Here is a 71,100-nt window from a genome sequence, read left to right on the forward strand (position 1 = left end):
GTAAATGCATCGTGAAAACAATACAGCATGTACTGATAGTAGAAAATGTACTTTGTAATTTGTACTTTTGAATACTTAAGTATTTTTAAAAGCAAGAACTCTAGTACTTTAACTCGAGTAAACTTTCACTTGTAGTTGAGTAATATTTCACCAGGAGTATCTATACTTTGACTCAAGTACTGGGGTGGAGTACTTTGTCCACCACTGGGTTTATGTTTCACAGAGTTCAGTTAAAGTCACAAAATGAACAGAATTATTTGTGGAGTTCAAATTGCAGCTACAGTGTAAAGCCTGAGTGTATCAAAGTTAATATGCTCTAATTTAAATCTGGAAACCTGCAACTTCTCAATCAAACATGAAGCTGATTGGTTCAGACAGATATTTACACAGATATTTACTGCTGACTGTCGGAGACAGTGAGAGACAGCAGACGGCTCTCAGAGGAGAAGCTATGAGAAAAAACGTTGACGTGATAAAAACAGCTGTAGTTCCCTTGATGGGCGGGCTCTGCAGCAGGAAACAGGAAGTGTGCAGAGTGATTGACAGTTGGCTGGGTGTAGTTGTGTGCTGAGCTAATGGAAGTGAAGGTGAGCAGGAATGAGCCTCCTGGGAACTGTGGCTGGATGGAGCAGCTGATGTTGAAGTTGGAGCCTGTGTTCACCTGAAAGCCCTGCTGCTGGGGCTGGGAGACCCCATCCATGAAGGACAATGAGATGAATGGCTGAAACAGCAGGTCTGTAAATAGAGATGATTGGCTGAATCAGCAGGAGTGACCAGATAATCGTTCATGTCCAAAGAGATATTAATGTCACTGAAGATTTATCTGGGCCATTCTACATAACTGGTTCAAAGTCAGAGTTATATCACATTAAAATAAAGTGTCTTTTTTATGTATGTAAATTGTATAACATCCAAGATACACATTTCCAGTAATTGTACAGTTAATTCTCATTTTGTGTTTTCATAGTTGAAGAATATTTTCCTCTACTGAAATTTCTCAAAAATAATAAATATAATAAATAATAATACCTTGTTTTTATATATACACATTGAAAAAGTATTTTAAAATATTATGCTAATCAATAAAAATTAGACATTTAAGTCTTTTAGGCAGAAATTTTAAAATTCAGAGTATTTCCAACATGTAGGAACATGTCTGATGTGCAAAATCTCATGTTGTCTACAACATGTGTGAAAGGGAAAATTCAGACAGCTGATTCTTAGGCAGTGTGCCAAGTGCATGTGTGAAAACTGTTTCCGAGATGACATCACTAATGGGCTTACCTGAGCAGGTGATGTCCATGAAGTAATAAGAGTAATCTGATCTTGCACAGCCCCTCAGACCAGATGCAGAGTGAATACAATCAGAGCTGACTGCCCACACAGGGCGTTTATTGAAATAGGTAGTCATCCTTAACTCTACTGATACAGCAGAGCCACAGTCAAGCTCTCTACATAATACAGCTGCTTCCTTCAGGGTCCAGTAATTGTCAAACACTGGTCTCCACTCATTCTGGTGTCTTATCTCCAGTATTCCAGAACAGCGACTGGATCCTCTCACCAACCTGACAGGTTCTGCACAGAAACAAGACAGTCAACAGGAAAAAAGAATAAATTGAACTTCAGCAGAACAGAAATAAACCAAATCAAAGCTGCAGTTCCTTTTCTACCTGAGCAGGTGAGTCCAACAGCTTTTCCAGGTGAGCAGGTGTTTCTAGCTGAGTCTGAGCTTCTACAGTCCATGAGAGCAGACTCATGGCCTCCACACTGGAACTCTTTGGTCCACATTGGAGCCTCCACTTCTCCATAGAGCGCCCCCTGGAGGACTGAAGGAGCCCCACAGCCCAGCTCCCTACAGACCACCTCTGCATCCTGCTGGTCAAAGTCATCTTCACACATTGGGGACCATGACTGGTTAGACTGGTCAAACTTTACTTCCAGTCTGCCTGAACACAGACTCCCATTCACCAGCCTGACAGAGTCTAGAGAGAGAGAGAGAGAGAGAGACACTACTACCTTCCTTTATTAAACACGTCTGTCAAATACTTGTCACAGAACTGCCCCCATCCCATGAAACATATGGAGGTCATTTACAAAAATATTGTTTTCATACTCAGCCCTAAAGCATACAGAGACAATGACTCAGCGTCACCAGGCCTGAACCCTGCAACCTGTTACTTCTTGTGAGCCAACTAGCCAGTGTATCCTGACCAAACAAGAAATTCACCCCAACACTTTTGTCCCTGGGAACCTTGGCCAAGACCAATGTTGCCCCTTGTAGAGTTGTCACAATACCAGAATTTTAAATTGTAATACAATATTATACAATATAATTCATAAATTATATTCAATACCTCTCATTATCATGGCAAGAAGAAAAAAGTGCAAAGCATGAAAATTAGGATAAGTTTTCATTTTTCATGCCCTCTCTGAACCCCAGCCTACCTTTTCCCCAAGGCACCCCAGGCACTCCTATGTTCCTTTTTCCTCCTTTTACCATCTCAGTCCACCCCTCCTACTTTTGAGTCAACCTGATAATCCTCATGCAGGCTATTCCCCATTATGGGATGACCACTCACTTTCCTTTCTACCCCTACATGCCCCTATCCCATCAGAAGACCAAACTACTGCATCACTGTCATCAGTCACCCTAAAGTCCTTTTCCCAACTTGAGCAGGCCATCAACCCGCAACTAGTTCTCTCCACACTCAAAAAAGTCATCACAGAAAACTCTCTGATGATGCACTTTCATCAAGTTTCACATAGAAACTTACATCATGTACTTGCTCAAGAGATTTAAGATACAACACTTATCTTCTCAGAGAGAAAGATGTTTAAATCCACTTGCAAACTTCCCAAAATCAAACAACCCCCTCACTAAAACTCTCATCCTTAATAAACAGAAAAATTGTGTGCACAAATACCTGCCTAGCAGGCAAGCAATTTTCCTATTGTCCTATTGTCCATTCACAAAACTTTCTTGCTCCAAAAACATATGCACCACTTCATTCATCTGTGAACCATAACATAGGTTTTGACAGCCTCCCTGCTCACCAACAACAAGTAGCATATCCTTCAATAAGGCACTGGCACATGGTGCACACCTTATGACTTTTTGAAGCATTAGATACTTGCCTCCACTCTCCACCTATTTGGCCAGAGTGGCCATCAGCAAAACCCCACTGAAAAAATAAGTAACTGAAAACTAGTAGAACCTCTAACCCAGTGGTTTCCAAACTTTTTCTGTCATGCCCCCTTGAGAAGCTGGACAAAATATACACCCCCACCCCCAACCCCACAATTGCTGTTAATAAGTAACAATAATTATGGCAGGAACTAATACAAATGACGAAGAAAGTAAGAAACAAAAAGGCTCTGGCATTCCACCATGTCTTCCTCAGACTCATTCAGAAAGAGTGAGGGGAAGATTCTTTGATTATCTATTTTGTTTTCATGTATAAAATACAGTTACTCAACAATACATAATTCATCTGGTAATATTTTAACTGTAACATTCATGCCAATAATCCCTAATTTAACAGTGAAACACTGAGTGAGACCACTTTTTCAGCCTTTAGGATGTCATTGTCCTGAACTTTACAGTTCAGTACAATGGAAAACATTGACTGTCAGTGTGACAAAGAAAGAAACACACTGGAAACATTACTGTCAGAGATGATACACTCGTGGACTTACTTGAGCAGGTGAGACCAAAGCCGTATCGACTGATAATCTCTATTACACAGTCCCTCAGACCAGACCCAGAGTGAACACAGCCAGATTTGAGCCGCCACTTGACATCGATTGTACTTGACCATGTTGTAGAAACAGCAGAGCCACAGTCCAGCATTCTACAGAATACAGCTGCATCCTTCAAGGTCCAGTCATGTTTAGACACTGGTCTCCACCCTCCCCGATTCACCTCCAGTGTTCCAGAACAGCGACTAGATCTTCCCACCAACCTGACAGGTTCTGAACAGAAACATCAGTAAAAGAATAAAGTGAGTTTCATTAGAACAGAAATGAACCAAATCAAAGCTGCAGCTCCTCTTCTACCTGAGCAGGTGAGTCCAACAGCTTTTCCAGGTGAGCAGCTGTTTCTAGCTGAGTCTGAGCTTCTACAGTCCAGGAGAGCAGACTCATTTCCTCCACACTGGAACTCTTTGGTCCACATTGGAGCCTCCACTTCTCCATAGAGCGCCCCCTGGAGGACTGAAGGAGCCCCACAGCCCAGCTCCCTACAGACCACCTCTGCATCCTGCTGGTCAAAGTCATCTTCACACACTGAGGACCACTGCTGGTTAGACTTCACCTCCAGTCTGCCTGAACACAGATTAGTCCCATTCACCAGCCTGACAGAGTCTGGAGAGAGAGAGAGAGAGAGAGAGATATTGCTGAGATTGTTATCTTGTGATAATCTATTCAGTTTGTTCGAAACTTAATTGTTCTATAACAATAATTTATACAATACATTAATTGTAACATCCAGGCCAATAATCTTAACTTGAACCTGAATTTGAATTTAGGAAAGAAACACTAAGCTTCCACATTTGCAAGATGTAATCAACGTCATTGATTATGAAAATATTTACATAACATGCATCGACATGCCACCATGGACTGCTGCTCCTACTGTGAGGAGGGATTCACCTGGAGAACAAGCAGCATGTAACATAATGTAATGTAACAGCAGCACAAACTGTCTGCATCGCACTGTCATGGTTTGATGATGCAGAGTCATTTTTCCCGTTTGCTCCAGATCATATTAACACTTTAAATTTACATGGTATATAATCCACATACTAAAAAAATGATGAAACAACTACAGACACTTTGAATACTTTTTTACTGTTACCTGTTTTGTCTTGGTGATATTGCAACTCAGATCACTGATTACAAAATTCATCATCATTTATCACAGACAATCTTAAATCAGTTACACTTATTTTAGCGTTGGTTTGGTCAAAAACTTAAGTGATCTCCACGTCTCTATCATCAGAGGATAGTGTCACACAGACTTCATCATGTTTAAATCTGCTGTATGGAGTTTTATTGTTTAATGTGCAGTTTTCATGTTAGAATAAACGGCAGCATTAAGACCGCATTTAGTTGATCAGTAATTTTCTGACAGCATTCTTCTTCTCCTGCTTTATTTGCAGCAACAATGTTGCTTTTTGCCGTAATGTATTTTGTATATTTTCCACAGCTCATAATTATAACAACTTGATGATTTTGACTTAAGTAAGTGGCTCGCGATCGCTTCATTTCATGCGGAAGAAGAGTCAAATGACGCAACAAACGCCCCTTTTATGTGAGCGCGCACAGAGTCTGAAGACGAAAGTCTGGATTAACAAAGTGAGTTGATAACCACCATCATGATACCCGTTATCTCTGATTGTGGTTTTAGGCTTTGTCAATCCAAATCATGCAAAGAAAGCCTGGCTGTGTTGAGCTTGCTTCATAGTACACCCCTCAGGTGTGGGTGCATGTGGATATCTGTGCGTGTGGAAGAAACAGAAGAAAATGGCGTGCTGGTCTCATGCTGCTGGGCTGTTGTCTCTCTGGGTGCTGGCAGCAGAAAAGCAAAGGAGCAGAAGAGAGAAAGACTGCAGGCTGTGGCAGCTAGTTAAAGCAGTGTTACCCGACCCTGGTCCTCAGGGCCCACTGTCCTGCATGTTTTAGATGTTTCCCTGCTCCAACACACCTGATTCACATGATCAGCTCGTCATCAAGCCTCTGCAGAAGCCTGACAACAAGCTGATCATTTGAATCAGGTGTGTTAGAGCAGGGAAACATCTAAAACATGCAGGACAGTGGGCCCTGAGGACCAGGGTTGGGGAACACTGAGTTAAAGGAAGGAGCACACGGGGCCCAGGTGTGGCCCATCCTACTAACAACCCTCCTGCAAGAGAGAGAGAAGCAGCAGCAACAGGGGCAGGGAGAAACTAGTGGCAGGGAGGAGGGGTCGTCACAATTAGATTAATTGATAAATTAATCAGTAGATTAATCAATTAATTGAGAAAATAATCATTAGGTTAATCGTCTAAAACATAGTCTTTCGGTGCAGGAATAATTAAGTCATGACACTAATTACTTACACAAAAAAAGAAAACTGAATGTCACTAACTCTGACAGAGACAGGAACAAAGTTATAACATTATTGTTGAAGACTGACTTACCTGAGCAGGTGATCCACAAGAAGAGCGCAGTGTCAGACGGTTTTAAACATTCTCTTAGAGCTGATGCGGACTGAATGCAATCAGGTGTGATTTCCCACAAAGGATACTTTGGAGATTCTTCAGTCATCACTTCCAGTGAAACAGCAGAGCCACAGTCCAGCTCTCTACAGGCAATAGCTGCTTCCTTCAGGGTCCAGCTAGACCATGTCACTGATCTCCACTCAAACTTATCTTTCAGCTCCAGTATTCCAGTACAGTTACTGTCTCCTTCCACCAACCTGACAGGTTCTGAACAGAAACATCAGTAAAAGAATAAAGTGAGTTTCATTAGAACAGAAATGAACCAAATCAAACTGCAGCTCCTCTTCTACCTGAGCAGGTGAGTCCAACAGCTTTGCCAGGTGAGCAGCTGTTTCTAGCTGAGTCTGAGCTTCTACAGTCCAGGAGAGCAGACTCATGGCCTCCACACTGGAACTCTTTGGTCCACATTGGAGCCTCCACTTCTCCATAGAGCACCCCCTGGAGGATTGAAGGAGTCCCACAGCCCAGCTCCCTACAGACCACCTCTGCATCCTGCTGGTCAAAGTCATCTTCACACACTGAGGACCACTGCTGGTTAGACTTCACCTCCAGTCTGCCTGAACACAGACTGGTCCCATTCATCAGCCTGACAGATTCTAGAGAAAGAGAGAATTTTGAATATTAGACAGACCCTCATTCATAGTTAATTCTGTTTCCACAAGTTTTTGATGTCAAAAATTCAGAAAAAAATAATTTATGCAAAGGTCTGACTCCTTACACAATTTCCCCCTTTTTCCAAATAGCTAATTTAGTGAGTCCTAAAATGAAATCCATTAGTGTGTGAACAGATGTTTTTTTAACGAAATAGTGTGAAAATATGTTCTCCTAAGACCTGAAAACATGACTGCATTATACTGAAAAGTGTAACAAGTCTGGAACACTGAATAAAAAGATGGTGTATTCTTACTGCCTGTGAGTAGAGAGGAAAGTCATCCCCTGTGCCAAGACTGAAGTGCACTATATAACTGTAGCTATGGTCTCATGCACAATCTTTCAGTGTAGGTCACCTGTCTGCTTGTTAACAGGGGGTTGTACAGGGGCCACCAACAGCCTCTCAACTATGAACGCACACCACAAAACTCCAACATGACACCCCTGCTAAAGTCTCCTAACACTGGAGTCTTTAGAGACAGCACAATGTCGTCCTTATTCTGCCACTGTTCAACAGCAGGAGGACAGACAGGAAAGGAAAGAAATTATCTCACTTATCATCCCATTGTTCAGATAAAGAACAGTCTTCCTCAAACACTCTGGCAGGGAAGCACAGACCTCATCCAGCAGCCTGAGCCGCAGCCTGTTGAGCAGTTCAGTGAGGTGGCTCGGGCATCTGACCAGGATGCCTCCTTGGTCTGGAGGTTTTCCAGGCATGTCCAACTGGGAGAAGACCCTGGGGTCCAGCCAGAACTCGCTGGAGGCATTTCACATCTTGTCTGGCCTGGGAATGCCTCAGTGTCACCCAGAAGGAGCTGGAAAGCATTGCTGGGGAGAGAGATGTCTGGAGCACCCCGCTTAGCCTGCTGCCACCGCACACTGACAAGAGATAAATGGAGGAAAGCGCCTGGATGGATGCAGAGGGGATGAGAGATTTTAAAGTGAATTCAGTCACAGTTGCTGTCTTGGAGATTTGAGTGACAGTAAATGCTGCAGCCCGTTTACGGGCCAAAAGGGTCATTGCAGCATTCCTCGTTAGTATAGTGGACAGTATCTCCGCCTGTCACACGGACGACCAGCTTTGGTAGTGACTTTGGGTAGTGACAAAAATGATGGTCATTGTTGAGATATGTAAGGTGTACGCTCACATATCTCAACAGTTAACTATTACTGTGCCTTTATATAGGCCTCATATAACAAAAACTAGTGCAATGTCTAACTGTGTTGTTTGTGTGTGTGTGTGTGTGTGTGTAACATGAAGGGAATATGAAAGCAAATTTTATTATGCAATGGTAATAACAATAAGGATAATAATAATAATAATAATAGTTAGGTCAATTCAGTAGTTTCATCAAAGCATTGTTATTGCAGTACCAACTTATCTTATACCATTATAACAAATACGTTATTTCCACATGATTTTCCAAAAACCTGGGTTAAAATTCGCTTTAATTTCCTTAAAGTGTTAAGTGTAAGTGTTTTATATTATGAACACAAACTGTACAAAAATGTTCTGAACCAAAAACAGAGTATCTTGTTTGGGGGTGGTGGGATTTGAACCAGCTTTCTCAGGAGCTCTGCGTCTGGACAAGAAAAAGTCCTCTACAACTGTCCATGGCTGGCCTTTTCCGTCCTCCCTCCTGTACTGGACAGTACATTACCACTGATCTCAGGTAGTGCTGCCCCGACCAAAAGAAATCCACACCTGGCTTCTGAATTCCTTTAACCAATCAAATTGGTGGAAATCAATCAATCAATCAATCTGTGTCAAGGCAACCAGGTTAATGACAATCAAGACCACCTCCAACCAAAGCTGTGGCAGCAACCATTTCCTTTCAGACAGTCTGTCCAAAGCAACCAACAAACATCCAAAATGTTGTTTTTTTGTGTTTCTGCTGATATACACAGCCAGTTTAGTATCCCCCACAAAGAGTTCAGTAGTTGCCACTTTACCTGGTTAGTCTTTCTGTAAACTGAATAACAAACTGCCAAGTCAGTGTCACTCAAAAACCATGTACATTAACCAGTGATGAACTTACCTGTACATGTGATTTCCACATAAGTAGAATGGGAATCACAGTTCTTTTGTACACAGTCCCTCAGAACAGATCCTGACTGAAAACACTTAGAGCTGATCCCCCATAGGTTTCTGTATGAAGAGCTCCGCTTCATGTCTATTGAAACCGCAGAGCCACAGTCCAGTTTTCTACAGACAACAGCTGCATCCTTCAAGGACCAGTCTGAGGAGCTCACTGGTCTCCACTCAACCTCATGTTTCACCTCCAGCATTCCAATACAGTCACTGCAATTTCCAACCAACCTGAATGGCAGTTCTGAACAGAAACAAGTGAGTCATCAGTAAAAGAATAAAGTGAGTTTCAGTATAACAGAAATGAACCAAATCAAAGCTGCAGCTCCTCTTCTACCTGAGCAGGTGAGTCCAACAGCTTTGCCAGGTGAGCAGCTGTTTCTAGCTGAGTCTGAGCTTCTACAGTCCAGGAGAGCAGACTCATTTCCTCCACACTGGAACTCTTTGGTCCACATTGGAGCCTCCACTTCTCCATAGAGCGCCCCCTGGAGGACTGAAGGAGCCCCACAGCCCAGCTCCCTACAGACCACCTCTGCATCCTGCTGGTCAAAGTCATCTTCACACACTGAGGTCCACTTCCGGTTAGACTTCACCTCCAGTCTGCCTGAACACAGACTGGTCCCATTCACCAGTCTGACAGAGTCTGGAGAGAGAGAGAGCAAGAGATAGAGATAGATAGATAGATAGATAGATAGATAGATAGATAGATAGATAGATAGATAGATAGATAGAGAGAGAGTGAGAGAGAGAGAGAGAGAGAGAGAGAGAGAGAGAGAGAGAGAGAGACATAATAGTGTTGCTGAATCATCAACAACAATAATAAAGATGATATGAGGATTAAAAATGTGGACAATAATACATAATATCATGTGAACAATAAAGTACATTATTACTTTAATTCTAATAATGAAGTATGCACACACACACACACACACACACACACACACACACACACACATATATATACACATATAAAATCACGACAATGACATACACATTACCCTACAATTATCAACAACAAATAATTAACTATTAAGATTAATAATAATCCTTTATCTCTCCAAAGAGATCAGGTGTAATTTATTTAATGTAAGAGGAGAAAAACATTCAGTTTATAGAAATATAATTCATTAAGTAATATAAATAGATAAATACAAGGAACAACAAAGTAATTAAACAATACTCTTGTGCCCGGGCTGCTAGTTTTACCAGATATCTGCCATTCATACATAACTTGCATGTTGTGCTATAAGAACCTGAGTAGGGGTGTGTCTTCAGGTAGCAACCAGTCCTGGTTAAACATTCTTTTGATGTCACCACTGACTTCTACTCAGTGGTGACAGAAACATAGCAGGACACTGATCAAAGATGGGATTAGAATGGGATCTGGGAATAACAGGTCATGTGGAGATATACCCAGATATCTCAATGAACACTTAAACATTTTGCTATTGTGATGGACTAAGTGATGTAAGTTTGGCAGAACTGTTGACAGTCTTTTTTTTAACACATCCAGCGTGCACAAATTTGAGTTCCTTGTTGTTGTAGACTAGGTCACTGGGTCCTTTGGAAGCCTCCTGTCAGCTCTCTTCAAGTTGGCCATGACAGCCTCCACTGCAGTCTATAGTCTCGGAGCATCAGCAGTACAGACATGCAAAGTAACATAATCTTCAATACCATCAATTATGAGTTTTAAAGCGCAGGCCTCTAATATCTGAATTTCTTGATTGTATCGTTTAGAACAAGTGACCTGCTTCTCACTGTAGTACAGCAATGCACAAAGTTGCCATACCCTTTCAGCGTGGCTGTGCAGAGACCGTGGTGTTGGACTACAGCGCCACCCTCACACCATGCCTCAGAAACAGGGACAACATCTCAGCTGAGACTAACCTCGCCAAGAAACCACTTAAGACACACCAAACTACACTAACAACACCCACTAGAAACTTACTAACCAACCACACAATAAACAGAGTTAGACAAGAAGAAAAGCAACACTCTCCACCACCAAACTCCCAGCATGCAGTGCACAGGGAAGGAGACAGACAGAGAATTTTTTTTATCCATTTGGTTTCATTATATTAAACCTAATTTAATAATATAAGGGTGAGCTTTGGCAATACTGTAACATTTGTGCCAGTAATGTTCCAATTCAGTCCAATAGAAACAACCAACCGCTTCACTTGCTGTCTAGAGATGATATGATAATTACCTGAGCAGGAGAGCCCCAAGGACAGCCCAGAGCGGCGGAAGGAATAAAAAGGATATGGTGTTACACATTCCCGCAAAGCAGATCCAGGGTTAACACAGTCAGATGTAATTCTCCACACAGGTATTTCTGAGAACTCTCTCAATTCCATTGAAACAGCAGAGCCACAGTCCAGGTCCCTACAGGCAACAGCTGCTTCCTTCGGGGTCCAAAAATAGCTATACACAGTTCTCCACTCTTTAAGGTGTTTCATCTCCAGTGTTCCAGAACAGCGACTGGATCCTCCCACCAACCTGACAGGTTCTGAACACAAACAAGTGAGTCATCAGTAAAAGAATAAAGTGAGTTTCAGTAGAACAGAAATGAACCAAATCAAAGCTGCAGCTCCTCTTCTACCTGAGCAGGTGAGTCCAACAGTTTTTCCAGGTGAGCAGCTGTTTCTAGCTGAGTCTGAGCTTCTACAGTCCAGGAGAGCAGACTCATGGCCTCCACACTGGAACTCTTTGGTCCACACTGGAGCCTCCACTTCTCCATAGACCGCCCCCTGGAGGACCGAAGGAGCCCCACAGCCCAGCTCCCTACAGACCACCTCTGCATCCTGCTGGTCAAAGTCATCTTCACACACTGAGGACCACTGCTGGTTAGACTTCACCTCCAGTCTGCCTGAACACAGACTGGTCCCACTGACCAGCCGGACAGAGTCTGGAGAGAGAGAGAGAGACAGAGAGAGAGACAGAGAGAGAGACAGAGAGAGAGGACTCAGTATAGGGCTGCACGATTCATGCTAGAATGTGAATGACAACGTTTCTCCTTAAGAAATGAGATCATGATTCTCTCACATGATTTAGATTTTTTCAGCAGAAACAATTTTACACTCATAGATGAAGTGAGACGCTTACTGTGTAGAAAAAGCTTTAAAAAGACCACTGGAACATGTTTTAACAGGTAATGGACTTCAACTTAAAACTCTCTTCTAACAAAAAATACCTCGACTCTTTTTCTCTCTTACACTCTAGAACACTTCATCAGAGTGATTAACTTAAAAGCTACAGAACATAAAAAATAGAATGGTGGTACATTGTTTTTGTTAATGTTATCATTGTTTGGCGGCTGGGTTTTTGTGATATATTTTGTTTTTTTACTTCACTGCACATACATATTGGATATTATGGTGACGTTTGAGGTGGTTATAGAGATTAGTAGTGTAACCTTGTGGTGCTGTGACAATGCCAAAGCATTGCTTCTAAATTATGACACCTTGCATCATCAGGTTTAAACTCAAAAGGTCCACACATTGGAATGTGCTCATTTTTTTAGTATGAGCATAAAATAAGTCTCACCCTCACCACTGGGAATTTCCTCTGTGATGCTTTTTTTTTTATTATTTCACTTGACAAATTTGACTGCAGCTTGAACATCCCCAGTTTTTGTTCTCAAAAATCCCTACCACCATCAGAAACTTGTTCAAGAAACCACAAGCAGCCCAAGCTGACCAATCAGAGTCCTAGTCGCCATCTGTTTTTTCTGTAGCCACTATAGCCCCAGAGTGCAGTTACATTTTTGACATGGTATATGTTAGCTACAGTGCAAACCCTTAATATACAGATACAAGGTTACAAGAGTCTAAAGCACTGAACTCCTAAGAAAAACATCACTACCCTTTAGAAAGTTATTGTCCTTTGCAACTAGACAGTTCAGTCCAATGGAAACTACTGACTGTCAGTGTGACAGAGTAAGAAACACACTGGAAACATTACTGTTATATTGGAAGTCAGTATTACCCCGCATTTACATTGAGTCCGGCTGCGCTGCGTGATGGCTGCGCCGCGGTTTTGCTCCGTCATGCACGCGACTTCGACAGCGTCTCAGCAGCATTTCAGCAGCGGAGCGTTTTGCCCGTCTGATTATGTTTCCTTGCTCTGATTTTGTTGATTAAGTCCTCTTTCCTTGCTCTTTGTGCTTCTACCATGGATAAGCAGGCTACGTAGTTAAACTGTTTATTTTCTGTCTGTCTTTATGATCACAAGTCTGCACGGGGTCTTTCATTTTGAAAATCAACTGGATTCTCCCCTGATTTCTGTGCCTGACTTCCTGCCCGTTCGACCAGCTCTGTGCCAATTGATGCGCCATCCGTTGAAAATAGAGTCGCTGCGTATTCTCTGCGGAGCAGATCTCTGAGCCGCATCTGGGACGCAGCTGAGACGCACCGCAGCGCTCCCAGTGTAAATTGTAGCATTGACTAAATGGGTTCTATTTCTCTGCGTGCCATGGTGCAGCCGTTACGCAGCGCAGCCGCACTCAGTGTAAATTCGGGGTTAGACTTACCTGAGCAGGTAATCTGCAGGATGTCAAAATTGGACACTGGTGTTACACAGCCCCTAAGAGTAGATGCAGACTGAACACAGTCAGATCTGACTGTCCACACAGGTCTCTCTGAGGACTCCTTCATTAGAGTGACTGAAATAACAGAGCCACAGTCCAGCATTCTACAGAATACAGCTGTGTGCTTCAGGTTCCAATCAATGTAGCCCACTGGTCTCCACTCTCCCTGTTTCATCTCCAGTGTTCCAGAGCAGCGACTGGATCCTCCCACTAACCTGACAGGTTCTGAACACAAACAAGAGAGTCATCAGTAAAAGAATTAACAGTTTTATTAGAACAGAAATGAACCAAATCAAACTGCAGCTCCTCTTCTACCTGAGCAGGTGAGTCCAACAGCTTTTCCAGTTGAGCAGGTGTTTCTAGCTGTGTCAGTGCTTCTACAGTCCAGGAGAGCAGACTCATTTCCTCCACACTGGAACTCTTTGGTCCACATTGGAGCCTCCACTTCTCCATAGAGCGTCCCCTGGAGGACTGAAGGAGCCCCACAGCCCAGCTCCCTACAGACCACCTCTGCATCCTCCTGGTCAAAGTCATCTTCACACACTGAGGACCACTGCTGGTTAGACTTCACCTCCAGTCTGCCTGAACACAGACTAGTCCCATTGACCAGCCGGACAGAGTCTGGAGAGAGAGAGAGAGAGAGAGAGCGAGAGAGAGAGAGAGAGAGAGAGAGAGAGAGAGAGAGAGAGAGAAGGAGAGAGAGAGAGAGAGTGAGTTACGGGTTATCCCTGCCATGGAGTTTTAACATGGCCCTGGCCCAGAATTGAGTGTATTTTTTTGGCTGTCTTCACAGAGACTATTTTAACTGAGGAGTGCAGAGGACTGACAGAGACCAGAATGGGTTTTTGCATTAAGAACAGAGTCAATGGTCTTAAACAAGACATGAAGCTTATGACAGAATAATATCAGAAAAATGTTTTCTTTTAGCATCTTTCACAGTTGTTTGATAGTGACGCTAGCAGTCCCTTAAAATTTGAAATGACACCTGCAGTTTGTCCCTTTTCCACTTCCGCTCAGCTCTACGGCATTCGCGTCTGACAGCACGAGTTGTGTCATTCAGCCAGGGTTCAGATTTAATCCTAGACTGCCTGGTTTTAAACGGAGCCACAGTGTCTAAAATGGATTGGCAGGTGGAATGAAACCATGAGCTAAGCTTCTCCGTATCGTTGTCCAAACACTCAGTGACACAGTTATGAGTCTGACTGAAAACGGCCGAGAACTGAACAGCAGTGGAAGGGTTAATAATGCGACAGCGTTGGGCAGCAGTGCGAGGTTTAACTGTTTTACAAGCAAGAGCAACCTCAAATACTACAGGTATATGATCAGAAAATACTGCGTCACAAACCTCCAAATTAAAAACAGGCAAACCAAAAGATAAAACAAGATCAAGTGTGTGTCCACGTTCTTGTGTGGGACCAGACACAGACTGCACAAGATTAAAAGAGTCAATGAGGCTTAAAAAGTCCTTTGCCATTGGCTTATCAGGACAACACACATGAACATTAAAATCTCCAACAACAAAGACACGATCATATTTAGGCATGACTTCAGCCAGGAAATCAGAGAACTCATTTAAAAAGTCCTTATTGTATTTGGGAGGCCGATAGACCACTGAACACAACACAGTGTGAGAGCGACAAACAGAGCTGCTTACATTTATAGTGACTCTTAAAAACAGTGGCAGTTCCTCCACCTCGGCCCGACGTCCGTGGGGAGTTAAAATAGCAGCAGTTCTGAGGTAAAAGTTCAGTGAAAGCGCTGGACTCACCAACACTCAGCCAGGTCTCAGTCACACAGAGAAAGTCCAATCCTCGGGACGTGAAAGAAATCCTTAAGAACAAAAGTTTTGGGCGCCCCTATAGCTCAGTCGGTAGGGCGTGCGCACCATGTATTGAGGCTGTTGGTCCTCTGCAGCGGCCGCTGGTTCGAGTCCCACCTGCGGCTCATTTGCTGCATGTCATCCCCTGTCTCTTCACCCCCCTTTCCTGTCATACCTTCAGCTGTCACTGTCAATAAAGGCAAAAATGCCAAAAAAATAACATTAAAAAAAAAAAAAAGAACAAAAGTTTTATTCGCTAGCGATCTAGCGTTTTCCAGGCCAATCCTGACAGGAACCAGCAGCTCCATGGCGTCAGCTGTCCATGGAGCCCGACTCAGAGGCCGCAGGTTACACAGATTGACTCCACGCCGGCGGGGACGGGGAAAGCAGGGGCCGTCAGGCTGGAACACCTCATCCGGGCCAACAACGGGTACCAGCCAGGAGTCGACAGAGTCCGGCGGGCGCCAAGAAGCATTACACCGGAGTGGTGGAGCTAGGGCACAGCAAAGGTGAGCTGGGATCCCCGATAAAAACGGGGGCAAAGTTTTATGTCCAGTATCATCCAACTTCACCAGATCTTGGGTAGAAAGTTGAAGATCCATCAGTGTTTGGCGATCGTACACCAGTAGAGAGTTGACATATTGAGTAACAAGTGACAGAAACAGCGCAAACACACACAATGCTGGCAGAGACAGATGGCAGGCCACACACACAGGCGCCATCTTGAATTCTGAGTTATGTCCTGAGTTATGGCCAAAAAGACCTTTGATCTCCAAATACTAATCAGTTAATCCTTCGGTCCAAGTAGGCATTGTTGCCAAGTTTCAAGAAATTCCTCTAATGTGTTCCTGAGATATCACATGCACAAGAATGGGACATACTTACGATATGATACATCCACATATATTTATAAAAAAAAGAGATCTTTATACAAATCCCCCAAATGATCAAGCTCAATAGCATATTCCAGAAAAACTGAAAGGTGCTTAACAGACCCTACTGGACTACCCTATGACAGAATGAGGATCTGGAAGACAAACTGAATGCTCTGTACAACTCAGAAAAACATGCAGGCCTGATGGCGTCTTAAATGACACGTCACATATAACTATAGAAAATGCTAACTGGCCATCAGAAAAATACTGATCTTGGGAACAGAGCACAACAGTGAGGTTCCAGAAATTAAAATACCATTCAGTTTCTGAATAGAGGATTTAGATCATTGCTCATAATTTCATAACCATTTAAAGAGGACTCACCATGAGCTATGAGATTGTCAAACGATGGTATACCCTCCTGTCAAAGACGGAAGTCTCTGGTATTTATCTTGTTTCAAGAAAAACATGGTTTATTTGCCATGTCAAAAGAAGCACTTCACTACCCCCAATCCCTAAGCACAATAGCAACATCTCTAATTGGAGGAGCTCGCTGTTACCATGGCAATGTTTACCACCCCTGCAAACAGGCAATTCTGCCAGCAGGCTGGCTATTTAGGAAGCTAACATGAATCATACTAATAATACTGCCAGTCTCATTGAGAATGTCCTTGGTCCTTTGATCTGTGGTTCAGAGCCTCAGTCTGAATTAAATATTACTCCCAAATATCTGGCAACAGGCTTCCTATTGGCAAACAAACAGTTGTCCAATCCTGTTTCCTTCTATTCCAAACAATCTCGAGAATTAAACAAATACTCCCACACTCTGACCTGGTGACTGTCTACTATGCTGCAAGTAGCTCAATGCCATCCTGCACTGAGGACATGGCCAAACCATACATTCCAGCCTGACCACTATGTTCTGTCACTACCAACCTTCTTGCTATTCCCTCACAACAAGGGGGACCCAGCCACCACTAAACAAAATCTCTACTGTCGCTGCCCTGGCTGCACAATAGTTGGACGAGTTTCTCATTAACATCAGGACAGCAGAAGCTACACATCTTCGCTGGCAGAATGACTCCAACCACAATCTCCAACCATAGTCCTTGTTGTCATCGTATGGTTTCTCTGTTGACACCACAGCCCTGAAGTGTTGTAACATTTCTGACAAGGAATGGTCAGCTACAGTGTAAAACATCTTTATCCTCTAGGATGTTATTGTCCTGAATAACATAAATGATGGTAAATGATGGACTTACCTGAGCAGGTAAGCCACAGGAAAATGGGAACACCGTAGTTTGTTTGGTCTTTAACACAGTCCTTCAAAGCAGATCCAGAATAAAAACAGTCTGAGCTGATCCCCCACATGGGTGTGTCTGAGGTCATCTCTCCTAATTCTATTGAAACAGCAGAGCCACACTGCAGTTCTCTGCAAATCACAGATGCCTCCCTAAGCGTCCAGTGATTGCCGTTCACTGGTCTCCACTCTCCATATTTCATCTCCAGTGTTCCAGAACAGCGACTGTCTCCTCCCACCAACCTAACAGGTTCTAAACAGAAACAAGAGAGTCATCTGTAAAAGAATAAAGTGAGTTTCAGTAGAACAGAAATGAACCAAATCAAAGCTGCAGCTCCTCTTCTACCTGAGCAGGTGAGTCCAACAGCTTTGCCAGATGAGCAGGTGTTTCTAGCTGAGTCTGAGCTTCTACAGTCCAGGAGAGCAGACTCATTTCCTCCACACTGGAACTCTTTGGTCCACATTGGAGCCTCCACTTCTCCATAGAGCACCCCCTGGAGGACTGAAGGAGCCCCACAGCCCAGCTCCCTACAGACCACTTCTGCATCCTGCTGGTCAAAGTCATCTTCACACACTGAGAACCACTGCTGGTTAGACTTCACCTCCAGTCTGCCTGAACACAGACTGGTCCCATTGACCAGCCTGACAGATTCTGGAGAGACAGAGATGTAACTGTATACATAGTATTCACATTGTAATTGTCAACATACATTATTTGTACAGCATTTGGCAAAACAATATTTTGCTATGATTATGTTATGGTCAAGAAAGTGATCTGAACTTGAATTTGAGATAGAGAGCAGGGTTTGCCATTAACCCTGACCTGTGGCCACGAAAAGTGACTCTGTGGCCACCAAATATTCCATGTAGGTGTCCCCCTGCAGCCTCCATACTGTGAGTCTTCACCAATGCAATGTAACAGTTCCACAAACATCTTAATCTCTTTGCACCTTTTAGTTCTACAGTCAATGTAAAAAGCAAACAGGTGATTTATTTTTTTCAACACACTAGCCACTCTGAAAAGGTGGACAGCAGCATAGCTCATGACTGCCAATGTACTACATTAAAGCCAGAAGGGGGCATGGGCATTAATATGGCTAGCCAGTGGGTGGTGCTTATAAACTGCATTAAATATACAGTGCTGATGTAAAGAAGGCAATGCAGTTATGAACTACTATAAGAACTATTTCACAACTGTAACTTCAGTACTTCTCATTTTCATAGTCCCAATATCATTCAAGCCTTTCTAACAGTATAAAATTCCAAACTGTTACCCCTTTAATCCACCTTGTTACCCAGTACCTACATGTATGTACTGTTACGTGCTGGGGTTATTTAAAAAAATTACACAATATCTCTAGAGTAATTATGCATTACCTTGCAAGCTGTGATCTAAAGCAATACCACAAGCCTTCAGGTTTTCGGCATCTAATGCATGGACTAATTTATAGACTGATCTTCAACTTCAAGACCTAGTAACCTTGAACAATGTAGAATCTCTTAAATCCAGGTTGTCTGTGTGCAAGTGTTTTATAGGATCAGATTTGGATGTTCTCAGTCTATTGACACTGCGTTGCTGCTATCCTTGGTCAGGTCTCTATTGTAGAAGAGATCCTTGATCTCAATGGGATTAACTTGGTTAAATATGGGCTTAATAATAATATAATAAAATTGTCCTGGATAACTTTACAGTTAAGTCTAATGGAAACCACTGATTGTCAGTGTGACTGAGTAAAGAATGCACTGGAAACATTACTGCTGTTCAGGTCAATGATGGCCACCACTTACCTGAACAGGTGAGTCCCAAGGTGTATTGACTTGATGGAGAAGGTGATCTTACACAGTTCCCCAAAATGGATCCAGACTGAACACATTCAGAAGTCATCATCCATACCTTTGTGTACGAAAATGTATTTGTTGTAGAGACAGCAGAGCCACAATCCAGCTCTCTGCAAAATAGCGATGCATCCTTCAGGGACCAGTCAGGGCCACCTACCGGTCTCCACTCTCCCAGTTTCACCTCCAGTGTTCCAGAACAGCGACTGGATCCTCCCACCAACCTGAATGACTCTGAACAGAGCAAGAGAGTCATTGGTAAAAGAATAAAATTAGTTTCATTAGAACAGAAATTAACCAAATCAAAGCTGCAGCTTCTTTTCTACCTGAGCAGGTGAGTCCAACAGCTTTGCCAGGTGAGCAGGTGTTTCTAGCTGAGTCTGAGCTTCTACAGTCCAAGAGAGCAGACTCATTTCCTCCACACTGGAACTCTTTGGTCCACATTGGAGCCTCCACTTCTCCATAGAGCGCCCCCTGGAGGACTGAAGGAGCCCCACAGCCCAGCTCCCTACAGACCACCTCTGCATCCTGCTGGTCAAAGTCATCTTCACACACTGAGGACCACTGCTGGTTAGACTTCACCTCCAGTCTGCCTGAACACAGACTGGTCCCATTCACCAGCCTGACAGAATCTGGAGAGAGACAGAAGACAGAATTATGAGTTGTGCCTACTTTGGTATATATTAATTTTTACAAAATCATTTACAGTATTGCATAGAAAATGTTTACAGTTATATTGTGCATTAGCAACACAACTGCTATTGGTTTTATAAAAAGGTTTATAAGACCTGAACTCAAGTCTCAGTCTGGATCTGACAGCAGCACCACACTGTGGAGGCCTCCTGACTTAAACTTTCTTCCATTTTGTTTTTTTTTGTTGATAGTTGAGTCTCCCTCAACAGAACGGTCAGCAGTTTAGTCTCTATAATCCACACCCAAAATAAAACTGGTCAAAGAAAACTTTTTACCAAACTAAAACAGTGAAGAAGCTACCAAGTCAGTGAAACAGTGAAACAGGGAGATAGAAGTCTATTTTCTTCAGGGATGTCTTAAATATTAAATTTTCAATTATATGTCAATTATTTGACATGAAATAAATAAATAAGTCCACTTCTATATCACATCATGTAACATTTCTCTCAGAGATGGTGTCACTTTACCTGAGCAGGTGATCTCCAGGACATTTGAGGACACATCTGGTTTTATACAGTCCATCAGAGATTCAGACTGAACACATTTAGAGCTGATCCCCCATCTGTATCTGTTTGACGAAGGCATCTCCACGATTGAAGCAACAGAGCCACAGTTCAGCTCTCTACAGATTACAGCTGCTTCTCTGACGGTCCATTCAGAGCCATACACTGGTCTCCATGCTCCCTCATGATTCATCTCCAGTGTTCCAGAACAGTGACTGGATCCTCCCTCCAACCTGAGAAGTTCTGAACACAAACAACAGAACCATCAGTAAGACAGGAACAATTATTTGATTGTGAATCAGTAAAAACACCCATTTATATTTTTACATACTGTTGTCATTGTGTTGTGATTCTTCTGCCTGGAGACCTGAGTTAGAAAATAAAAAAATAAAAAACACACATTACAGCCGTATGATGATTTGAACAGAGCTCTGGATGAAATGAAAACAGAAATATAATACATTTACAGTTGTAGTTAAGTTTACATACCCTGGCAGAATTTGTGATTTTTTGGCCATTTTTCAGAGAATATGAATGATAAGAGGAAAACTTTTTTTCACTCATGGTTAGTGGTTGGGTGAAGCCATTTATTGTCAAACAACAGTGTTTACTCTTTTTAAATCATAATGACAACACAAACTACCAAAATGACCCTGATCAAGAGTTTACATTCCCCAGTTCTTAATACCATGTATTGCCCCCTCTAACATCAATGACAGCTTGAAGTCTTTTGTGGTAGTTGTGGATGAGGCTCTTTATTTTCTCAGATGGTAAAGCTGCTCATTCTTCTTGGCAAACAGCCTCCAGTTCCCGTAAATTCTTGGGCTGTCTTGCATGAACTGCAGGTTTGAGATCTCCCCAGAGTGGCTCAATGATAATGAGGTCAGGAGACTGAGATGGCCACTCCAGAACCTTCACTTTATTCTGCTGTAGCCAATGACAGGTCGACTTGGCCTTGTGTTTTGGATCGTTGTCATGTTGGAACGTCCAGTTATGTCCCATGCGCAGCTTCCGGGCTGATGAGTGCAAATTTTCCTCCAGTATTTTCTGATAACAGGCTGCATTCATCTCACCATCAATTTTGACCAAGTTTCCTGTGCCTTTGTAGCTCACACATCCCCAAAACATCAGCGATCCACCTCTCCACCTCTTTTTCTTTGCATCCCGAACAATTTTCCTGGCAGTTGTGGCTGAAAGTTTTGTTGGTCTACCTGACCGTGGTTTGGTTTCAACAGAATTCCTCATTTTCCACTTCTTAATTAGAGTTTGAACACTGCTGATTGGCATTCTCAGCGTCAGTGCAGCACTGGATGAAAGATGCAATGGTCTGTCAGGAGCCCAGAAACTCACTGACCTTTTATACACACACACTGATTACAAGCAGGATGGTAACCTTTAGTAGCCATTCAAACCTGTTTGTGTCAACTTTTGTGCATGTTATCAGGCCAAAATCTCCAGGGTATGTAAACTTTTGATCAGGGTCATGTTGTTAGTTTGTATTCTCATTATGATTTAAAAAGAGTAAACACAGTTGTTTGATAATAAATGGCTTCACCCAACCACTAACCATGAGTGAAAAAAAAGTTTTTCTCTTATCATTCATATTCTCTGAAAAATGGCCAAAAAAATCACAAATTCTGCCAGGGTATGTAAACTTATGAGCACAACTGTATATCCAAGTCATGAGGTTTCAGTATATCTATTTCTTCATTGTTACAGGTTTCAGTGGTTGTTTGAACATTAGGAGGCCATGTTTCAGGGTTTGTGCCCGTTTTTTCTTTAAATTGACTTATTCTTAAATTTTGATGCATTCATTTGGCAGATTTTATGCAAATCAACAATGTAACTGCAGTACAATCCAAGCTACAATATATCAAAGAGGAACCTTTGAGAATACGAGTCATGACACTCAACTGCTTGTTCAGACCTGACGTCAGTAACAGGCTGCAGGTGAATCACACTGAAAATTGTTTCTCACCAGGACAGCATGCATGAGGGGAGTTTGCAGTGACATTTCCTGCCCTGCAATAACATTAGGACCAGAGTTTGCATTAGAGTTTTTCTTTCTTCTATTTTTTTGACTGCCAATGTAGCCTTTAATATTCCAGGATACCAACCATATATAGAATAACTACTTATGTTTTAGTATCCATTTAAGCAAAGGTATAGAGCTGTTTGTTTAGTGGAGTGAAACATGCATGCAGATGCACACTCAAATTGTGACTCTTCTACCACTGCTTATTCCTACCTGAGCTCCAGAGCAACACCAAGAGAACCTTTAGTATATGACCCATGTCCAGTGTCCAGATCTGTGTCTGTCGCTGGTTTTGTCTTTCTTCTGTGGCAGAGAGGACAAATACAACCAGGTCATTTATAGAAGCAGCTCTTAGATTTTCTGATGTTAAGACACATTAAAGCAGTGGCTCCCAAATGGTGAGTCCACTCTGGTCTACTTTTCAAATGATTGATGTTCATCAAAGACATTAGACATTAGATTAATAACCGTCTCCTGATCATCACCTGTCCTGTGTCTTTGTCTCATGGAAGATATTTGAGGTGATTTTGTTGCTGCTTCTGGTTTTGATGAGCATATTTCTGTCATAAGTACTACACGCTTTAGTAATAGCAAAAAAAGAAAGAGATTTAAGGAAAAATAGAGTGAAGTCTGAGGGAGCCATGTGCTGCTGTCACCATGGTAACTGTGTTACACCTTATTGTTGGTACACCACTAAAAAAAACACTACTCTCCACTGAAGAAGAAGGTGAGCAGCATTGAATCACGTTAGGGGTGCGTGGGAATTTTGTTTTTATTATTATGATAAAAAATAATAATAATAGGGATTCAACCTAATTATTTTTCCAAATTATGATCTGGCAAACCATGAAAGCTACTTTCTTTCTTCTTGACAGAAAAGAGTTCGATTCAGTCTCATCATATTGTAGAGCAGTCAGACGTCTCTACAGCTGATATCTCCAAAAACAACAAAACTATCTGCACAGATTAACAGCACTGCAGGTAAGAGGAGAAATGTGTTTTTGATTTTGGGGTGAACTGTCCCTTTAAAGTGAGGCCAGGATAATACTTAAAATCCCACCAGACTGAAATGTGCTTGTTTACTTGACATCTAGTGGTGGTAATGAGGAACTGCTGGTAATGAGAGTCCATATTCTGCAGGATTCAGGTTTGTTTTTTCATGTTGCACACAGTTTAATTCAACAGTCAGTGGTCGTAACTGAAATCCGCATCATTCCAACAGATGATGCTATTTAAGTGACATTCATTTTTATTTATTAATTATAATGTTGAGATTATTCCATGCAAGAATTTTAGCATTAAAGTTAGATTTAAACTGCACATGAATCATAGAAGCTATCAGTCAAACTGTGACTTCCTATCATACAGTAAGTGTTGAACTACAATACAGTTGCAAGCTGAGAAAATAAACCTGCTTGAATCATTAGTTTTTTTCTTGTACTTAAACTTCCCTCCCTATGCTGTATGATCTTGTCTTAAGAATAAGACATTAGTTGATTCTTGAAAATGTATGTGGGTGAAGGTTCCTGTAAAAGAGACCTCCTTATGTTAAGTAGAAACAGATGTATGAAAACAAAACTGTATCATGAGTTTGGGAAACGAGAGTGAATAAAACGTGTCCGAGGGTGCTTTCTAACTGGCTTTTGATAAGTGGGTGAAAATTGTTTTAACTTTGGGCAAGAAGCCAAAGTCATGTCAGTCCTTTGTCTTTGAGAATAAGAAGCTGATATTTTTACTTTAACTGCTTGTGATAATGTTTGTGTGTCTCCTACTGTAATTACAATAAAATTTACTTCACTGTCACAAACAACATTTCAAGAGAAAACCTGCAAAGATAGACTTATTTTAAGTTGCATACATTCAGACAATTGCAGAACAAATTCATAATAAGAGCTCCTTTGCCATCATACCTTCTTCTAGTTGATCACTAATGAAAACAGAAATGTAACATTGTGTACCCCCAGTTACTTACAGATGGAGCAGTAGAAAAGCTCTGAGTCCAGCTGGAGGCACTAACATGCACATGCAGCCGGAGCAGATATCAAAACACGGACCGAGGATGTCTGATTACAGCATGATAAGTTAGGAAAGAAAGAATGGAGTGTAGAAGAGTGAGACTCTTTTGTTTCACTCTGTAACCTTTATTTAAACAAATCCCTGTTACAGAATGCTGTCTGTATCTGGCCACCAGGTGACAGTAATGTACCACAAAACAACAAATAATGTTACATCCCACTTTCTGTAGAAAAGGAGTATTTACAAGTTATAACAATAATAAAGTAAAAATATTCAGTAGTTGCATATTGAAGTTGTTGCTCAGATTGTATTGTACTTACCTGTGTTTCTATCAGTGAGTTGTATGTGTGTGTGTGTGTGTATTGAATGTTGTATACAGTTTTTGTTGCACACAGATTGTGTGGGTTATTTGTTTCGTGGTCGTACGGTCTGAAGGTGGAGTCTCAGAGTCCTGCATCTCTTACCAGAGGACAGGAGGGGGACCAGGCTGTTGTGGGGATGTGAACTGTCCTCTGTGACCCTCAGGGGCTTCCTGAGGCAGGTGGTGAAGCAGCCTGTCACCAGGCTCTCTGTGGGGCCCAGAAGATGTCCCTGAGGATCTGTGGATTTATTTATTGTGAACATTTTAGAACAACATATAGGGTCGAGGAATATATCAACATTACATCAGCATCATGACACTGTTTTTCTCTTTGAGAAAACTTTATGTCCTCATTTTGAACAAAATCTTCATCTCACACATAGATTACATCCTCATCAATACATTATTTTATGTACATGAACTTGTTTGATTATTCCAGATTATGAAAGAATGTGCAGAAAAATTATGCTTGAAGACAATGAGTCCAGTTCCAAGAGAAAATGATCAGGTTAGTTATATTTATAATTACAAGATAAGAGCTGTGCATGGAGAGCAATTCTAGTCAAAATTAAATAAATGCATACACAAATAAATATGGCTATGAAATGAATTAATAAATGAACAATAAATAAATAAATAAACATGTTATTTAATTTCAGGGGCTTTTATTTCATAATTCCTCAGTTATTCATTTCCTGCTATTTTTATTTCAAATTCTTATATGAAAGTTAAGGGGCGTGGTTACATAAATAAATGTGAAATCAATGTGGAATAATGGTTTATTTATGTAATATTGACTGAAATAGCCATGCTTACTTGTTACCACTGTTTGTGCTACTACACTTATAAATAAAACAATCAATAATATATATAATATATTGAATTTTGTATTAAAAAACAAGCCTCCATTTTTAAACAATAATAGTTTATGTAATTCATAAAATCAATGAGGCTTAAATGTTCTTGACTTACATTCTTCTAATATAATTTTCATAAGTTTGGTGGTATGTAATTTCCTCTTAAATTAATTTTGATGTTAATAATCTCCCTCTTCAATTCATTTTCACAGACAGACTCTTTCAGTTTCTCTCCCCACAAATATTTGATATGGGATAAAAAAAAATTGAGTAAATCTTTAAGGAGAAACAGATCCATTGATTTCCTCTTTTATTTTTTTTTATGTTTTATTGATTTCACAATTGATTATACACTGAATTCTGAAAGACAATTATTATTATTAACAGTATCATTTGATGCAGTGGCTGCATGTTCTGCAGGACAGTAATGTGTCTAATGATCAATCAATATTTGGAACAGATGTTTTGTTAAATATTCATCAATATAAAGTATAAAAATATGAAAGCCATCAGGACTTTGGTCATTAAAAGGCCTTACAGACCTCCTTTAATACAAATATGTATGTTCAGACTTTTTATTATCAGTTAATCTGTCGATTACTTTCTCAGTTAATCAGTGAATTAATCCTGTCACAATCTTATCAGTTGAAACTTCTATTTCTACTAGAAATAAAATAGTTCCTACATGAAACTGCTCACAACAAAGTCTGTGGATTATCTTTAGTTACCAGGTTGTGATTTCTGGAAAGAGACGCTAGTGTTGAAGTTTTCAGATGTATCTTTTGAGACGCTGGACTGGAGTGAAAACAGACATCTGAGTGACTGATATCTCCAGAACTCTGTAACTCAAACCTATCCATGAATAAACAGCACGACAGGTGGGAGGAGGAAAATGTTGGCCTGTTTTTGATTTTGTGGTGAACTGTCCCATTTTTCAGTCCTCGTTGTCTTTTGATATCATGTCCAATTTTATTTTCAATTGTTTAATTTTTTGTTTCCTTTGAGTTCTTTTGGTTTACTATTGTGATATAAATTATGTATACACACACACACACACACACACACACACAGAGAGAGAGAGAGAGAGAGATATCCTAAAATGTGTAATATCGTCTTTTTCTAATAAACATCTAAAGCAGTCAGTGTTTAAAAATATTTCACATCAAGCCAAAATAACTCTTTTTTTCAAGCACACAAATTTGTGTTCAATAAAGTTAATTCAAAAGCAGCCCTCTGACGTCATTAATGCGCGACACAGTCTACAGAAGAAAACACGCGTGTTTTCTGGACTTGGACTCGAAACCTCTGATCCAGTTTTAGACCCGGTTTTCTTGTCGGTGCGATGGCGGACACCAGCCGGCTGTGCTCCGTGTTTGTGGGGTCGGAGACCGGCATCCTGAAGGGGGTCAGTCTGTCCCGGAAACAGGCCTTCAACTTCTGCAACACGAGCCACCTGAGCCGCGACCAGGAGGTCCGGGCTCTGTGCTGGGGGGACCCGGCGGAGAGCGAGCTGCTGGTCGGCTCCGTGGACGGAACCGTGAAGACGTTCAGCACCGAGAAGGGAGCCTTTACCGAGACCCGGCGCTGCGGAGACCCCGCGGAGGGCTGCTTCACCGGGCTGGCGGCGCTCAGCGGCTCCGCTCTGGTCACCTGCGTGGAGTGCGGGACGCTGCGGGTCTGGAGGGAGGACAGCAGCGAGCCCGTGACGGAGCTGGACGCGGGGAAGAACGTGTGCAGGATGCGGCAGAATCCGGTACATCGGAACCGGGTCGGGACCGGCGGCAAGGAGAACGGGCTGAAGATCTGGGACCTGGAAAAACCTGAGAAACCCGTGTTCACCGCAAAAAACCTGCGGGACGATTGGCTAGATCTACGGCGGCCGCACTGGGTCAAAGACATGGCCTTCATCCCGGACTCGGACAAAGTGGTCACGTGCACAGGTTATCATCAGGTGAGTTCAAACTGTGTTGGTAAAAGTAGGAAAAATTAGCTTTAACATAGATTTCCTGATCTTATGGACCAAACTTGTTTGACAAATCATCCATTTAAAAGTTTTCTTCGTTGTGAGAAAATTAGAACTTTGTTGAAAAAGTTTTCACCTGCTGAATTACAATCTTTGAAATGAATTCTACAATTCTGCATGAATCCAAAACACTAGAGACACTCCATCAATAACATGTCAACAAAAGTGTCACCTCACCATCAAGACACAGGACAGAAAGCTGCTGTCATTCTTAAATTGACTGGCAGGTCTTGAAAAAAATTATTGGGGCCAAAACTGGATCTGTGAAATTAAATATATATGCAGAAAAACAAAACAAAACACAAACAATCAACAAATAATGAACAGACTTTGAATGAAAAACATCAATTAAATTTTTAATGTCTGACAAGAAATAGGAGATCAATACTGATATTTCTGAAATTCCAGTATTGATACATTTGCTGATTTTCTTTCTTTATTTACACAATTGTCAGCAGGGTGCTGAAACAATAACATTTCACTGGTATTTTTAATAAATAAAGTTTTCTTTGCTGTGTGCAAATGATCTTTAACATGGCCTCTGCAGTTTAACATACAGCTAGTGTATTAAAAGGACATTCTGTAAATAAAATGTAAACAAAAGTGTTGCTTTGCCATCAAAACACGGGTCATTCTTAAATTTACTAAATGTTCTGTAAATAACAAATCAGCCTGACTGGGACAGATTTTTGGGGTCAGTCAAAGTAAAAAAAATATTCCATTATTAATATATTTGTAGATAGACATTAGGTGTTGACCCACATTAGTCTCAAATCGGGGCGGCGTGCATTGTGCAGTGCTGACCGCCGATCGATCGTGTGCAGGTTTGGCTCCTCTCAAAGAACCTCAGTCAGTCGACTTGTTTTGGACGTTTTCTGTCTTCTCGTGGTCACCACTGTCCTTATGCTCTAACCTTGTCGTCTCCGCCTCCTTCAGGTCCACGTGTTTGACCCCTCATCCCCTCAGCGGCGTCCCGTCCTGGAGGTCGAGTACGGCGAGTACCCGCTCACCGCTCTGTCTCTGCCTGCCAGTGGGAACACGGTGGTTGTGGGAAACACCCACGGCCAGATTGCCATGCTGGACCTGAGGAAAGGCGTGGTCCGCGGCTGTCTGAAGGGGCTGGTGGGAAGCGTGCGGGGGCTGCAGTGTCACCCCTCGCAGCCCGTGGTGGCGACCTGCGGCCTGGACCGCTTCCTGCGCATCCACAGCCTGGAGGACCGCACACTGCAGCACAAAGTCTATCTCAAGTCCCGCTTGAACTGCCTCCTGCTCAGCAGCAGAGACCTGGAGGCAGCAGGGGGCACCACGGGGGAGGCGGGGTCTCAGGAGGTGAAGGAGGAAGAGGAGGGAGAAGATGACGAGGTGTGGGACGCCATGGAGCGGGTGGAGGAGACACCAAAGAGAAAAACAACAGAGGGAGAGGAAGACGAGCTGCAGCAGAAGAAGAGCAAAAAGAAGAGGAAGAAAGGACAAGAGTGAGGGGCGTTTGTGGTGTGGTCAGAGTGTGGGACATTTGAATGTTTGCAGTCAGACTGAAACATGACTGATAAGAACTGTTTGTTTGTTGATCTGAGACTGAAGTGTGTCTACAGACATGTTTTCTCATATTTTGTCTGAGAGTTTATTAAAACAGCAGCTTGTTGGTAGAGAAGTGCCTCTGGTTGTCTGATGAGTGATTAATCTGAACTTTTCTCTCCTGAATGTGTCAGTGAAGGTGGTGAAGTTTAAAGACAAAATTCTGCGTCAGATTTTGTTTCCTCAGTAAGTCAGTGGCTGATGAACAGACTTTTCATAGCTCTTTATATGTTTTGTAAAGTTTTATAGTGAGATTGCATGTTCTCACAGGCCAAAGTCCATTCAAAAAATCTCCATTTTAAAGTTTCCTTCAATGGGGGTGAATTTTGACTTTGTTGAAAAAGTTTTTATCCACTGAATTATGATCTTTAAAGTGGAGTCTACAATTCAGTGTGCATTCAATATATTTACTCTGACAGAGAGGTCACATGTGCAGGTTATCATCAGATGAGTTCAAACTGTGGTGCTAAAACAGAGAAATAGTACACAGATCTCCTGTTCTTATAGGTCAAACTCCATTCAAAAATTTTCCATTTAAAGTTTTCTTCACTATGGGCAAAATTACATCTTTTCAGCCACTTAAGACAAAAACAATGTCAAACGGTGTAACAAGATAAAAAATGATGTAGTGCTTGTGGTGGTGCTGGCTTATAGAACATCTGATGTGATGTTGTACATCTAAACTCAGGATCCAGGAAGTTTATTTTTGACAGATGCAGGTTAAATGGTCAACAGCTGATCGATGATCAGATGATTTCTTTCTAAATGAAGAAACAGAAAAAAATACTCATCTGAATAACATCAAATAAATAATAATAAATTTGATTAATGCGTCCTGGAACTGGCATCAGTTCACTCAAGCAACAGGAATAAACTCAGGAATTTACTATAATGACGAAAAAGAATTTGTTTCAAACAATTAATGTCGTATCAATCAACCAAATTAATCCATCCTCACCTGGCCTGAAAGCCTCACCTGGTCTCCTCAGGAGCTGCAGTGTGATGATGCAGGCAACAAAAACAAGAAGAAGATGCAACAAGATGTGACAGACAGAGAGGGAGACTGGTGGAGAAAAGCTGAGGTTCAGTTGTCTTTGCACAAACAGTCAGTAGAAATGTCCTTCAGAGGATGACTTTTTCACTTCTACTGCTGTAAAACATGTTGAACCAGTACTTCTACTTTTACACAAGTATCTGTACTTGTTCTGCAATAAAAACTGTGTACCAACTCTGTGAACAACGTGAATATGGAAAAATATTCTGATCAGTTATGTATGTTATTATTACTGCTTTTAGTTATTAAAAATATTATTTTCATTTTTCGAGATTATTGACGTTTTCACTTTTCTGTTGCACTAATCAGACTTCATCAAACTGATTGTTTGAAGTGACATCCAGTGTGCACAGTTCATGACTAGATTTAATATTACAGAGATAACTGCTGTATAAATACAAATATAATAAGTAATATACAAAACATATATAGACACCATTCTCTTCAAAGACTCTGTATATCATCAACAAACAATTCTTATTCCGACAATGATCTAGTAGTAGTTGTAATATTTAAAAGATCTTGTTATTCAATATGAGGTTCTTTTATGTTTCCAAATGATTGAAAATTAAACATCACATGAAACATGAATAAAATGAAACCATTTAATTATGATTGAAGTAAATAGTCCCAAGGCATTTCTATTCAGTTTTAAAGACTGAAAGAAAAATACTGAAGTCGTTTTTTAATGCTATAAACAAGGAGGCTGCTTTTTAAAAATCGATATTTCAATATATAAATAATATGTAAATATAAAATTTAATTTAAAAAATAATCGCCTTTGATCAACATTAAATTAGAAATACAACTTAGAATATTCAAAAACAGGTTTTATATTCTTTATTTATTCTTCCCTCAAGACGTTTTAAGCGTCTGTTTTTTTTTTGTTTTTTAATCAAAGTTTGCAACATACAAACAGTGTACAATCAGTCATTCCAGTTCAGTTTGTGTAACAACCATAACAGGGTTAACAATTATGTGAAAACACAATAAGGATCGATAGCATTGGAGGAAAAAGAAAAAAAAAAAAAAAAACTGGTGTGACAGACTTCATAATGTTATTCTGTATATAATAAGAATTGTATTTGTATTTGAATATCAATCATTGATATACATTTCTTATTTGTAATTAATTTAAGAGACTTAAAATAAAAATCAACTTCAATCAAAAACAACTTAAATAATGGAGTTGAGTTTTGAAATTTACTTTTATGGATGTGAAATTTTCCTAATAATATATAAAGATTGACAATAGTGCTTTTTTTTTCTTTGAATTCAAAATAAGTAATAATGTTCTTCCCTTCTATGTTGATTTTATATGTTGTTTTGCACAGTATATAGTTCTCAAGTTCTTTCCAAAATGTACTACTACATGGGCAGCCATAAAACAAATGAGTTACACTCTCAGGTTCGATTTTACAAAAGGTACATTTGTTATCAATGTCATGGAATCTTGAAATATATGTGTTAGATGGATATATGTTTTATAGTATTTTTAGGTGTAATTCTCTGATTTTGTTTGTGATACAAAATTTAAAAGGAACAAGCAGATATTTACAAAAAGAGCGTTCCAAAACAACTTCCCTCATGGTGTTATTTTTCTAGCATTATAGAAACATTCTCTAATATATTTATTAGTGCATTTTTTTACTCAAAATGTCAATACTATTTAAATAAAGAGTATTAGCAGTTATATGTTGCACATTCTGTTTTTGATAGCTTTTCATTAACTCTATCATTCCACTGGGTATGGAGTTTATTACTGAGCTAAAGTCTTTAAATTTGATAGGGAATGCTTTTTCTGTAAGAAAATCTTTATAACTAAGTAGCTGGCCATTAGAGTTAAATAAGTCTTTTAAAAAAATTATATTTTTATCAATCCAATTCTGTAAATAGAGTGATTTGTTCCCCTTAGTGATACATTCGTTGTTCCAAATGATAGATTTGTGTGGAGAAAAGTTATGTGAAAAACATATTTTCCATGCTAGCAATGCTTGTTGATAAAATTCGGACAACTTAACTGGTAACCTTGAGATACTGTAATTACATGACAATAAGAACTGAAGACCTCCAACATTCCCAAATATGTTGTGTGGAATGAAATGCCATAATGATTCCGGAGCTTTTAAGCATTTTTTTTTAGCCATTTCACCTTAAATGTGTAATTTAAGTCCATGAAGTCCAGTAAATCAAAACCACCTTCATCTTTAGGTCCAGAAAGCAACGTTTTTTTCAGATGATGGTGCTTATTCCTCTTTAAGCGTCTGTTTTATCAGTAAAAAAATAAATAAAAAAATGCTGCGTCATTACAAGGCGACCGGACACGTGCGCATGCGTATATGACGGCGGTTACGCCATTTCGGATCGCAGGGCTCCTGTAACTCGCTGCTGTTCCGGTTAGCTTTCACGTTTCATCGATACTTTGATTGCCGAGCTGATTTTTCCCGCTTTGATAGTAAAGTTGAGTCTAACGGGAGACGTGTTGAAGCTGAAGACGCGCTCGTGTCACTGATGGACGGAGAAGAGGACGACTTCATGTCCGGGAACCAGTCCGGTATCAAACTCTTGTCCTGCTTTGTCTTAGATGTTTGTGGTAACAGGCTAACTGCTAACCGTTAGCTTTATTAAACCAGCAGACTTTCAGCTGATAAACATGACAAACGGGAGATATCTATCCTCTGAAGTGAACTTTAACAAAACACAAGTGTGTTTTAGTTGGTTAATATCAGTCTGTAAAACTTCGTGTATAATTTTAGCTTCATGAACGGTGTTCAGGCTGATTCTCCCCCAGGTTCACTAGATACAGTCTTAGATTGATGGTGATGTTTGTATTCCATATCTGTGGTTAAAATATGAGCTACAGACTCAAGTGACACAGTTAATAAATTACCTCCTGTCCCTGAACACCGTGTGGGTTTTAAGCTTCTGTCTGGTTTAATGATGTTTGGACAAAACCGGTTGTAAAATTATAAACCTCTTGATTTTGGTGTTGTGGATCTGTGCCGAATTGAAAAGCAGACATAAAGATTGTGTCTCGTTATCTTTAATCGTTTAAATATACTTTACAGTAATCTGTCATTTACTCGTGAATCTTAAATTACACGTTTTCTGCACGGGGTTTGGTGTGTGGACTGTAGGAGAGCCTGTAATCTTGAGGTTTTAAAGGTAAATAATTCCAAGTGCCTGATGTTGACTTGTGCAAGAGATCATCCTTTGAGAATCCATGATGAGAGCCACTTCTCAGGCTCAGTTTGTTTTTAGTCTATTCAGGCTCCTATGACCAGCTCCCCGATCACCTGGGAGGCCTAGCAAGTGTTATTTCGGGGTCAACCGTTATTAACGATCGGGAAACATGTCGCTCTTTCTTTCTAGGCAAGTGACAACTCAGATTTTCCGTCACAATAAGCTGTAAAAGTGTTAGATGATAATGACAGTAAAAACATGGCTACAGCCTGCTGGTTTGCACCATGTGGATTTGAGGCTAATTCGCTGTTTGTTTACAAAAGGATATAAGGCATTAAACCTTTGATATGATCATGTCTTCTGAAATGGCTGTTATTTGGTCATTACCGTTAAAATGCATGACTTTTGAATGGAGTTTGGTGTACACGCTGTAGAAGTTCATGAAATCTTTCTGTTTGTAACGTGGATTTTCCCTCTCAAAGCACCACAGTGACACAGATGAAAACCATGTCTCAGATCCACTTTAGCTGTTGCAGATTCAGCCAAAGTCTAGTTTCTGCAGGTCCTTGTGGCATCTCCACGTCCTTCTTTGTCCCATCCTTCTGCCTGTGATTGTGGGCCTGAAGGAGGAGATATGGAAAATTATAAACTTGGCATTAACTAGGGACTTTCTGTTTCAGTGAAGCTGTTCAAAACTTAAGTGTGACTAAAAAAAAAAAAAAATCAGGGGACTTTTATTGTGTGTTATCTCTCTTGCTCTCTACATTTCTGTTAATATCCAACAAAATGTGCCAAAAACACTCAGCTGAAGATTAAAGCAGCTCAAGTGTCCAACTGAAAATCTTTACAGAAACAGGCTGCCATGTCAGAATAGTTCCTCGACACTTGTTTGAGTTGTTCCCTCAGAAAGTGTTTGTCTCCTGGCTGTCTGCAGGTGTGATAACGTGAAGACACTGATGTGTGTTTTTGTTGTTATGTGTTGTGCAGATGATGGAGGCGGCACTCCAGTCCAGGATGAACACCACGGGTCAGACGGCGAGGAGGTGAGGAGCAACAGACATCAGTCAGAGGTCAATCTGAGCTGGGAAGGTTTCATGTTTCAGCTGCTCTCAGTGTGCCCACACTGCCATGTTTCAGTGGACAAAATATACTAACACAACCCAAGATACATCAACACATACAACACATACACAAGAATATCATCAAAAAAGATGAAGGTTTCCATCATGGACTGCGAGACCCCAAGAACACAGAGTGACTTAAAAGTGATAAATAAAATTCTGCCTATTTTTTCAGTTTTACGTCTCTAAAAGTGATAAAATGACGGTCTGAGAAGAAAACTATTTAGTTTACTGTCCCCGATCATAGAGAGAAGAGCTGCACCGAATGCTTCAAACTTTGGTCCCTGGTTGAAGGGGGTAAAGACAGTCGCCACCAAGTGACAAACTGACTGCTTATACAATCGAAAATCCACCAAATACAATATTATTGACACTATACACAACACAATGAGAGAGGAAAAGATTTGTCAATAAATACTCAAAATATGTGGATCCTGCCACAACAACAGAACACGACATCATGATTGAATCATACACCAGTGGTTCCCAAATCTTTTCTGGCATGTCCCCCTTCAGAACCTGTAAAAAACTTAATGCCCTGCAACTCCCACCCAAACTGTGTGGCTGATAAACAGGACTACAGGTAAAAGGAGAAATGTGTAGTTTAGATTTTGGGGTGAAATGTCCCTTTAAATGAGCTCTGCAGTACAAACAGCTGTTAGCGATGTGAGGTCAGAATAATCATATAAACTTTGATGGTTCAGACGTGATGAAGGTCAGTGATGAGCAGTAAAAGGTCTGATTACCCACAATCCTCTCCTGCTGCCCTCTGGCTCCCAGCAGCCCCTGCTCTCTGCTCCCATCATGCTCCAGTGGTGCAGTGGTGGTCACAGGAGCTGCTGACAGACAGACAGGATGTGACATCACAGCGTGAGTCTGTACAGAGACCGTGCAGACTTGGTGTGATGATGTCGTCATCCAACAGAACCAATCAGCATGGAGCGTCAGGCTGAGGAGGAGGAGGAGGAGCTGATCTCAAGTTTTCAACCTGAGACCTTCAGTCTGAACACACTGGAACCAGTTTGATTACTGGTCAAACATCAGGGTCAACAAGGAGGTGAAGGTGGAGCATCCTGGGAGTTTATTTATTATTATATATATTTTTATATTCTCATTTAAGAAGCTGAAATCTGAGAATTTGGAGTTTGTTGAATTAAAAAAGGACTGAAACTGATAAATTGTGCAGCTCTGCTCTGGACTCCGTCTGTTACTGTCATGACTTTAGATTAAACAGCTGCTGACTGAGTATTAAGATGCTGATATTTAAGGACATTTACAGACAATCTTTAGAAACATTCAGAGTTTAATCTGGTTTCTGTCGGCTGATCTGAGTTTCCGTTCTGACCCTCCATGTTTTGTCTCAACAGGACGAAGGCAGCAACGACGAAGACGCCCCCAACGCCATGGAGACCAGCGGCGCAGCCAGCGGCTCCGACAATGAGGATCACAGAGGGGGCGACAGTGACTCGGAGGGCGAGGCCCCCAGGGGTCGCCACGACGATGACAAAAGTGACTCAGAGGCGGACGTTCCTCGACCCGCCGACAGTGACGACGATGATGACTCATCTCCAGTCAAACGCAGGATGAGCGGATCAGACAACGAGGACGAGTCGCCCATCAAACATGGAGCGTCAGATAACGAGGAGGGGGGAGGCTCGTCTCCCGCCAAACGAAGGGGGAGCAGTTCGGACATGGAGGAGGAGGGAGAGGACAGGCCCAAAGCGGCCGCAGACAGCGACTCTGAGAACGAGGACGCCAAACCTGCGGCGTCCCCCGACCGGCGGTCCAACGCAGACAGTGACTCTGAGACAGAGACGCCTGCCAGACGCAAGGCAGCACAGATAGACTCTGATGAGGACGAGGAGGAGGAGAAACAGCAGGAGGAGGTGAAGGGAGGAGGACGAGGAGGGAAGTGGAAGGCTGTGATGCAGTCTGACAGCGACGACGAGGAGGAGGGCAGGAGGAGGAAGGCTGCTGCAGGAAGTGACGGAGAGCAGCAGGAAGGAAGGGAGCAGAGAGACGACAGTGAGGACGAAGACGAGAAGCCAGGTACCGAAAAACCCGACACGTTAACTGATTTTATTTTAGTTTTACCTGAAAATAACTGATCGGGTGTCATTTTCATGAAGCATGAAGAGTAGAGCCTGGTAAAGATAAACGTTACTGACAAAACATCAGAGAGGAGGACTTTAAGACTTTGTTAAAGGGAGGAGAAAATGTCAGAAAGATGACGAGGAAAGAGAAATATTCTGCAAACTGAGCCACATTCGTCATCATGATCACTGCTGACTTTTGCCAAATATCTCAGAGTTGTGATCACTTTCATTTCTGCTGCCGTAGAATTCAGTGTCGGATTTATCTGCTGCTTCTAACAGACTTTGTCCCCTTGTTAAGAGAAGTTATTTTTATTGTTATGTGAGTGCATCTCTAATGAGATCAACCACAAACTTGTTGTCTGTAGGATTTAACCTGCAGCGTGTCATTAACCCCCTGTTATTTAGTAAAGTCCTCCCCTCTAACAGATTTTCCTCTTGGGAACTCTCTATGAATAACTTCTGTCTTTAGCAGGATTTAGTCTTAAGAGGAAGTTCTTAGAAAACACCTAAAATATAAAGAGAATTCTGGTTTCTGGTTATATTATCACTAGGATTAACTCTTCGCACCAGGAAGCTTTGTGAATACGCTGTTTTCTGTTTCTAAACCTACCAAGTGTCGTCACAGTATGAAAAATATCTCAAATCATGAGAGTTAATCACATCAAGGGTTTCCTTCTGTACACGACTGTTTCCAGCGTAGACTCCTGAAACTATGAGATCAAACTGATCAGTGTTGATCAGAAATGGATCAATATTCTGTTACTGCGTCACTTGTTTCTGCCTAAAACCCAGACGTGGATCACACAGGATTTTATTTGGATCGCCAATTCGATAAAATACTATGGAAGAAATTCTGCAAATTTAAGATGAATATCTGCAGTTCACCTTTTATAAAGCCCTTAAATTGTGTATATTGTTTCACTGATGAGAGGAAGTAATGAGAGCCTGTTCATTTCACCTAAATGTATTTATTTAGTCTCATTTATGAAGCACGCTAAAATGTCCAATATTGTTTTCCTGACGAGGGGAAATAAAAACTCCATTAGCTCGGCCTGAATGCATTTATTCCTCATTTATGAATAAATAATGTGTGACTGTTTTTAATGACACATGTAAAGATAATAAAAGGTGCAGAAATGGTAGTTCAGACGGTCAGGAACTTTCATTAACGCACAAATTAGCTTTTCCCAGGATTCATTGAAAAGGCCTGTTCTGAATTGCGTCACATCATTTTTAAAAATTGAGTATAGAGAAAAAAAGTTTTTAAAACACCGATCTGTATGGTATCAAGAGCTGCGTCTGAATCTGAAGGCTCATTTCAATCAGTTTATGATTTAATGTTGAAATTATGTCACTCATATTTACAAAAGAAATTAAAAGCAGACGAGGCGGGTAAATCTCCCAGAATACATCAGACATGTTGAAATGTTCCTGCAGCTGTGATTCCTGTGTGTTTCTGTGTGCAGTGAAGAGGAAGAAGGCCATCCTGTCAGACAGTGAGGATGAAGACGAGGAGAAAACAGACAAACCAGGTAAAATAAATTCACCAAATCTGACTTGTTCATCTCCCGACTGTTCTGATAATCACCACATGAATCATTAAAGTAGAAATGGACAGAGATAAACTGCCCTGTAACAAACTTATATTTAAAGTCCAGCACTCAGCTGCAGTCCACTGGTTTATAGTGTGACTTTGAAAACGAGGCTGACGTGTCCATCTTGTCCTCAGCGGTGAAGAGGAGTCGGGCAGTGTCCGATGACGAGAACTCGGACAGCGACGCGATGTCGGGGGGTCCCGATAAGAGTCTGGCAGCCAAACTGAGGGAGCTTGGCTCGGACAGTGCCAGCGATGAGGAGGATGAGAGGTCGAAGGCCATGGCGGGGAAGAAGGACGAGAAGGCGCTGTTCGGCAGCGACAGCGACTCCGGAGACGGTGATGAAGAGGAGGAGTGAGTACCGAATTTAACCTCCCGAAGACAAAACTAAAGTTGACGATTAAAATGACTTTGAACTGAAAAAAGTTAGTTTAATTTTTCTGAATAATAATAATGAATAAATCATTATTAATCAACTATTAGATCATTCATTATTTGCATAATCAATTTACAGTTTTTTAAATTAAAAAATTCTCTGATTTCAGCTTCTTAAATGTGAATATTTTCTGCTTTCTTTCTTCCTCTCTGACAGTAAACTGATGATCTTTGAGTTGTGGACAAGGATATTCAGTCAAAGATATTCAGTTTCCTGTCAGAGAGGAGTAAAGAAACCAGAAAATATTCACATTCAAGAATCCAGAGAATTGGAGAATTTCAACTGTTTTTCCTTAAAAAAATTACTCAAACCAATGAATCCATTGTAAGTAAAGTTGTCAGTTAATTAAGTAATTGATGAATCATTGATTAATCATTGCAGCTCTACAGGATATTATCAGTTATTCTCTGTAAATTCAGCTTTTTTCTTGTCGGCAATTAATTGGAAAACCCCTAAAAAACAAATAGAACAAGACAGCCGGTAAATAAACTTTAACATTTTTATCCCAGGAAGAGCATTGAACACATCACATTATGTATGAAAATGAGAAGGATGGGAAGTTACAGTTTTAAAGGACATCAAGAAAATATGAGTTAATTTTACAATTATACTAAAATCTATAATATTGGTGTGACAGACACCTGAATTATCTTATCTTATCTATTTTTTGCTCACAGTTCTGTCGTATTGAAGAAAATCTCCCTCATCATCCAACAAGTCATTCATAAAATAAATCTAATGATCTAAAATCAGAGACCTGCACGCACATTATTATCTAAATAGTCTTATTGGCTGTCGATCAGTGTCAACATTTATTGACCTCATCAGACATGTGAAAGTAAGACGTCAGAACCTCTGATGTGACCTTTGACCTCTGTGACTCTTCCAGGAAGATGATCGCAGACATCTTTGGGGAGTCCGGAGACGAGGAGGAGGAGGAGTTCACGGTGAGTACGAGCGTCTCTGAATCGTGTCTTTAATTTTATTTATTTATTTTTTAATCACGTCACACTGAAGACAAAGTGTCTCTGTCCTCCACCTGCAGGGCTTCAACCAGGAGGACCTGGAGGCAGACAAGAAGGAGTCGAGAGAGAAGCAGCAGCAGCAGCTGGAGGAGGAAGACTCCGACTCTGATGAAGGTGTTGACCGCAGCGGCCAAGAGTGAGTCACAGACACCAGACGGTTTTCTTTGATGTTTTTGAGACAAAGGATGCGAAGGCTGCAGAACGTGGCGGTGAACAGTTTGTTTATGTGTCAAAATCACTGACAGTCCAGCGTCAAACAGTGATTTAGTTTTCTTCTCGTGTCTTCTGCCTCGTCTGATGTATCCGCTGAAATTCACTGAACTAAGTGAATTTTCTCATTTTTGTGTACGATCCTTATAAAACTGAATATTTCCGAGTAGAAATTAACAAGTGAATAAAATGTTGGAATTTTCAGCACCAGCTTCATGTCCGACTTTGACATCATGCTCGCTCGGAGGAAAGCCATGAACAGCAAGAAGAGACGTCACCGTGACGGAGGGACGTTCATCAGCGACGCCGACGACGTGGTCAGCGCCATGATCACCAAGATGAACGAGGCCGCCGAGGTGCGCCTGTCAAAATAAAAGCCTCTTTGAAGTTCATGAGTTCTCTCCTGTAGGCTGACTGTGTTTTCCTTCAACAGGAGGATCGAACCCTGAACAGTCAGAAGAAACCAGCTCTGAGAAAACTGTCTCTGCTGTCGCAGGTCGTCATGCACCTCAAGAAGTAAGAGCCTGTGATATCTCACACCTCCATTAATCCATCAGTTGTATCATGGCCTCAACTCTATAAACTTTAATTAATATAAAGAGCGACGTGTAGTGGATGTTTGGTTTGAGGTGTCAATGTTTTTCCCTCAGGCAGGACTTGAAGGAGACGTTCATCGACAGCGGTGTCATGTCGGCCATTAAAGAGTGGATCAGTCCTCTTCCAGACAAATCCCTTCCTGCTCTGAGAATCAGAGAGGAGCTACTCAGGATCCTGCAGGAGGTGAGTGACGGATGAACCTGCAGGTCACAGCTGCAGCCTTAGGTCACTGTTTAACCGAGTGTGTGTGTGTGTGTGTGTGTGTGTGTGTGTGTGTGTGTGTGTGCGTGTGTGTGCGTGTGTGTGCGTGTGTGTGCGTGTGTGTGCGTGTGTGTGCGTGTGTGCGCGTGTGTGCGTGTGTGTGTGCGCCCTGCAGCTGCCCAGCGTGAGTCAAGAGACTCTGAAGCACAGCGGCATCGGCCGGGCTGTCATGTTCCTGTACAAACATCCCAAAGAGTCCCGATCCAACAAAGACCTCGCTCTCAAACTCATCAGTAAGTCTGAACGTCGTCCCAGTGGCACCTGAGCTGCAGTTTCCTGTTTAACGTATTTAATCTAAGTTCCTATCTGTCGTGTGTCCAGACGAGTGGTCACGGCCGATCTTTGGCCTGACGTCCAACTACAAGGGGATGACGAGAGAGGAGCGTCAGCAGAGAGACCTGGACCAGCAGATGCCTCAGAGACGAAGACTCAGGTGAGCTGATAGAGTCAGAGGTTCATGGAGGTTTCAACTCCTGTTTGTACCTGAGAGGTTCAGGTGCTTCAAAAACGTCGACAGCCAGAGGACTCAGTTACATGACTTGGACTTGACTCACAAATTTGATGATATTAGACTCGACTTGAACTCCTACAACTCATGACTTGACGTGAACTTGATTCAGAGGATTTTGACTCTTTACAGCTCAACACTCATGCAGTTTTCTTCTTTTATATATTTAAACTTGCAAAGACTTCAGAATTTCTGTTGACCGTCAGTCAAATTAGAGCGATTGTTTTCACTTAAATAGATCATGATAAAAAGTTACTGATCTGTAAAGAAAGAACATCACGTAACTGAACTCAAAGATCGTTTTGTTTACGTACAAAAACCACGAGGTGGTCGACAGAAATGAAACAACTTTTAACTTGATTCAACATTTTAAGTTGCATAAAGAGTGTCTGACGTAGTTATTGTGCTAATGCTCAGCTAATGTTAGCTTAACAGCTGAGTAACTTTGTGAATCACTGACACAAGTTTAGGACTTGAGTGCAAACACTTGAGAATTACTCAGGACTTGCAAAACAATGACTTGTTCCCACCTCTGTCGATGGTAAAATGAAGTGTTCAGTTTGAGTCAAACTGCCTGGAATATGACAGATATCAGCTGTGACGGTGGTCGAGTCGCTGCAGACGTCTGCTGAAGGTTAAAGAGTTAAACTGACTGTCTGAGTTCAGAGATGATCTGAAGGATGATGTTTGTTCTGTGGCAGGAGGCTCATGTTTCTGCAGCGAAACAAACTTCTCCCAGTTCATCTTGTACTCTGTATGGTCTTGGTAACATCTGGACAGATGTTGGCAGGTTTGAGGACGTCTGTTTTCACCCACATCTTGTTTTATGTCTTCAGTTCTTTCCATTTTTTTTCTCATCACATGTTGTTTCTCTCTCCAGCTTCTCGTCCTGCTCTCTATGTTTCTGTAAAGTAGAGATGAAACAGATTGAAAGTTTCGTATCGTGATCAGGTGATCAGGGATGGTTATCAATAACTGGTATTAAACCAGCACCAGTTCCTGACTGGTCCATACTGAAGTAACTGGATCAGCTCCTGGACAAACGACACTCTTCCTGTATTTATGGAACGTCAGATGAAAATCTATTGAAGCAAAATGATCAGACGTTCACTTTATAAAATTTTGATGAAAATGCAGCAGAATGCAACAAGTCAGGAAACAGTTAATTATGTTATTTCTGCAAAAAAAAGTAATAAAATCAGAGACAGACAGATACTGGTGTCTGTTGTCTAGAATTTTGTTTTTAGCTTCTCAATGTTTTAGTTTTTTTATGCAAATTTGATCCCTTTTCTTAATTCAAGTTATTTGTATTTTTTTTTATATAAAGTTATTTGTAATTATTAAAAAAAATTTTAAAAAAAATTTTACAGTCTCAGTCCCCTGACATAATTTTTTTTCATAGACTGTATATTGATATTCGAAAAAATCAGGTTCAGTATCAGTGGTATCAATATTGGAATTAATAAAATCCAAACAATACCCGTCCCTAATCATGACTGACCAAAATGATAAGTTATCATAATATTCATGGTCATGATAAACTCACTGAAATAATTTCACAAAGTTGTATTTTCCTGAGAGTAAAACGGTGTGATTTAAATTCAGGGTTTGTTTTAAATGTCAGAAAATGGTGAAAAATATTGATCAAAGTTGTCAAATGTCTCGTTTTGTTCACAACTCAAAGGTCATCAGTTTCCTGTCAGAGATGAGGAAAGAAAGCAGAAAATTTAAGAAGCTGAAATTTTGACTTTTTTTAAATCAAAGAATTAATCAAAATGATTAACCGATTACCAAAATAGTTGACAATTAATTTAATAATCAATTAATTGTTGCAGCTGTAATTTAATTGGAAAATTCATATTAATTGTTCGTAATTTTACGGATCGTTTCATCTCTACTTTAAAGCTCTGCCTTCACTTTTCACTCTTCATCCATCCATTTCCTCTCTCCTCCTCTTCCTCCTCCTCCTCCTCCTCCTTCTCCTCCAGTCAGCCTCAGAAGGTGGAGAGGGCGGAGGAACCCGACGTCTTCTCTCCACCAATCAGGTTCAGTCTCTAAACTGCATGGTTGCACTGTGAGTTGTGTTCAGACATGATGCGTCTCTAACACGGCGACTCCATCACTCTCCGTTCAGCTTGTGTGTTCAGTGTTAACATGCTGCTCTCTGATTGGACGGCTGGACGGTCACAGGTCGGGTTGTCAGGATGTTATTCGGAGGTTCCGCTCTCAGCGATCATCAGCCTGAAGTGTTTGAGTCTGTATGTGTAAAGGATGGGGGGACGTTCTGTGTAAAATTGACTGAAAATGATGAGACGTCACCAGTGTGGCGAGTCCCTCTGTGTCCAGAGACGGAGACACGAGGACGGACCACTGAGGAGTCTGTCAGGTGTCTGATGACTAACTGCTGTGAGGTGGAGAATGTTAATAACAGCATGGAGGCTCGGCCGGTGGAGTTTCTCCTGCTGAATATAAACTCAGATGATCTGCAGTGTGGTTCTATGAGGTTCTTCTCCACAGTCAGTGTGTTACCTGCAGTAGATGGAGGTCGACAGTTTGGAGAAGCAGCAGGAGTTTACTGGTGCAGGAAGCTATTCAGTGTACTGCTGCTTACCTTTCTGTCAGACAGTTTTTTTCTGACAGGAAACCACGGTTCTATAAGATAAATATCACTCTCTACAAACCAAACTCCATTCACAAAATCAGTCATCTTCACCTCACAGTTGTTCTACCGCTGCCTCCACCTGTTAGTTGGTTTGTGTGACTTCTGTAGGGCTGCAACTGATGATTATTTTCATCATCCACTAATCTGTTATTTTGTCGATGGATCAATTTATTATTTGGTCCATAAAATGTCAGAAAATGGCGATAAGTGATCAGATAGTTTCGTCTTCAGTAAAAATTAACGTTTTAATGCAAAAAATGATCATTTCTACTAAACGTATCACATTGCAATTTCATTCAAAATAATTGCAATGACGTTTTTACCATATCGTGCAGCTCTAATCATAATGTCAACATTGTTTTAAATTTCCAATTATTGACTTTACTGTATTGATTCATTCTTTTTTTTTAAAGACAGAATTACAGTGCATCAATAATCAATCATTTACTCCACCCTTAATTATTTTCAGCAAAATGCACTTCAGAGTATCAGAGTGAACTTACTCATTACTGCCCACATTTAGAATTATTTTTTCTGAAATTATTGCAATATTTATACTGATTTATTGACAGGTACCTGTGAGAATCATTTTAAAGTTGTTCCCTGCAAATGAAAACCTTCAGCCTGATCTGTCTTCTCAACAGTATATGAGTTTATAGTTTTCTTCTAGCTGATTCATGTGTTAAATAACGACAGTGAGCGGGGAAATAATCGTGTGTAAAGTGAGGTTGTGTGAAAATATATACAGAGAATTTTCCCAAGGTTGCCAGGTCTGTACACTGACTATGGATGAACACCTCGTACAAACCCACTGCAGAAAATCTGAACTATCCCTTTAATTGATGGTGATATAAACCAAAGTGGTTTCTGTCCTGTAGTTCTGGAGGTCAGACGCCTCGCAGAGACCTGGAGAAACAGCTGACTGGAGAGGAGAAGTAAGTACACACACACACACACACAGACACACACAGACTGTTCAGACCACCAACAATCACATGACACTAACTGAACGTCACGTCGTCCCCGCAGAGCTCTGAGACCTGGTGACCCCGGCTTCTGTGCCCGGGCTCGGGTACCGATGCCCTCCAACAAAGACTACGTGGTACGACCCAAATGGAACGTGGAGGTGGAGTCCAACAGGGTGAGTACACGGACGGTGGTCCGTTCCCCTGGTGCTCAGAGTTTAGTAGGACCCCGAGCTAACAGCAGCTACATTTAGCAGCAGTTAGCAGTTACTTTAGCAGCAAGTGAAGTTGTGGCAGAGCAGCCGGAGGACATCAGACAGCCAGTTTCATGTGTACTTTATCCACGAGAATCCATTTTTCCTGTTGTTGTGGTTTCTTTTTGTTCCACACACAGATTTATGACCCCGTTGTCTGAATGAGTACGTCCTTAATCAGTAGACGTCAGTTATGTAAGTGGTCCTTCAGTGTGGCACTGGACGCAATAACTTTCACACAACGAAAGATATTTGGTCAGATGTGTCTGAGACCACCTCAACAGGTGGTTCTGGATCAGATGACAGTGCGTCTTGGTGGTCATATAAACGTTGAGTCACCTGTGGAGAGTTTGAAGGACGATACCTGATGGTTTACATCAGTGGTGCCCAACCCTGGTCCTCAGGGCCCACTGTCCTGCATGTTTTAGATGTTTCCCTGCTCCAACACACCTGATTCAAATGATCAGCTCATCATCAAGCCTCTGCAGAAGCCTGACAACAGCTTGATCATTTGAATCAGGTGTGTTGGAGCAGGAAACATCTAAAACATGCAGGACAGTGGGCCCTGAGGACCAGGGTTGGGCACCACTGGTTTACATGAACAACAAACTGCATTGATGTGGTATTTATTGTCACTGCTGAAGTTCATCCAGCTGGATACTCCTCTGGCTCAAATGTTTAGAAAAATATATACAATGATAATAATCATTAAAATAGATAAACCCTTATTTCCTCACATTGTTCAGAAAATTCACCAAGTAATTTTATTATTGTCAAAGTCTAATAGTTATACAGTAGAATTAAAAATTAAAGTTATATAAAAGTGTATTTTTGTGTAGTAACACTGTAACACCACAGGGTGGCAGCAAACATGTGGATGGTTCTTCAGGTGTTTAGCTTCCACTGAGGGGAACCAAATCTGGTAAACAAGTCAGAAAAGTTTCCTCCAGTGGAAGTCTGAATGCACACAGGAAGTAAGGTCATTAGCTGTGCTGTGATTGGTCCTGTTTAGAACTATAAGAAAGGCATCAGCCTGCTGGAGAAGCACAAGCGTCGCTTTGCTGAGCAGAGGAAAATGAAGCGGCTGCAGGGAGCCGTGAAGATCAGCATAGAGGGCAACAGAATGCCCCTGTAGTTCCTGCACTCAACCTGTGGGGGGCAGTAAGTCCTGCTGCATGGTGTGACGGGGATGGTCTGACTGTGCTGAGCTGTCTGCAGACAGTTTCCTCCAGACGACACTCCTCTGCTCGCCGTTCATGGACGGAGCGGAGGGTCTGTCTGTAGGAAACCGGCTTTGTCAGGAAACTGTGGCCTCTGACTCACCTGTGGCCTCTGACTCACCTGTGGCCGACACTAATCTGACACGTCCTTCCTGGCTCTTTCCACACAGTCAGAGAACTTGGTTGAAAACTTTATAACTTTGTATTTTTACTGTTGACCTCACAGTCTTTGTGACCACAGTTAAAATGATCATCTGTGATATTTGTAAGTTAATTTATCCTCTTATCTCAAGAAAAGAACAAAGCAGATTTCTTGATAACAAGATAATGAAGCTTGTCATCTCTAGAAAACAAAATGCAGATTTTTCAAGATAACAAGATTTTTTTCCCCCCTCAAGATCACAAATAAATATTTCATTATCACGAGAGAACAAAAGGCCGATTTCTTTAATGACGCACTTTATCACAAATTAATGGCTGTTTTCTCAAGATCACAGTTAAATATTTCATCATCTAGAAATAATAAAGCTTATTCTGATGAAATGAAAGGCTGATTTCTCTAAATAATGAGAATTTATCAAGAAAATGACTTTTGTTTTCTGAAGATAAGAAGTTCATTTTTTCACTGTCTCAAGATGATAACGTTTGTTTTCTGAAGGTGATGAGTTACAGATTTCATTGTCTAGCGATAATTAAGGTTGTTACCCCCAGAAAACAAAAGACAATTTATCACGAGAAGACAACTGTCTGTGCTGTGCAGTGATGGACACTCTGAAGTAAAAAGAGGAAATGGTCTTTAGTTTTCTTGTGATAATGAGTTGATTATTTCACAAGTTCAATCCTCCGATGCAGTTGGCATTAAACTATAATTGCCAGCAGGTCAGTTTCTCTCCTTCCGTACTGAAATCCCTCTGACTTGATGATTGATGAACTTTTCCAGTTCAGGATCTCAATTTTATTGGTTCCTATGTTAGTTGTGGGCTCGCAGATGATTTAACGAGTGTTTGGGGGTTTTTGGAGGTGAAGCTTCTCTGATGGTCTGAACTTTCCTCTGCATGACTCTGGAGAAGTGAAGTGTGCTGACGAGTGATAAAACCACGGCTAAAAATAGACTTTGCTTTTGTTCAAACTGTTGAAACATTTCACATCTCTGAAGTTATGTAACGTGTGTGTGGTTTGAACTGCAGCAGTGTTTCAGAGACTGTGAAATCAGACATGTTAACATCTTTTCTCTTGTTTTAATCGGGTGTTTCTGTTTGTTTCCGCAGGGTCCGATGAAGAAGGGCATGTCCCGGGTCGATAAACAGATGCGTAGATTTGCAGACATCCGCCGCCTGACGAAGCCGGGTCACGCTGTTAAAATCAGTGTGGAAGGCAACAGGATGCCGCTCTGATTTTAACCTCATAGGATTTATTCACTTTTTTTTCTTTTTAATGTGTTGTCCCTTTTTGTGACTTCTTGAGTTTTTTGTTTTTCAAGTTTGAGGTTTTTCAGAACATTCTTATGTATTTGAGAATAAAACTTCCTGAAACACCCCCTTTGTTTCTGAATGTGAAGGTGTTTTGCTATTAGGCCAGCCAGACCTCCTCCTCTTCCTCTTCCTCTTCCTCCTCCTCCTCCACCTCCTCCTCAGTCCATTTTGTCCCCTCTCTGCTCCCGTAGCAGCTGTACAGAAGTCTGTAAACTGTCGGCAGGACTGAGTTCACACAGGTAGCAGTGATTCAGATGTCAGATCTGGTGTGTTGACAGTGTGAATCGGGTCGTCTGTCTGCACTGTTCTGGATCAGATGCTACTTTTCTTAATAAAGACTCAACAGAAACTCAACTCTGCTCTCTCAACTTTTTTAATTCATTTATTTATTTATGCCAACTAGAATCTGGTTCCTGTGGAAGAGCGTTATGGTCAGGAAAAAAATGAGAGGAGGGAAAATTTTTTGAAATTGTTTTGTATTTTCAATGTAAAGTTAAAATGACAAGAATGATGTTGAATTTAGTTGATATGAAAAAAAAGGATACATTTGATCTGGTTGAAATGTTGAGAATTTAGTTGAACATAAAATTAGTCAAGTAAAGTTCAAATGTTAAGTAAATTTGAAATGTTGGGAATTAAGATGGCAAAAATAGTCAAAATGTTGAATACAGTTTAAATGTCAAAATCAAAATGTTGATTAAAATGTGGAGAATAAATTTGAAATGTTGAGACTTAAGTCCAGATTTCAAGAATGTAGTTAAAATGTTCAATTTAACAAAATTTTTCAAAAGCTTCAGTTTGATACAAAACTCAAAAAGTTTAGTGAAGACAGTTTCCTTGAGTTTTCTCAACTTTGTTTTTGATCCTGATGAAACGCTCTGCTTCATTATATCAGAGGAAATCACTGATTGTGAAGCAGTTAATTATAAATTTATAGATCACAGATGTTTAAGTTACAGATTTTATTCCCAGAATCTGTTTAGTCAAAGTTTTTGGTGCTCAGTATCTTTTATTAAATTACCAAATCTAAGAACATTTTTTTATAAACGAGGCCCCAGATTGTTTTAACAGTTCGTTACCACAGAGAAATGCTGTCACCTGTAATCAGTCTTAAAAGTTCAGTTTCAGCCTAAAAAACTGCTTTATTTTCAGTATTTTGTGTCTTTACCCTCCACTGATGACAAACTCATCAGATTTAGTTTGTTTCACAATAAAACAGCTGCTGCTCAGTGATCATTTCTCTTTATTGTGCACAATTAAACATGAAGGCAGAAAGAAGCATTTTGAAAACCGAGTCAGTGGAGCAGGACTGAACGAGGACTCGACGTCTCCACTGCACCAGCGTGTCCTTCTGGACTCAGTAAAGACTCTTTAAATCACGTTTATGGTTGGTGTGGGGCAGTAATGTGCTGACGCAGCACTCGTCTGAACCTGAAGGCCGCTGGCAGGAAGAAAAAACACAAGCTGTGATGAAACCTGCTGCTGGTTTTACATCATTCACATTAAATTACACTTTTAATTCAGATCCAGTGTCCTCGTTTCACGGGTTCTCTGGTTGTGTTTCAGACCGTCCGCCTGCATGCAAACCTCGTCAAAAGTTGATTGGTCAGAACCACTCTAACAAAATCTTGTCCCTTGTCTACAGATTTTGTGTTCATATGCAGATATTTGTTTATAGAGATTCATGTTGCAGTACTGGGACAAAACCGTAGTTGGTATCTTTATTTTTTTTTTTTTTACTTTTCTTTGGTAGGACATGATTTATCCCAAGAATGAACTTCAAAACTGTCATTTCATTGCATTCTATTGATCATTTTGGAATTTTTTGAATATTTTGAATTAAAATGCTCACGTCGTTCTCTTACAGTTTTAGATACAGTTCCTCAAACAGCCACTAGATGGAGCTTAAAGAAGACTGACTCGATTTAATTAAAATTAACGGTGGAAAAAAAACTACTTTCTCTTTTCGCTTATAACAAAGTGGTCACTTGTTAAAGTTGTCTTTTTTTTTTACAGTGTAAATGTTTGGACGGCGTGCCGTTCGGTCCAGTTCTCGTCGTGTCCTGGTGCAGTGGAAACGTCTCTCAGCGTGTTGTCCTGCCGTCAATAGAACCTGCTGCACTGAAACTCAAGTCAAGTCACGTCACTTGTTCAGGTCAGGTGTTGAGGCGGCGGAGGCCTCCGGTCACAGGGAGGGAGGAGGGGAGTGACGATGCATTCAGGTGATACTGTAAAAACCATCGTGACAGAATTCAGTTTTCAGAAATATCTGTGGTGTCAGAACAAAAATGAAATTTAAAGCCTGCTGTTTGTTCAGGACAGAAATATGCTGATTGTGGAGTTCATGAAAGATGAAATCTGAGTCCTGTGAGGTCAAAGATTTTTCTTGTAGATGTTTGAGTTGAGTGGAGGATTTTCTAGAATCTGAAGACAGATTCTGTTTAAGACTTTCTGATCTGATCAATAATCATTCGATCATGTATCATCGTTGTTGCTTTGGTCCTGACTTCTCAGACAAGAGTGATAAATTTACTGAGCAGCACCTGAATGCACCATCATTAAACATTCAATGCTGTGTTGGGCGGGGTGGGGTTGTCCAGGTGAAGTGAAGGTGGATGATTGACAGGCGTGGTTCAGCAGGTGACTGGTGGTTGGTGATTGGCTGTTTCATGCATCTGTGAAGATTCCTCTGCACAGAGAGAGACGGCTTTCTGTGAGGCGTTCAAGGAACTTAAAAGGTCACTTCAGTATTTTTGACAACACTGATGAATATCAGTGGAGCGCAGTGCCGTACCTGTCCAGAGACGGGTGCTGTAGAGAGGGGGTGGGCTGTCAGAGGAAAGGGGTGTGGCCTATCCTCGACTGTTTGGTAGACGACTCATTCCAATTCTGTCGATGGGAGGCGGACTGACTCGTCGCCGTGGCAACTCGACTACCTTGCTAGAAGCACAAAAAGAAAGATAAAGGTGAAAACACTGTTGACGTGAAAACATGTGAGCACATCGTACTGAAACAACAAAGACCGGTTGTCTTACAGCCAGTACACACGATACTGGATTTAAATTATTACAATCACTCTATCAGAACCAACAGACAGGCGATGAACGTTTGTCTTTGGGGGTTGTTGTTTTATTTAAAGTTCCCATGAAGTGAAAATCAGTGTTTTAGGAGTTGGTTCATGGAGATAAGCAGTAGGTGGCGCCAATTCTCCAGTCAGAAAACGGTTATACGATTGGAGAGGATGCTACATGAGCGCCAGTGGGACCTCAAACAGTGAATAACAGTGTAGAAACCTGTATTGCTACGTTCCTGTCATCCTACCTCTGCTTGTTGGTTCCCTGTTTGTTTTCCATGGAGCTGACTGACAGGCGGTCCAGCGGGGCGTTGTTGCCGGGGAAACTCCTCTTCCTCTTTGGCTCCATGACATCATTCTCCATCCTCACCAGGTCGTCCAGTCGAAGCAGCTTCGCAGTGAGCTCCTCCCCTGCCTTCACCCCTCCGGGACGAGGCCGAAGACCCGCCAAAGACCTCGACATGGGCCGGTCTACACGCTGGAACACAAGGACAGGATGGGATGAAGATATGTGCTGAAACTTCTGCCAACATGGAGTCTGGCATCTTTAAACAGAGCAACAAGAAAGATCTGAGTCATCAGCAGAAAGCTCTGTCTCTGCAGGGATCCCTGTGTAACACTTTAAATAACAACCTGAGCCTGTCAGTGGTGAAACCCGTTCACTGGACCACTGTCAAAAGTTGTTGACCCCACTGGCCAGTTCAGGCCTTGTCACAGCGCTGTGCAGTAACTCGCCACCTCCAGTGATTTCAGTGAGGGATGAAGACCAGAGGAGACAAAAGTCCTCACAGTCTTTACTGCAGTAGAAGTACAGATACTTGTGTAGAAGCAGAAGTACTGATCCAATTTTTTACTGCAGTAAAACTGAAAAAATTTCAGGCCCTAAAATGTCCTCAAAGTATAAAAGTAAAAAGTCGTCCTCTGGAGAACATTTCTACTGACCGTATCTGTTCAAAGACAACTGAACCTCTGCTTTTCTCCTCCACAGAGTCTCCCTCTCTGTTTTGCTTCAGCTTTTTACATCTTTTTTGTCTTAAGTCTTTTATGTCTTGGTTGGTCTTTTACATCTTTTTCATCTCTTTTGTTTTGCTAAGTCTTTTCTGTCTTATGTCTTATTTGTCTTGTTACATCATTTATCATCTTCTTACATTCTGTTTCGCCTTGTGACCTTTTTTTTTCGTCTTTCTTGTCTTGTTGTCTTTTAGATAAAAAAAAAATAAATAAAGTAACAAGCCTGTTTTGAAATGTAAGGAGTAGAGAGTAGAGATCTTTGTAAAAATAAAAAGTTGTCAGAAAAATAAATATTCAAGTAAAGTACAGATACCTGACAGATACTGAAGTCCAGTAAAGATTATTACGGCAGAGGGGAAGCAGTTTCGATCTCAGCAGTAAGAGTAAGAAAAGGTTGTCACCTACATGAACACACAGATTTTACTGCCCAGTTCATCATCATGTTAAACTAGTGACGGCTGCTGCCTGACGTTGGTCAGTCAAATAAAAGGGGACGGCATCACAGGACAGAGAGACAAACATGGAAGAGCAGATAATGCTGGAGTCTGAGTACCCAGAACTGCACAACACGTTGAGAAAGACGTACAAAGACAACCAGAAGAAAAACTGGGCTTGGGACAAACTAGTATATGCTATGGTTTAATTCTGGGAATCAGGATTCTCAGCAATGCACAATTAAATTATTTCTTATTTCCTGGGAAATATAATAATGGGGAAACTGAGACAAACATTCTGAAAAAAATTTTAAAATATTTTTAAACCTAGTCCAATATATTTAGGTGTATTTTCTTCAGTTCAACAGTTCACACCATTAATGCAGTTAGAACAGTAACCTGTGACTCCGCCTTCCAAATCAGAACAACACAACATGACTTCTGCCACCAACTTTCTGTGGAAAAATGAAAGAAAGACACCTGAAATATCCCAAGGACTCCATCAGCTTTGTTACAGTTGTTTGGTTACCATGCAGCGGTGTGAGACGTCTTTGGACACAGAAACATGGAAAAATAGATTCTAGGTTGGAAAAATATTGAAGTTACCCTTTATCAAGCAGCAGAAGATCCAAAACACTTAACCCGGCACAGTGCATGGCTGTGATATAAGATGGATAGAGTGGGATGAGTCTATGTACTGAAACACAATGGAAGGATAAGATCAGATCAGACACGCTCCATAAAACCAACATGGCCGACTTCCTGCTCCTCCTCCATCTTTTATTTTCTCTCAGGGAGTCTCCATATAGAAAATATTTACCTCAGCAGAGGAAGCCCACCCTACTCCGCGCCTCCACCTCGCCTGATGTTTTCATACGTCAGGACTCCATGTTGGGAGTCATGCGTTACATCACGACCCTGACGGCGAGCAGTTTGTGACTTCCTGTCCGCCCGCTGCCTCTCCCGAGTCACACGATCAGATTTCGTCCAGACTAAACAGAAAACAGCCTCAGGTTTGGAGCTCGCAGCTGTGCGTCAGCCTCTGCTCTGATGTTACTTCATCTGATATCAGCTCAGGGGCCCCTGAGGGAGGGGCCGTTTGTTCTGGCCCTCAGGATGGTTTGATAGGACGCAAACTGATCTGCTGCTTCACCGTCTCAAATGTAGAGAAGTGAAAAGTCCAAGATTTCCCTCTGAGATGGAGTTGAGTACAAACTAGAATCAAATGGAGATATGCAACTTTACTGCCGTATCAACTTCAAACCATTTCTATAAACCCTGCTGTCCTCTCAGATCCTCTTCAGCGACATGACGTCTCTGTGGTCCTCTCTACAGGACATCCACAGTACTGACTGTCTGTCCACCTTCAAATATAATTTTTAAACTGATTCTGTCTCTAATGCTTATGACCACAGTCGAGTAGAGTGACTTTTTTCTGGTAATCTGTTTATTTAGAATCCTGATGGTGTCTAGTTGAGAATTATTTGCTCCAATGATTTCAGTGAAAAAAGCCTAAAAACATCACAACATGCATTACAATTTTATTTTTAGAAAAGCTGTGAAATCAGGCATTTTAGGCTGCAACAATCCCAAAAACAGCCTGTAAAACCCTGGACACGTCTGGGAGTGACTGATGATCATGAGACATCATTAACAGAGAGAAGGACCACAAACCAACAGTGACAGTTTTGTTAAACAGTAGTTACTTTGGTTTTTCTTTGCTTTTAAAAGTCATCTGTCTGTGATTCTGTAGTGACAGTAATTCATTTAGTTTGAGAGGTGGGCAGAGGTTGGGGTCTGAGGATGGACGGGTGTAGCTAGTTCATTTTAATCTGAGTCTATAGGTTTGTGTGTGTGTGTGTGTGTGTGTGTGTGTGTGTGTGTGTGTGTGTGTGTGTGTGTGTGTGTGTTCTGACCTGAGCAGGCTGGACTCTGAAGCCGTCGACGCCGCAGTGCAGCAGAGTGATGAACAGCAGGCAGGAGGACAGCAACGTCTGCATCTGCACAAACAACAACAACAACAGTATGTTCAGGTGGTCACTCCTCCACACCCCTGCCAACAACAACAACAACTGACAACTTGAAAATATGAATCGGTTATCTTGGACGTCACCTCTCAGCGAGGTGCATCGTCACATCTGCTGCATCAGTGGAGCCTCTGAAAACCTCTCAGACCTGTTTGTCTGTGAAGATCCTCAGTCATCCAGAGGGATTTTCACACTGCACTTAGCCCCCAGGCTAAGAGCTCTCTTCACCTGGGGTTAAGTGAGCTTTCACACTGACATGTTCCTGGGACATTACAAAGTGAACCGAACCCCAACTTTAGCCAAGGTCTAAAGCCTAGCCGGGTTATCTCCGAGTTTGTGGGGTTATCCTCTGACTAAACTAACTAAACCCTAAAATAAGGCTAGTCCAGAAGGACCACGCCAGCAGAGAAGAGATGGTTGAGGGGATTCAGGACAAACATGCAGCCTGATACCTAACACACTGATCATGATGCTAAAGCAAAGTTCACCACAGGCTTGAGCACAGATGAATCCCTGAAATATGTCAACCAGCAGGAAATTCACTTCTGTCAAGTCTAGACTTTTCATTGGAGATATATATTATTGATATCTATTTTTCTGTGTTCGTCATACTCAAGATCAAGTATTCCAAGTCTGTTTTATAAATATATCCCCTGGAGTCCTGCCACCAAGGATGATCACATAAAGTGTTCTGTATCGTCTGGATAGAGAAATGCACAAACAGCAGTGTTCTTTAGGAAGCAAACATCGACACCACCATCATGAAACACCTGACACACGTCTCCAAAAACACGTCCTTCACTCAGACCTGAAGGCTGGCTGGAGGTCAGACAAAGTGCTCCAAGGACAACATCAGGATCAACCAGTAACCCTCCACCAGCAGACTGACCAATTAAACACTTCTCTCAGCCATTAAAGACGTTTCCTGCAGGGCTCAATAAGGATTTCCCACTTGGCCAGGGCAAGTACACATATCAGGCAAGAAAATCTGGCAACTCAACCTGGCAAGGGTTTAAAAAAATATATTTAACTGATTAAGTAATTTTTCATGTAAAATTACAGAAAATGCTGTTTTTAGGCTCTCAAATTGAGATTTATTATATATTATATAAATTGAACATTTCTGGATTTTAGACTGAAAAAAAGACATTTAAAGAATTTAAAGACATCACCCTGGACTTTGAAAAACAGAGATGAACATTTCTCATTATTTTCTGACATTTTATAGCCATTTCAGCCCCACATGAAACCTAAAATTAGTCTTTGTCGTAGTTTTATAACAGCTAATTAAACAATTTGTATGGGGACGAGTAAAAAACTGACTTCAGGAAAGTAGATTTCTGAGCAGTAAAGTTGAACCCTGTCTCGTCCTGTCTGACGCAGCACAAGACGCTGCATTCAGCAGCTGATTTGAAGTCCTGGAAGTCTGACTTTCCTAGCTGCACCTGAACACAGCAGAAGATTCACTAACATTTGAGAGGTCAAAGGTCACAGCTGCCAGACAACACATGAGCTCTGTCCTGTCCTGAACACTGACAGTCACTGTGGACAAATATTCAACATTTTACACTAAATCATATAAAACCAGTGGACATCAGACTTATTTTATAGTTTCCCCAAGATCGTTGTTTCGTTGTTGACACTTTGACCAACACATATCATTTATTTAAATTTTCTGATCCACTTTATGCAATGCATTGTGGGACAACAGTGTCCACTAACAGCACCCTCAGAAATCATTAAAGAAAACATAAAATAATTTTTGGAGTTTATCAGTGTTTTATTGTTGCCTTCTATGACTTGGACCTGTTGCACACACACACACACACACACACAGCAGGACACTTTTAGCTCAGCTGACGGCTGTATTGTGTGTATTGTCCAGCAACATCGGCTAATTTTAGCATTTTCCATCCCTGCAAATAAACGTCTTTTGACCGTCACATGCACGCTCACTGATGTGCACGCTCCTGCATTCCCCCCGACACACACACACACACACACACACACACACAGTTTCTGTGTCTGAATGTGTTTCAAACACTTGTTGTCAACATCACACACACACACACGAGGTGAACTTCTTCCATTCACACCACTGCTGATGCTGACGTCCTGCAGCGCTCAGTCATGCACGTGTGCACACACACACACACACACACACACACACACACACACACACACACACACTGCAAATTCTTCCATTCACAAAAATACACCGTGTTTCCTCCCTGCAGTCCAGCAGCAGGCTGAACATCAGACACCTGAATGCAACATTTTGACACCTTTATTTTGTGCGACAGCCTGCAGGTTTGAAGATTTTTAAACCAAACTGATGTTAAAGGATGAACATGCATTAAACCTTTTTGCATGCAATGCATGTTCACCTGTTCAACATTTTAATTTATTTCACTAGAAAAGCTTCATCAACATTTTAAAAACTTTTTTAGGCAGCAATGACACAAACAACACAAGACAGGTGACAGAAAATATGCCACACATCAGAATAAAAGAGAAATGATTTTAAACTAATGCTCATTTCAGTAACACATCATTTAAAACATTTATGCAACCAAAAGAGAGCAAAGAGTTTCTGCAGCAATGATTCAAGTTTTCTGTTATTAATCTGTTTGTTTGACAGAAAACTGACACACAAGAAGGAAGCAATGGTGCCACTTGCAGTTAAACATCTACAGTGTAAAACACCAGATTAGAGTAACAAAAAAAAACCAAAAACGTTCAAGTTAAACTGAGAAAAATTTAATGTGAAGAAAAACTTTTCTGGAGCAAAGTTTGGACATTTAGGCATTTAAAAAATCACTCACTGAAAACTAAAATATTTTGCAGTGTAACACCTGCAGGATTGTGAACCTGCACACCTGCATGTCACACACACACACACACACACACACACACACACCATACCTTCAGTCTGGAGTTGAGTCTCTCTCAGGAGGAGTGTGTATGTGAGTGTGAGTGTGTGTGTGTGTGTCCGTCCGTCCTGCTGCGTCGTCCCTTCTGTGTTTCTGAGTCTTCACATCAGGTTTTATAGCAGCTGCCCGGGAATCTCCTCTCCAATCAGCAGCCTCCGCTCCTGTGACATCACTTCCTGTGCTTCCCTTCTTTTCCACTGTGTGTGTCTGACATTTCGTCATCAGGATCATTACCTGTTAATGAACCCTCTGGGGAGCAATCACCTCCTCCTCTTCCTCCTCAGACCATCTCTCCTTCCTCACCTCCTACCACCTCTCCTCTCCTCTCCTCTCCTCTCCTCTCCTCTCCTCTCCTCTCCTCTCCTCTCCTCTCCTCTCCTCTCCTCCTGGAAACACAGTTTTAACATGAACACACATATCTGTAAAATTGTCCACAGAGTCCTGTAACAGTTCCCGTTATTCCAAAACCCCAAAAGTCAAAAAAAAAATTTGTCCGAGAGCCCATCTCAAAAACAAACGCCCACTGCTCTGAGGGCCTGTTGTTCCAAAAATACACATCATGATTAACCCTGGAGTGTTTTGTCCGTAATATCTTTGTGTATTTTGACATGCACACATCAGGTGACCGTCATTGTCACGGTAACAGTAATCAACATGTTGTGAAACGGTTGCAGTTTGGTTAGGTTCAGGATAAGATCAGGGTTCGAGTTACACAGTGACTATGGGGGGAGCCCAATTTTCCGGTTTGCACCGCCACTAAAAAATGTCACGTGCACGTGCACATATGTAAGTGCACATTCTAACATTCTACTATTATTACCACAGACAGTTAATACTGTTAATAACAGTTCATAGAGGTTAAATGACAAACTTTTCAAAATCAAAGAATACATTTATTAATCAGAGCAAAAAACAAGAAACTAAATCACCAAATTAGCAGGCAGACACAGGCAACGTTTTCTGCTTCACACTCGAGGACGTTACTACGTGAAGTATCAGAGCCTCGTAGAGATAGATGTTTTTTACTATATTTATTTTTTTCAGGAACATCATGTTTTAGAACTCTCCTCAAATGTCCCAAAGTACACTTTCAGGGGAGCTGAGCTCCTCTTAGCTTATTATATATATATGGAAAGGATTGTGCTTTGAGTTGAAATAAGTACATTAGTTTCATACTGTACCTACACTATACCAGACTGATATTTTAAGAGCAATGGGTTTTAGTTTTTCAGTATAACTTTGATCAGCCAGCTTTTCGCACGTTGCTAATGCGACAAAGAAAGAGATTCTTCAGTAGTTCAAATTCTTTTTTTCTTTTCTTTTTCCCTGAAGTTACTCAGAAGTCAAGGTAACCATATTGTTAGAGACAGGGTTGCCACCCTTCCCATATAATATGGGATCATCCCATATTGAACCATAAATTACACTGTCCCTTACTGAATCAATACAGGGCATGATTTATCCTGTATTTTTGTGCACCTCTCTAATGCGTAAACTTCATCTTCACATTTTTGGAATGATATAAGAAATAAATAATCAAAACAGTTTCCCGAAAGTATCTTATCGAGGATGTAAAATTATTTGTGAAAAGGACAAACGGTTGACGCGTGCTTTTTTAAAAATGACAGCGAATAACTTTAACTTCAGCCGCCCAGAGAAAGAAAGAGGCTCTCCAGCTACAGATCTGATTAACCGACAGACCACAAGTGGATCCGTCCTGAATCTTCTGTCTGATCTGTCCATCTGAAGCAACAGTCAGCAGAGGAAGGTTAGAGGACACAGAGCGGAGTTGTTTTACATAACTGGACTTAAATCAACAACAAAATACGACGTGTACCATACAGTGACATCTACCAATTAATCAACCTTCAACTTTTAGGGGCAGAGATTTAAGATTTGTTAGCTAACTAGCAACAACTTGGTATGTTGAGTTATGACAACCACACTTTACAACGTTCCCAACATTATGGAGATTTCCAAACTGTGAGACCTCAAAAATAATGAGAATTTCAATACCAAAAAGTTTTAGACTTTATTTCCTGAATTTTGGTGTCTTAATGCAACACAACACATAAAAGAAAACTGATGTGGCAGATTTTACAAAATGCCCCTTTCCTTAAAAATTTTACTTCAAAAACAGGAATTCTTCTTAGGATGGTTTGGTGCAGCTGTATTATTGTCCTGGTGGAAACAGCAGACTTTAAGAGTCGGGTAGAGCTCCAACACACCGTACAGAGTCAGAAACAGATTGTGATACTGAAAAGGGAAAAAAAAAGTGTGACAAACTGTGAGAAATCAGGAGGAATACAGGAGAATTGATGAAAAATGGTCTCTTGATAAAATCAGGAGGGTTGGCAAGAACGGCATCGTGTCCCTCCTCCGGTTTCATCTGGACTTCACAGTCCAAAAACTGCAAACTCAAAAATTAGACACGGGAAAAAGAACAACTTCCAACTTCATTTGACATTTGAATTTGCACAAAGAACAGTAAATTGAAGCTGGCATTAAAGAGGTACTGCACAATCAAACATGTTTTCTAAACTGTAAATTAATTTACATTACTGCATTGTTACTGTGATGAAACACATGAATATTGTTGTTAATACTGACACGTCTTAATAAATTGATAAAAATGTGCATTTTATTGGTTGAAAAATGGCTCAAAACACCACATAGTGTTTTAAATCATAGAATATAATTACTGACTCATTATTTACTTCTAATGTTAGCCTGAACAGCTAAGTAGGGCTGAAACTGACTGTTACATCACGACTCGTTTAACCTCAAAGTTTTGGACTTGTGACTTGGTCTCACCTCTGCCAGAAGGTCCACTGACTAAGAGACCTGCAGGCTCTCCCGGGACTCGTCCTGAACGAGTCAGACTCAGTTTCTTTCTGTTCCGTGTTCAGTCCATCTGCCTCCCAGTGATTTTTTCTTCTTTGTGTTTCTGTTGCTAGGGATGACGACGAGGCCCTCTCCCATGGTCAGCGTCCCCCTGGGGACGGACTGACCTCCGCTCCGTCCCTCTATTCAGTCTTCGCTCCATTCATTCAGGACGGAGGATTGGCTCATTGAGAAAACACACCTGGGTTAATAACAGTAATGACACCACTGCTAACACGCTAATAATGATGGAAAAACCTCCTCCGTCCGCCTGCCCGCTAATTACTGACGACCTTCTCTGCTTGAGGTGATGTCATGTTACCCCCTGACCCCCTCCACTCACCCCTCCCTCCCTGTCGCTACGGGAACAGAGTGGATGGATTTAAATACAGGTAAGTAGAAGCAGATAAACTGATGACAGTGAGTTTGGGGGATAATTGTGAATCCCTGCAGCTCTCAGATCAGCTCGTCTCCTTCAAAAACATGCAGCTGTAACAGACAGAGTCCTGGTGTAATGTGAACCACCTCCTGAAGCACTGTGGGATACCATGCAGTGCAGGATGACCAGCAACAAGAGAAAAAGGACAGTGTCAAACATTGAAAAATTATAACTTGACAAAATTAACCAGGAGGTTCCAACAAAGTGACAGGTCAGGAACGGTCTTTACTGGGGTTGTATCAGTTTTATTTAAATTTTTTATCTATTTAATCAGGAGTAAAAGACTCACTGAGATTAAGAATATATTGTCAAGACTGTAAGTCTAGTTAAATATGTGCACTAAAATATTTAAAAATGATATATTTTGTTAAGTTTTGTACCTACATTAGGTGTTTACAGACTGTGGGACAGTTCTAAGAACTGTTGGACGTCCACCACCTTTTTATTGATTTGGTACCACAGGAACTATGAACCGTCATAGTTATTAGAACGGCATTTTGGGAAACCTTTTGAGTTCCTGTGGGTACGCTTCCAGTACAAGAGGAACTTTAAGTAACATAAGTGTTTGTTGATTGGTCAACACATGAGCCAACACAGTACCAACAACCCCCATTTTTAACCCCTTATATAAGCATTAGCTGAGTAAACAACAGCTCATAACAGCTTATAATTATTTGAAAAATGGAGCAAAAATGGACTGTGTGTGTGATGGAGGAAATACAACCATTTTGACTCAAAGTGACAACATTTCCTGTCAACTTGTTATATCAGGCCTCTGCCACACAGTGAAGCAGTGCAGGGAGAAGATCAAGAAACTGAAACAGGATTATGAGGGAAAAAAGACACAACTGAATCAGATCTGATAGAACAACAAACATCTGGTGCACTGGAAGCCATGTGCTGCTTAGCAGTTGGCTTTTAGAGGCCATCGCCTGCTGGGAGCTGCAGTCCACCAGTGTAAACCTCTGCAGAAGGTAAGAGGCTGCTTGTGCATTTAACATATAAAGAAAACTGTTTCCGGTAATGTAATGTTACAATAACCGAATGTTAAATTTAATGACCTGTCTGCAGTGCTGTAGTAAGAATATGAAGTGCTGCCAAACTGCAGTCTTCTCGCTCTTTCAAATGCATAAACTAAACTCACACGTCTATTTTCAAACTCTGTTATATTCATGAAACCCACAATGCACAGCTCCAACCACACCATCTTCTATCTTGTTTAGTTGTTGTCATAGTAATGGCTGTTGTAGTATGTTGCAGCCAACCGCCAACCGCCACTGTAAGGTTCTTATTGGTGGTGCAAATGTGAATAGAAAAAAAGTCCTTGAAGGTGTGTTTAAAGGTGTTTCTGTGTTCTGCTCTTCAAAGGCTGCCCAGAACTGTTTGGTGTGAAAAAACACCTATAATCCCAAACATTTCCAACAATATTCAAACCAGAGAAATCTGTAGTTGATTCAAGGTAACGGAGAGTTTCCTGTTAGCCGCTAGTTGCTGTAACTTTCAGGAAAACACTGGACACATCAGAGAATGAGGAGGGACGTCAGGGACTGTGACTAAAAACATTAATAAAACATTAGTATACAACGTGTTCTCATCTCATCTCATCCCATCTCATCACATATCGATGATTTGTTACCACCCCTCAGTGACTGATACTGAAACACAAGGTCAGCAGCTCTGTATCTGTTGAGTGATTATTAGGAGTTATTTCATCAAGACAAGCAGAAGGTGGCACCATTTCCACCTCAAAATTGTACTTCAGTACAGTATTTGAGTAAATGTACTTAGGTTATAAACCTTTGATGTTCTTCAACAGAGTCGTTCTGGTTCTCGATGTGAGAACATCGTGTTTAATCGTCTCTTTCAGCTCAGTTCTTTGACTTGGCTGCTGAGGTTGGACACGAATCTGGAGGTTAAACTCATCCTGGTAAAGTTTAAACTCACATAAGCTGCTATTAAAGGTGAGGCAAATACAGGTGAGTCATGACTTTGGCTCTGTTTTATTGGACCAGTGTCCTCTGTAATATCACTGTGGCAACAGGGACAACATGGCCACATGGAGGACTTGAGGAGCCAACATGGCTGACAAAATGTTCTGGCAAAGCAGCGTCACAATCGAGGTTCGATTTCCACTCATGAAAGTGATGATTTAACACCTGACATCAGTCCATCCACAGTTAGAGTTTTCAACTGTTTCTGGACTAATTTTAGTAAATTTTCAGTTGATATTAAGGTTTTGGTGATCAGAATCAGCCCAGAATCATCCTGCAGCCAACGCTGGCCCAAACCTGTTCATACAGACCAGTCAGAGAGAAAGAAAAAGCAGATCGAACTTGCATGTGTGGAACGATCTCCAAGTGGACTTCAGAAGGTAGAATCAATCCAGGCTCTATAAAGACCTTGGACCCAATGTCAGTTACACAGTGGGTATCCTCCTCTCTATGTGTTTGATTGTGGCTTATTTTGTTTTGTTGTGTTGTTTTTACTTCTTCCAGTTTTGATGATAGCTTGACAGAACTTCCTGTATTTGGTCGGTGGTTTCACTTTTAACATCTGAAAGGTTTGAGTCTGCAACAAGACAGGTGTAAAAAGGCCCTGAATATCTCTGATTAATGTCGTCATCATAGCTGATGATGTTTTAACAGGACATTATGAATTAACAACAGGTACAACTACAGATCCCATAAAGTTTTGACTTATATCCAACTGAATGCAGTACAAAGACAAGATATTTAATATTCAAACTGTTCAAACTTTATTGTTTTTGTAAATATACAGTCATTCTGAATTTGATGTCTGGAAAACATTTCAAAAAGTTGGGACAGGAGCTAACTTTTATAGGAAGAAAGAGATCTTCAAGGGTCTCAACAATTCTAAAAAACTCTTTCTTCCAAAAAGGGTTCTTTGGATAAAAAATGTTCTTAATGGAACCCTTACTCTTACAAAGAACCCTGGGCAAACCCTTTCTTGAAAGAAGCTATTCTCAGAAGCAAATGGTTGTGAGTAGAACCTCAGCCCTTCAGGAAGAACCTTTGTGGAACCCTTATTTCTCAGAGTGTAGATCATTAAGCAGCAGTGTTTAACAGTGCTCAGTCCCAGAGAGGAGATGTCCGTCCTCAGAGAGGAACAGAAAGTGTGTCTCACTGGTTCCCTGGAGGTTCTGACACTGTCCTCTCCTCCAGCTCCATCCCGTCCTTTCGTTCCTGCTGACTCTGCGGTCTGATTGGCCGTCACACCCGATGATTCACGGAGGTCAGATGACTCACGTCTTGTGAGCAAAACTTCTCTCGGGCCAAATCAAGCCCAGAGGATTCCCCTGGATGTTCCCCGCCGTCCTCCGTCTCTCGCCTCCAGCGCCGCTCTGATCTGTCTGTTTACTCAGTCTGTTCACACTGAAAACTGAGATTTAACTCTGCGAGCTTCACCACACCTCGCTGCTCTGTTTGACTTCAGTCTCTCAGCAGCAGCAGGAGGCTGATTTAACACTGAGAGACATGTCAAACTCATGTGTCCTCACGTGCTAAACTCTGTCATCATGTTGCACATTGTATTTACCTCCCTTCATTAATTTGATAACTTTGCAGACTCAAATCAATAAAAGAAAATATAACCAACAAATAAATCATGTGCTGCAGTAGATATGAGATGCAACTTGTAAACTGCCAGTAACACGTTTGTGAATGAGGCAGACCACAACTGCTGCTGTTAGGTGAACACGATATGCAAGCATATGTACAGGAAGCAGTTGGGACAAAACACCAGCAGGTCACTTACATGCCGGTAGCTTCAGCATCACCTCCATCTCCCTGAACGAAGCTCTCAGCTGCAACGTGACCTGTTTCTCAGAGGGGTGAGTGGGTGGGAGAGGAGCTTCCAGCTCTCCTGTGCCTGTGCTCGTAGCTGCAGAAGCACTCTACATGTGAAGAATAATCAGTGAGTAGGTGTGCGTTAAACAGTTTGAAGAAACAACACAGAGATGAAGAACCATTTGACATGAAGTGGAGCAGCTTCAAACAGTTTAACACACACCGACTCGTTGATTATCCCTCTTATACCCTGATCATTTGCCAACAGGATGAAAAAGAAACATCCACAGATTTTTTGGTGAACGTTTTGCACTCAAATTATAAAGCTATGAAGCAAGAGCTTGCTGTTGTCATGACAAAGAATAATTTTAGTCCCCAGCAGCGAGTTCTTTATACATGACTAATGTCTAATATGAAGTAGTGTGGGATCATGGGAGTTGTCTTCATTGTTAACGAGGCAGAAATCACGTCCACAGATGGAAATGTTACATATTGTAACTTTCAGTAAATTTTTAATACAGTGAGTATTTCTACACTGTGGTCCTTTAAAAATACAGCCCTGTTTGAAACAGGAAGTGAGAGGAAGTGCACAAACTGTATTCTTCATTTGTTTACAGTCATCAGACAGACAGACAGATATTTGATGGACTGAGTCATGTGATACAAAGGTCTCAGGTTTGATTCCTTCTCCTTCAGTCTGACTCTCCCTTCAGCAGCTGATGTGGTCAACAGATGGAAACAAACATAATGACGTCTCCGCAGACGAAGAAGCGCTTGTTTTGTACGTCTGTGATAATGAAAGCTGCAGGACGGGCTGACGGAAAAGAATAAATGTGTTAAACACAGGCAGTCAGTCGGGGTGATAGAGGGGTGATGAAGGAGTAATGTAAGGGTGATGGAGTTGTGGTGGAGGGGTGATAGAGGGGTGATGAAGGAGTGATGGAGGGGTGGTGGAGGGGTGATGGAGGGCTGATGGAGGACTGATGGAGGGGTGATGAAGGGGTGGTGGAGGACTGATGAAGGGGTGATAGACGGGTGATGAAGGAGTGATGGAAGGGTGGTGGAGGGGTGATGGAGGGCTGATGGAGGGGTGATGAAGGGGTGGTGGAGGACTGATGGAGGGGTGGTGGAGGGGTGGTGGAGGGGTGATGAAGGGGTGATGGAGGGGTGACGGTGGTGTTTCTGTGGGGTTCCTGCCGGAGCTCCCTCACACGTCCATTTAAATGTTTCAGTCAGGACTTCCTGCTTGCGACCGCGAGTTGACCCATCCCACACACCAACACGACTCAACCTGTGAAATCCATCAGCTGCTGCCTCAGACTCTCCACTGACACCACCAGCTAAAGGGACATTCCACCCAAAACTGTTCCTTTGTAATGTATCATTATCATTTATTACAACAAAAACTCTTGACAAATTCATATTTGTCGTCTCACTGTGGTCCAGATGGAGCAGAAGACAGAGGATGAGAGCACTTTACCAGCTGCTTCACATCACACTCACATTACCCTCATTTTACACTTAATTACTCTGTGTGTGTGTGTGTGTGTGTGTGTGTGTGTGTGTGTGTGTGTGTGTGTGTGTGTGTGTGTGTGAGCGTGCGTGCACCAATGAGCCATGTGATTGGCCCATTACTGAGTAAACAAACAAAGGATAGAAGCTGGCCTATCAGCACAGAGAAAAACACACCTCTCCTCCAGTTTCCCAGCATCCCCTGGGAGTGCGTTGGTCCAGGACGAGCTGCAGTAAAAACTCAATGAGCAGAAACTTCAGCTGGAGTTTAGTTTCTTCTGCTGCGTCCCTGTGAAGAATTAAACCTTCATTTTAATTAATGACCTTTGAAGATGAAAGAACGAAAGAAAACACCTCATTCAGATTGAAAAGCGTCTCACCCTCCTGTAGTTCCAGCTGGAACCACAGGGAGGCAGCAGATTACTGGAGGAGTTAAAGTCTTCAGTGAAGCAGCAAAACAGATTTGACCACATGACGTCAAGTTGAGTCACATGTGCTAGTTCATGTTTTAAACTGAAATAATATTAAACACTGTTAGAAATAAAGGTCTTTACTAGAACCATGCAGGGTTCTTCAGGCTGTCCCTGTAGGAGAACTCTTTTTGGTTCCTGGTACAAACTTTATAAAGTTTCCACCTGGAACCTTTTCAGGGGGTTCTAACCAGGACCCAACATAAAGGCTTTTACACAGAACCATCTTGGAAAGGTTCCACCCAGAACTCCTTATGGCAGGTTATACAGAGAACCCTTTTCTGTGGTGTAATGGTTCCACCCAGGGCGGGCTCTGTGGGGATTCTATCCAGAACCTTTCCACCTGGTAAGGGTTTCATCTGGAACCCACTCAAGGCTACAAAGAAACCTCTTTATAAGGATTTCAGCTGTAACTCTTGTCCTCTGAGGGTTCTACAAAGAACCAAATTACATTCTACGGATTAGGCAAAAGTACAGGAACAAAAACTAAGTAAATTGAACTGATGAGGGGGAATCCAAATACATTTAAAATATGATTTGAAACATTACATAGCTTCCTACACCGGTTCTCCTGCTGTTTCTCCAGTCTGGAGGCATGTCAACCTCCATCTACTGTAGGTAAAACACTGACTGTGGAGAAGAACCTCATAGAACCACACGTCAAAAACCCGAAATATCGCTTTAATGTCACATTTTGAACCATAAATTAGTTTTTTTGTGCTGCAGATTAAATTTAATGAAAGCTCTGAACAGTAAACATCAGACTGTGGCCTCGTAGATGAAATCTGAACGATCTGTCTTTCAGTTTCATGTTGAATAATCTGCTGTGTCACTCAGAGGTCTTTAAACGGACAAACTTGATTGACAGCAGAAACACTTTCCACATCTTTTACTGTGACATTTAACAACCTGTGCTTCCAAACACTGCTGCAGCACTAATCTGTTTGATCAGAGACACTTTAAAACTCACTTATCTCACCGATGATCTGACATTAGCGTGTATACTTCAAAGAAACACGTCTTTAAGTCTGATAATCTGACGTTGACGTGAAGTATCTGTTACTGGAGACCTGACAGGTTAAAAAGGTTCCGGCTGAGACGTCGGCGAGGTTAAAAGTGAACCTGTTGTAATCAGTGTGTCAGCAGGCAGTTGGCGGCTCCTGGCACCAGATGAAGGCGGCGGCTACGGCTGACAGCAGCCTCCACCAGATTTCAGAGTCACGGCGAAAGGTTTGATGGACAGTGGCGTGCTACAGGCCAAGTCCCGCCCCCTGAGTCTTAAATATGACGTAAAGGCTTTTTTTTTTTTTTTTTTTTGTAAATCTAAAATCAGGACAATGATGATGGCAAGCTGACAGCGGCCCACCCTGCTTGAATCAGAAAGATGACCCTGATGCAAACATTTAGACGATGACTCAACAGATTCTTTACAGCAGTAAAAGTACCGATACTGAAACTCTGGTAAAAGTAGAAGCACCGATTCAACTAAGAACTACAGGCTCTGAAATGTACTCAAAGCTTTTACATCATTTTTCATCTTGTCATGTCTCATTTGTCTGTTTTTAGTCTTGCCACATCGTTTATGTTGTTTTTTAGTAATGTTATGTGCTTTTCAATTTTTTGTCCATCGGTACAAAAGGTTTTCGTAGGGACCTGGACTTGATAGAGTTCTTGAAGACGTTTCACTTTTCATCTAAGAGGCTTCTTCAGTTCTGAACTGAACGTCTCATTTCTTGGATGAGAAACGAAACGTCCTCAAGAACTCTACCAAGTCCAGTATTTTATAGTATTTTTTCATTTTGTTACATCTTTTATATTGTTTGTTTTGTCTTATGTCTTTTTTTTTTTTTTTTTTTACATCTTTGACATTTTCATCTTTGTTGTCATCCTGTTAAGATTTTTTCGTCTCTGTAAAGTCTTTTTTATCGTGATGTCTTTTTTGTCCTGTTACGTCTTTGCTGTTTTTCATCTTGTTATGTTGTTTTCATCTTGTTGTGTCAGTTGCATGTGATATACACTGATGGATACACAAGTGAATCATCTTTTCTATGGGTTATTATTTCTGATGTCATTGTTTAATAAGTTGTGGGTTTTACCCTGAAACTTTGGATGGATTTTGATTGGCTGTCAGGGTTTTTATCGTTCATCAAAACGTCCTAAAAATTGTTCACAATGTCAAATTTAAGTTTCAGATCAGATGTGAACCCTGAAGTCACATGTAGGCAGCAGCTACAGATTATCCTCACCTCACATCTCACACACACACACACACACACACTGCAGCAGCAGGTTGTTGACAGCAGCGTCCGTCTTCATGAGGATCGAACCTGTGACAGGTCACGGTCCAGCAGTTCTTCAAGGACACAACGACACCTTCACTGTCACTGTGTGTGTGTCTGTGTGTGAGTCGTGGCATCACACTCTGCATACTAAGTCTTGTTTCTCAGTGAAAACTGCTGCAGCAGCTGATGTTGTGTGATGCAGACGACAGCAGACTGTGATGATTAATGAGGTTAATGAGTCATTAACACGTCACTGCTGAATACACTCTCATTATCACCACTCATTATTCTTTTCTTTTGTTTCTCTCCGTTAATCTCTTGTGTCAAATGATTAAAACACAATTAAATGTTAAATCTAGAAAATAAAAGACATGAAATAGGAATAGATTGAAAATAAAAGGTAAAAATACACACATAGATAACGGCAGCAGAGTGCAGCGCTGATGGTTTCAAACGATCAATATTTCAATGAAAATCAAAAATGAGAGAAAAGTGCAGATACTGAAAAGAGATTTGTGTATCAGAACTTTTCTTTTTCTTTCCCTGCCACCAATCTGATGACCCTTCAGATTCATCTGTGGACCTTTTGGAGAGGCCCGACCACTGGACACTGGACACTGGACTCTGGACTCTGGACTCTGGACTCTGGACACTGGACACTGGACTCTGGACTCTGGACTCTGGACACTGGACACTGGACTCTGGATACTGGATACTGGATACTGGACTCTGGACTCTGGACTCTGGACACTGGACACTGGACTCTGGATACTGGATACTGGACTCTGGACTCTGGACTCTGGACTCTGGACTCTGGACACTGGACACTGGACTCTGGACTCTGGACACTGGACTCTGGACACTGGACTCTGGACTCTGGACACTGGACACTGGACTCTGGACTCTGGACACTGGACTCTGGACACTGGACTCTGGACTCTGGACACTGGACACTGGACACTGGAAGCAGAGAAACAGTACGGTGATCCATGAGCACTGATCTGTGAAATGAATCCTGGAACCTTTGATTCTTTAAGTTTGTTTAGCTGATAATACTTCTGCATGTTTACCTCAGAAATCAGAATCAGAGAAATCTTTACTGTCATTATACTCAGGTACAATGAAATTGTGAATTGCTTCTCTCTGTGTATCAGAAAAATATAAACCTGTAAAAAATATAGAAATATAAAAATATAAAACACAAATAAAAGCAGAAAATAGCAGCAGTGATAGCTGCTTTATTTAGAGGCAGCTGGTAAAAATCTGAATAAATAGATGCTAGAACTTTGATAGGATTTTGAATGCAGGACTTGTACTGATACTTTTACTGAGTATGTCTTCCTCTGTTTTCTCAGAGACAAAAATCTCCACCTGAACAAATAAAACCAGAAACATGAAAACATGTGAACTGACCCTTTAAACCTGTCACCTCTGATTGGCTGCTGCTGAGACTGAAGGAGGACTGTGTATGTGTGTGTGTGTGTGTGTGTCTCTGTGTGTGTGTGTGTGTGTGTTATTGGCAGGTATCTGAGGACCTGATTGATGCCAGCGGCCCCCTGCGACAGGAACACTGTGGCAGCAGCTCTCTGATTGGTGGATTCCACTCTGGTCTGAGCGCGCTCACTGGTGACATTCTGGCCTGGTTCCATCGCTACGGTGACAAGAGACACCGCGACTGAACACACACACAAAGCAGAGTCTCTTGTCTTCGAGTGGGGCCTTTGGTGTTGGCACCTGGACACTTGATGTAGTAAAACTGTTGGACAAACAGTCCAACAGTTTAAGAACGTTTGTCAACACAAAACTGCAGGAATTTATAGATTTCAACATCTACAATCCATAATATCATTAAAAGATTCAGAGAATCCAGAGAAATCTCTACACGTAAGGAGCAAGACTGAAAACCAACACTGAATGTCTGTGACCTTTGACCCCTCAGGCAGCACTGCATTAAAAACTGCATTAAAAACCCACATCATTGTATAAAGGATACTACATGGGCTCAGGAACACTTTGGAAAACTGCTGTCAGTAAACACAGTTTGTCTCTGGATCTACAAATGCAAGTTAAGACTCTACCATGCAAAG

General features: G+C 41.4%; 4 protein-coding genes and 1 non-coding gene across 8 annotated transcripts; 3 read left to right on the plus strand and 2 right to left on the minus strand.

Moving 5' to 3' along the window:
• Positions 1-213: 213 nt before the first annotated feature.
• LOC146328689 (scavenger receptor cysteine-rich type 1 protein M160-like) lies at positions 214-22,911 on the minus strand. Its single transcript, XM_084717676.1, has 20 exons — positions 22,866-22,911; positions 20,949-20,984; positions 20,582-20,860; positions 19,748-20,053; positions 19,374-19,655; positions 17,932-18,237; positions 17,548-17,838; positions 13,907-14,212; positions 13,535-13,816; positions 11,606-11,911; positions 11,213-11,512; positions 9,338-9,643; positions 8,951-9,244; positions 6,551-6,856; positions 6,180-6,467; positions 4,057-4,362; positions 3,697-3,972; positions 1,671-1,982; positions 1,285-1,575; positions 214-735 (listed from the first exon to the last, which is right to left on the minus strand). Exons 1-20 carry the CDS (start codon positions 22,909-22,911, stop codon positions 395-397), a joined length of 5,460 nt encoding a protein of 1,819 aa, XP_084573802.1. The 3' UTR covers positions 214-394.
• A 4,144-nt stretch (positions 22,912-27,055) lies between these two features.
• On the plus strand, positions 27,056-30,809 carry wdr74 (WD repeat domain 74). Its single transcript, XM_084717677.1, has 2 exons — positions 27,056-27,837; positions 28,846-30,809. Exons 1-2 carry the CDS (start codon positions 27,229-27,231, stop codon positions 29,386-29,388), a joined length of 1,152 nt encoding a protein of 383 aa, XP_084573803.1. The 5' UTR covers positions 27,056-27,228; the 3' UTR covers positions 29,389-30,809.
• Positions 30,810-32,881: 2,072 nt separating this feature from the next.
• Positions 32,882-48,497, plus strand: iws1 (interacts with SUPT6H, CTD assembly factor 1). 4 transcript variants are annotated; one of them, XM_084717679.1, is made up of 17 exons: positions 32,882-33,092; positions 34,709-34,791; positions 36,210-36,891; positions 38,405-38,470; positions 38,668-38,887; positions 39,859-39,916; positions 40,015-40,130; positions 40,410-40,560; positions 40,638-40,720; positions 40,855-40,984; positions 41,178-41,295; positions 41,384-41,495; positions 43,559-43,615; positions 45,111-45,167; positions 45,262-45,373; positions 46,464-46,612; positions 47,940-48,497. In XM_084717679.1, the coding sequence occupies exons 1-16, from the start codon at positions 33,050-33,052 to the stop codon at positions 46,584-46,586; spliced, it is 2,211 nt and encodes a 736-aa protein (XP_084573805.1). In that variant the 5' UTR covers positions 32,882-33,049; the 3' UTR covers positions 46,587-46,612; positions 47,940-48,497. The 4 variants fall into 4 exon arrangements, with proteins under 4 accessions (XP_084573805.1, XP_084573806.1, XP_084573807.1 ...); XM_084717680.1 differs by lacking the exon at positions 46,464-46,612 and having other exon boundaries at positions 32,886-33,092; positions 34,709-34,764; XM_084717682.1 differs by lacking the exon at positions 46,464-46,612 and having other exon boundaries at positions 32,889-33,092.
• Positions 35,557-35,838, plus strand: LOC146328692 (small Cajal body-specific RNA 6). The gene has a single exon (XR_014770073.1).
• A 392-nt stretch (positions 48,498-48,889) lies between the features above and the next one.
• Positions 48,890-57,703, minus strand: ostn (osteocrin). The gene is made up of 5 exons (XM_084716477.1): positions 57,614-57,703; positions 54,578-54,661; positions 51,465-51,694; positions 50,938-51,083; positions 48,890-50,832 (listed from the first exon to the last, which is right to left on the minus strand). The coding sequence occupies exons 2-4, from the start codon at positions 54,659-54,661 to the stop codon at positions 50,996-50,998; spliced, it is 402 nt and encodes a 133-aa protein (XP_084572603.1). The 5' UTR covers positions 57,614-57,703; the 3' UTR covers positions 48,890-50,832; positions 50,938-50,995.
• Positions 57,704-71,100: the final 13,397 nt, after the last annotated feature.

Source organism: Lutjanus erythropterus, chromosome 4 (genome assembly GCF_056507025.1).
Source record: "Lutjanus erythropterus isolate fLutEry1 chromosome 4, fLutEry1.hap2, whole genome shotgun sequence".
Taxonomy (NCBI): Eukaryota; Metazoa; Chordata; class Actinopteri; order Lutjaniformes; family Lutjanidae; genus Lutjanus; species Lutjanus erythropterus.

What these genes read in the sequence shown, in the direction of transcription:
- LOC146328689 (XM_084717676.1), bottom strand. Translation starts at nt 22,911, where the DNA reads ATGGGTCATATACTAAAGGTTCTCTTGGTGTTGCTCTGGAGCTCAG. An exon ending in TGTGGAAATCACATGTACAG is followed by an intron (nt 6,857 to 8,950) that starts GTAAGTTCATCA and finishes CTCTTTCTCTAG; the next exon opens with AATCTGTCAGGCTGATGAAT. An exon ending in TGTTGGACTCACCTGCTCAG is followed by an intron (nt 3,973 to 4,056) that starts GTAGAAGAGGAG and finishes GTTTCTGTTCAG; the next exon opens with AACCTGTCAGGTTGGTGGGA.
- wdr74 (XM_084717677.1), top strand. Translation starts at nt 27,229, where the DNA reads ATGGCGGACACCAGCCGGCTGTGCTCCGTGTTTGTGGGGTCGGAGACC. An exon ending in CGTGCACAGGTTATCATCAG is followed by an intron (nt 27,838 to 28,845) that starts GTGAGTTCAAAC and finishes CGCCTCCTTCAG; the next exon opens with GTCCACGTGTTTGACCCCTC.
- iws1 (XM_084717682.1), top strand. Translation starts at nt 33,050, where the DNA reads ATGGACGGAGAAGAGGACGACTTCATGTCCGGGAACCAGTCCG. An exon ending in AGATGAACGAGGCCGCCGAG is followed by an intron (nt 40,561 to 40,637) that starts GTGCGCCTGTCA and finishes TTCCTTCAACAG; the next exon opens with GAGGATCGAACCCTGAACAG. An exon ending in CAGCTGACTGGAGAGGAGAA is followed by an intron (nt 45,168 to 45,261) that starts GTAAGTACACAC and finishes TCGTCCCCGCAG; the next exon opens with AGCTCTGAGACCTGGTGACC.
- ostn (XM_084716477.1), bottom strand. Translation starts at nt 54,661, where the DNA reads ATGCAGACGTTGCTGTCCTCCTGCCTGCTGTTCATCACTCTGCTGCAC. An exon ending in TCAGAGTCCAGCCTGCTCAG is followed by an intron (nt 51,695 to 54,577) that starts GTCAGAACACAC and finishes CTTGTGTTCCAG; the next exon opens with CGTGTAGACCGGCCCATGTC. An exon ending in CAGGGAACCAACAAGCAGAG is followed by an intron (nt 51,084 to 51,464) that starts GTAGGATGACAG and finishes TTGTGCTTCTAG; the next exon opens with CAAGGTAGTCGAGTTGCCAC.